The sequence below is a fragment of the Lipophrys pholis genome, assembly GCF_963383615.2.
Source record: "Lipophrys pholis genome assembly, chromosome: 5".
Lineage (NCBI taxonomy): Eukaryota > Metazoa > Chordata > Actinopteri > Blenniiformes > Blenniidae > Lipophrys > Lipophrys pholis.
In genome coordinates, this window is record NC_137628.1 from 10,539,189 (window position 1) to 10,592,594 (window position 53,406).

A 53,406-nucleotide genomic window follows, 5' to 3' on the forward strand; every position below is an offset into this window, starting at 1 on the left:
ATCACAGACGACAGAAGTGATCCTGAAAGAATCCTGAAGAGAACAAAAGCAGCCTGAACTTCATCAAGAGCCTGATTAACAGAGGATGCACTGACATCAATTACAGTGTCATCAGCATAAAAATGAAACTTCACAAACTTTCTTGCTGAAGATTTCAGTTATTCTCACACATGAGGATCCAATCTGGTCCAAGGGCCAAATGTTTAACACCCCCAATTAATGGTGTTGCTTTGCTCAACTCATCTATAAATGGACTGAAAATATCATGTTTTATTGAATTCATGAACATAGAACCCTGAAGACGTAGCATGACTGCTTTGAAAACACTAGTTTTTCCTAATAACATGTTATGAAGTGCATCGGTAAGTGAAGCAAAGTTCCTGTAACAGTCAGTACTAGAATTCCTGTTCGTAAATTTTCTGCACATTTTAATGTGCTTTTGGAGTAAATGCTCCCAACAGTGCAAGATTACTTATGCCCAAATCAGGGGGAAGAAAATATATATATTAAACCGTGTACCTAGGATAGTAATCTTTGCACCTCAACTATTAAACAGGCAGGCACATAGAGCTCAAAGTTTAGTCAGCGATGATTCAGCGATGTGTGTTCTTGTCGCATATTGTTGAAGAGCTGCAGAGCTGCTGTGTCCCCCTGTGCTGATCCTACCATTAGCATTAGCATTTCTCAAACTCCTGGTTATTACAGCTCCTCATTAATCCTGAACTAATGTTGTCCTCCTGACAACAACATGAGAGATGCCCGACTCTCAGTAGCTTTCTGTTGGGGTTTGCATGTTCTCCCTTTGCATTTTGGGGCTCCAGTTTCCTTCCACTGATCAATGACATGTTTACGTGTATAGGTATGACTTGTATGCTTGTAATTTGCCCTATAATGGACTGGCTATCTGTCTGAGATGTAACTCGTGTTCACCTATGTTCACCTGGGATCGGCTGCGGGGATGACGCAAAACGTTCATTGCGTTTTGGGTGTGGTTACATGACAATGGTACTCAGAGCCACTGAAAATACAATGTTTTTTCGAATGGCCATCTATTTGCCATTATGGGGGCAACTGTGGCTCGGTTGGTAGAGCGGTCTCTCAGTCGGGAGGTTGAAGGTTTGATTTCCCATCTCCTGATGTCCACATGACGAAGTGTTCTTGAGCAAGACAATATACTCCAAATCACTCCCAATGCGTGGACTGAGCACTTTGCATGTCAGCCAATTGGGGTGTGTGAATGTGTGTACAGGTGAGTGTGATTAACAGTGTAAAGCCACCCACCAGTGGCCCAACATGATAATATCGTTTTCAGTGTCTCTGAAATTAGAAAAGCAAGCTTGTCACCAGAGGTTTAATGGTTTGAATCCTACTGCCAACAGGCCACCACTGTGTCCCTTTTCAATCCCAACTGCAGAAAGCATCAGGTGTAAAATTACATCCAAATCAACAGATGTGGAAAACAAGATCTGTTGCGACTCGCCAAAAGACCCTTTTAGACTTCACTGGAGTCTTTTTTTCGCTTGTGATTCAATGGAAATCAACCGCAAACTTCAGGTGGCAGTTTTGATGTTGCAACCATCCTCTGTTGTTACTGTTCAGTGTGCAACAGCTTTGCCTCATGTATTCGCTAGCTCTACTCTTGATTATAAGTTTTTCACACATTTTCACTGATTCTGTGAATGTTTTATTTTTCTAGTGGTATATTCATGTTTTTCTCTTCTTTGTTGCATCTGCAAAAGTACAAAATGAAAATAAATTATGGAAAAATGCTGGCTCAATCACAATTTTATTACGTTAATTGATGAGAAGAGATAATATATATAAATATATATATATATATATATATATATATATATATATCTCAATTAATATATATATATATATTAATTGATGAGAAGAGATAATATATATAATATATATATATATATATATATATATATATATATATATATATATATATATATATATATATATATATATATATATATATATATATATAAAGTCTCACGCCATTAAAATACATAATTATGTTTGTGTTTGTTCAGGCCTTTTTTGCTCCTCATCATTAGAGGCTGATCTCTGCCATTATTAACCGCAGTATTTGTTTTGGGTAAACGCACAGTATCACTATTTGAATTATCGATTTTATTCATAGGGACCCGCATATGTTGCGATGCGTCACCCCGAGGTGCGCGGCAGATGTGTTTTCACAAACACTGGCACGCGACTGGCCACGTACAGCTTTACCTCCCCCTCAGGCCCCTATAGTGCCTCTCTTTCTCCCTCTGTTACACACACACACACACACACACACACACACACACACACACACACACACACACACACACACACACGCTCACTAACAACCCCTCCTCACACACTTATGCCGCGCGCACACGCCGCACGCACGCTTGCAGGCGCGTCTCTGGGCCCCCCACGTAATTACTGCGGCACTCTTCCCATAAACTTAAGCTCAGCACGTCTCCAGTAACAGCAACGTATGCAAATGAGGCAGCAGGCCGGACCGGGAGCCTCCAAGAACCGTGGGAAGCCGCGGGAAGCCCCGCGCGTTACCCCGCGGAGCCCTGGGGAACCGCGGATCTGGCCTGTGGCCCCCTCCCTCCAAGCAGCTGGCCACAGTAATCTGATCTGGACACAAAGGACGCTGCTGCTGATCTCTGCGCTTCAGCAGGTAAAGCATGGCAAAGAAACCAAACATCTAGATGTAAAATGTCACAAATATGTCTCAAATCATTGCTGGTTGGACTTTAAAACTAAAGTACAGATGTATTTTAACGTGGCAGGTGACCGCCTCATTATTTTTTCATGGGGTTAAAACGCTGTCTCGGTGAGGATGTGAGAGATGCGTGCGTAAAAACATCTCCGGTGATTCAAAACTTCCATTTCCTTTCGGCTTTTTGCACTACCCAACATTTTACCAAGGCTGGCCTCTAAAACACCCCTGACCCCCTCCTCTCTCCCTCCCACTCTCCCTGTGCAGCTTTACGTCTGCTTTTCCTCTTGGGGGAATTGAACCACCAACTCGGGCACCGTCCCCACGCGCGCTGTGCGTGCGCTCCGCCGCGGGCTGAGCGGGGACGCTTTCACTGCGGGTCAATATTTCTTGCAGCGACGAGGTATCACCGTGAAAGAAATCAATTGATCATCACAGAGCGACCCCCTCCCCCTCCCTCAACCCCGTCTCCCCCAATCATGGCTTCTTATGATCGATATCGTGTGATGCGCGCCGTGTTTACGTTCCCACGAGTGACCATGTGGTGTCTCCTCTTCGGGGACCGAGAATAATAATAAAAAAAAAAAAAACCTCTCCGGCTTCCCCCTCGCCATATGGCCCCGGAGGGCCCATACCGTTACAGGTCCTTTAACATGCTTCCAGTTGAGTGTAGACGGAGCCGGTGGATGGGGGCGCGCGGAGACGTGCGCGCTTCAGGCCGGAGGAGGGAAGCAGGGGATGGGGAAGGAGGGGGGGAATAAACGTCGTTTTCTGGATGTGTAAGGGGAGGTGGGGGGTAGTTAGTGGCAGATGGCTTGTAAGGGTCTGTCCGCGTCTGAAGGCGTGTCGTGGTCCTTCTCTGAAGACCCCCTTCCTCTTGCACCCCCCCCCCCCCCAACCCCCCTCCGCTGCTTTCACAATCAATGGAAATTGAAGCACAGAGGATGGATGAATAGTCAGACCCCGAGTCACCCTCTTTTTGTTGTTGTTGTTGCTGCTGTTTGACGCAGCTACTGGTGGGCAGGAGTTAAACCTCTTACAGTAGCACTTTGGTTAAACAGTCAGCCTGAAGCAGAGACGCACATGAAGGAGGTAAAGTGAAGCGATGCAGAGTTTCTTCACTGCTCAGGGGCACCGAGCTGAAGACAGTGGAGCCACTAAAGGATTGTTAGAATCACATTTAACACAACTGCAAGGAGCGGTAATTTAGCAGTCAACAAGTTAGACAAATTAATTGCTTTAAAAGTAAAATATTATAAAATACCAGTACATGACACTCATATTCATCTAATTTCTGCTTAATAACCACTTAAAAGATACTGCTAGCATGAAGATTTTTCTGTCTAAACATGACACAGAAATAGATGTTCATGCTTTCATTTCCAGAAGGTCTAGTTAATTTAACTGTCTTTTTAAAGATTTTAACAAAAAATAAAATAAATCGAAGAGGCAGCTTCTGCTGATCCAGAATGCTGCTCCCAGAATCCCCACAAACACCAAAAACCTGGACCAGACCAGTCCTCAAAACGCTCTACTGGCTTCCTGTGAATCAAAGCATGAATTTTGAAAATCTTACTGTTGCTCTACAATTTGCTGAACGGTCCTGATTTATTTGTTTCCTATATGAAGCATCCAGACCCCTCAAGTCATCTGGAACAGCATGTACATTCCTACATGCTCTAGCAATGTTCACTTGTTTTCACCATATGCTGCCGAATTTAAGATAATTATTATTCTTATAATTATGTTTTTGTTTTTATTTTTATTTCGTTGTTTTTGTGTTATGAAAATTAAGTGTTGTATCTTGTTTAATCTGACTAAATTAATAAAAAAAAGATTTGATCACAAAAAAAAAGTAGTCTGGAACAGTTCTACTGTGTATTCCCAGAACCAGAAGTGAAGCAGAATTTAGTTTATATGCTCCTCAATTATGTAACAAACTTCACAGACATCTGAGATCTGCTCAAACATTTTCAGCCTTTTGTTTTATAAATATTTAGCTCAATCAGCTCCTGAGTTTTTGAATCAGCCTTAACATTATCACCACTTTCCCGACATTCTACGGTGTCTGCTCCAAACAACTGTGGTGCCCTTTGTATTCCGTGGCCTCGAGAGTTCAAGCTAGTTTCAGTGTTGTGGAGCAGTGATAACAAAATAGTTATCATTATCACAATTGTAAAATTTAAAACTTAACATTTTCACCAGAAAGATGCACACCAAAAGATCTTTACTTGGACATATCTGAACCATTTTGAGACTTTCAATATTGTGATGAATGGACACTACAACCCTGCTAGGGTAAGGAAATAGCATTCGTCTAATTCAGGAATTCATGCAACATTACCTTACGCAGCACTTTGAGGTACAATGGCTCAGATCAGACCACACAGACCAGCCTTCTCACTCCATCCGTGATCTCCGTCAACATCTCACCATTTTTCCTTCCACCACTTTCATAGATAACAATCACTGCAAAAAGGAACACCCCACAAGAGCTGCAGTTTCACACACATTCTGTACATTTTTCTACATCCAACACATAAACCCTGAGAGAAAATGTTCACTTACCGCCAAACACATTCTCACCAACAGGTGTCAGGATTATTCACTTCGCCAGTCGGAAGTTATAAAGTTATGGCTGATCTGTGAGTGTCATTTTTATTTGGTGGTATATTTATCTCTTCAGCAGTTTGATCATAAAACATGTTTCACATGATCCCTTCTCAGACATTGTTTTTGATGCTTATTTATTTATGTCCAAACAAGTGAAACCTGAAAAACAGTTTTGAGCATCTTTTAAAATTTTCTGAATGCGTCTTTTGTTTGCAATTAGCTCATATGTTCACATTTCCCCCTCTAATAAAATAATTAACAATACTCATATTCATATTTTCAAATGATTATTTATGTTATACTGGTTAATTGCACTAGTCTGCCCCTTGTATGTATGTATGTATGTATGTATGTATGTATGTATGTATGTATGTATGTATGTATGTATGTATGTATGTATGTATGTATGTATGTACGTATGTATTTATTTATTTATTTATTTATTTATTCCTTTATGTCACAAAGTCAGTATTTGAAGTAAAACAAAGAAAATCTCTGACAACAAAGTTGACCAATAAAACATGGTGGGAGCCAGTAACTCAAAATGATACCGTCCATCTGTCCATTCATCTTTTACACCACTTTAGCCAACAGGCAATGGCTCTGGAGCCAATGCCAGCTAACTATGGATGAAGGCCGGATACCACCTGGACAGTCCATCACAGGACAAACCTCACAGTCAATATGTACATAAAACCTTCAGATGGCCTCTGCTGACTTCAGCATTTGAGTATGCAGGAGTTTATTTAATAGCATTATTGTTCCACTCCCCTTTTCACAAAGGAAATACACTGCACTCTATATTTCCTTTACAACATGACAATTGTAGCAACTTTGAGGCAGAGATTGTTGAATCATCAGTACATCCATCGTCTATACCTACTAGATCCAGTTACAGTCATGGAATTGGAGACTGTCGAAACAAACATTATTAAAAGAGGAGTACACGCTGGACAAGTCAGCAATCCACCACAGGAATGTGTTTAAGATACATTTAAGATATAAAATGACTTTGATTCGGCTGAAGTTGGGGTCAGGGCTCTGTCCTCATCTCCACCATAATTCAAATATAGGCAAAATCATTAGTTTAACAAATAATAAAAAGCTGAACTAAAAAATGTGTAAGTCACAAAAACTTCAAAACTAAATAAATTGAAAGATTGCTTAAATTTAGAGGTAAGGTTCGTATACAATCAATACTAATAATAATTAATATTGAAAATACTGTGTCAATAACTAAAATGTTAATGTAATCCCACGTTTGTCAGCAACATTCTTGCAGGTAGCTGTTTTCCATTTTTAAGTTAGTAACTAAGTTATACTTAATAAAGTTTCAGCAGCCTCATTACTTTTGTTGTCTACATACGTGTTTGGAAAGAAATCCCCCAAAAAGGCTTCTGCAGCCACAACTCTACTCTGCAATCTTGTTTGTTTACATCCCCAAATACTTTTTTGACTCGTTCTGCCATCTGCAAAGCATCTATTTGGGTTCAGCACCAGTGCAGCGCTGATCAGTCCGTAGTTTTCTACTGTATTTTTATTGGTTAGCTAGTTGACATAGGTCACAGCAGCAGTCACTATCACCACAAATATCTGACGCTGTCTGAATTTTGTCCCAGGTTGTCTTTGGTCGCGAGACCATGACGACGGCGTCATTGAACCGGTATCCTAGTGTAACATAGGACCACAGATTAGAGCCAAGACCAAAGATATCGCCACAATTTTCTCTCGATTGTTGTTTTTGCTCTGGGACGGTCGAGAATCGCAGTGTGTAGCAACCTTAACTCACATTTAATGGACAGAGGCTCATTTATCATGAACTAACACAGCCCTGCTCACAATAAAGTGGCGGATGTGCAGCTGTGTTAACTCAACATTACCTTCGCTTTATATGAGCTGTCTGCACTTCTTTAAATTTATATGTTCATTTCTACTGGGACGAGTGTGTGTGTGGCATAGATTGATGTGCTCCTCCTGGGCTGGGCTAATATGCAGTTGCGAGAGAGATACATTGAGAGCTAACAGTGGTTTAGCGGTTAGCACTCTTGTCTCATAACAAGGTTATCTCCTCTTTGAGTCTGATTTGGGGTCTCTCTGCTCTCCCTGTATGTACAGGTTTTTTTAAGGTACTGTTTACAAAAACATGCATTTGTTAATATGCATCAGCTCAGCCAGACACAACCCTATAAAAAAAGGAGGTGAAAAGAAGTGAAAGAAAAACACCAAAGGAACTTGAGACACTGATCGAAACACAATGAGCATCATAGAAAAGGAAGCATCATGATTGCAAGTCTTAATCCTCTTTAGAAAGTAGGTCGTAACTGTGCTCAAATGGCAAGTTTGGATTCTGCAAGTAACTCCAGTGAGAGTCCTGACAGGAACCAGCAGGATAGATCACATTACTCCAATATTACTTTTGCTTGGTTGACTCCCTGTTAAATCTAGAGTGGAATGTAAGAATTCTTCTTTCAACCTATAAAGCTCTTAACAACCAGACTAAATCTTATCTTAAAAAAATTTTATGGTACATCTGAATAGTCCCTCCTTTCTCCTTTCCAATTTACGTTTCCTTAACTCCGTGACGTCATCCACGGGGGTCATCAAAGGTGTTAGGATGCTTCCTAAAGGAGTTAAGGAAAGGCGATCACGTTGTTGTGACCGTCGGACCGTCGGACCGTCGGACCGCACTTTCACTAGGTGACGTAATAATAATCAGACGGCAGCGAAGGTTAGTGACGTCAGCTGTGGTGAAAAAACTATGAATTTCTGAAAATGGACTACATAAGCGCATTTATACACTTTCCCCTGTGCCTCTAACCGCTGATATAATCTCAAATATCACAAAGTTTGAATTGAAATCAGGGGAAAAGAGGCTACCAGGTGAATAAATAACCAATCAAACAATAAGAAGGCTGCACATAAAGTTTACTGTTTGATCGATGGCAGACTTTTACAGCTTTGACCTTCTCTGCTCTCTCACTCTACACTATATTCACATGTTCTGTAGAAATGGTTCTGTCAAAAGTCTCCATCTCTGAGTCGGTTTTTGTTCAAAGTCTCCTCCTTTGAGTCTAGTTCCTCAGTGTTCTTCCTGTTATAAGGCAATTGTTCCTATTCCACCGTCTTCTATACTTGCTCATGTGGAATTGTTGTTTTTGCTCCGTAAACATTCCACCAGCATTGTTATTGGCAATTTGAATAAAACTGAATTGAAGTCCTTAGAAAGTCGAGTTTTGTTCACAGAAACATCTCAAACCACCTTTTTTAACTAGTTAAACAGGCAGTTTTACAGTAGAAGTTTTCTGGAACGATAATGAAGCTGGTAAAAATGTTGTTTATGCCATTTCTGTCACAAAAATGAAATGTCATGCATTCTTGATAGATTTTTGTGACAGGCTATCAGGGGCTAAAACCCAACAATTAAATGTGTCATTTGCAAGAATTCATTTTGTTACTTACTTACTACTTTATTTAAGTTGTTTTTAATGTCCTCAGCATGTGATGAAAGAATTTCTAATATTGCCTATTTTCTTATTCTATATTGTCTGCTATCAGCTTAGAATAAATGTGAAGAAGTTATTAAGTGATCAGACAGGATGCCTCTCCTGATAAAGAGTGAAAGACTGTAAAAAGACCTCAGTCGTCTGAAGGAGGACATCATTAGATTGAATGTCTTGTTTGGAGGTTAATTGTGTGATGGTGGTGATGTGAGAGCTGTGTGTGAAAGGTGGTGGAGATGGAGCAGTTCATTAAAGGAGGAGCATTGATTAGAGGTAATAAATAACTAAATCCTCACATGACTGAAGGGAGACAGTGTGAGGAGAGTACGAGGAGGGGTGTCCACCTTCCTGATGGTCATGGTTCACAATGTGAAGATCTACGCTGAAATAACAATTCTTATGAGACCACATGTCATGTTAGAATATTGATGTTTTCAGTGCGTATCTTTATATAAGTTTGTTTGTGGTTGATGTTTAATTAGTTTCAAGTTTTACTCAAACGGATGAAACCAGAAATATGCCAGGACAAAAAAAAAACAATTGTTAACTGATTTTATATACAGTATATATAAAATCGGTTAACAAAAATGATGGTTGATGGAATCCATAATGATGATGATAGTAATAATAATAATAATAATCAGAACAATCATAATAATAATGAAATTATATGATTTATATAATAGCTTTATATAATTGCTAAGTGGCCCAAACATGTTACAAAACTGCTACAGTTGTTGAACATGTAGAAGAATTGTCTGTGCACCATTCTCAGCTGTAATATTGAACTGATGATGAAATGTCCCTATTATATATACTTTGCCATTTGTTTTCCTCATTTTCAGAGTTGAACATGTTTCAGAAAACCTTTATTTGATGGAAATGGACGTTTAAGAGGTAAATGTGGGAAAGCATTCTGAGTCAGGAAACTTAAAAGTCATATTTGAACTTTTTGCGTGAACACGTGCACGGTCAAGTGCATCGGCGCAGTGACGCAATGTGGGGTTTCATCCCGCGTGCAGGACACCCCGTTATTATCCGGTGTGTGTATGGGAAGGGGGGGGGGGGCACACGTCTAATGAACGACCTAATTAAGTATCACCCCCGTTAACCGACACACACACACACACACACACACACACACACACACACACACACACACACACACACACACACACACACACACACACACACACACACACACACACACACACACACACGTTTCTCTTTAATTTTGCTCAATACTTTAAAAAATAATAAAACATGTGTTACTCTGTGTTTATTATTATTTTTGTTTGATGTGAGGTGAGGAGGGACGAGCGTGCACAGGGGGGCGTGCACGCGCGCTGAGCCTCGGGATGCGCGTGCACGCTGTTATTGAGGGGAGAGCAGGTGCTGAGTGAATTACCATACAGCTGAGGGGCAAACTTACTCCTTCATCACACACAATAACAACAGTTCCCCCTCACGCTGGCCACGCGAGCCACTCCGCTGCGCGCGCGCGCGCGCGCACTCTCTCTCTCTCTCTCTCTCTCTCTCTCTCTCTCTCTCTCTCTCTCTCTCTCTCTCTCTCAAACACACACACACACGCGCGCATGCACACGCGTGTGTTTTTCTCTCTTTTTTTCCATCTCAGGCCTCAGAGTAAGAAGAAGGGGGGAGCAGGAGTCCAGCCCCTCAAGTCGTTTACCTCATCATAGCAGCGCTGCCAAGGAATGTTTTCTGTTTAGTCTTTTGAGCCGATTCAAAGCATTAAATTCTTCCCACAGCCAGAAATACCAAAATTTAGAGCCAGGAGACGGGGCGAAAAGGAGGAGGAGGAGGAGGAGGGCTGGGAAACGATCAACTGAGTCAGGGTTTGTCCTGGAAACATTTATTCTCTTCTTTTGAGGAAGATTTTCTTTGGAGGTACACTGCTTCAACTCAACATGTCTTTAACCCCCCCCCCCCCCCCCCCCCCCCATAAAAAAAAAATAAAAATCATCCCTCCAAAGAGGCAACAGCTGGATGGATCGATTCATCCACAAGTGAAGAGGACATCCAGTAACTCTGAAAGTTCAAAACATTCAACTTGGTTTGAATTCGGACTTTTCTGTTAGAGGAAATTCTGATCCAATACATTCAGAAATTAATCCAAAAGTGAAGCTTATAGGTTTACTTGTTAAAATAACAGAAAGGGGTTGATTGCTCCTGCATATGAAAATTGTGAAGAAACTTTGTGAAAGATTCACTTCAACTGGATTCAGCCTGAAGGATCGAGTCACTACTTCCCTTTCAAACTTTTCACCTCGGACAGAAAAACCCTGCCACACGTCCCAGTGTGTGTGTGTGTGTGTGTGTGTGTGTGTGTGTGTGTGTGTGTGTGTGTGTGTGTGTGTGTGTGTGTGTGTGTGTGTGTGCGCGCGCTGCCAGAGGAGGAATAAGGAGGCTGTTCGGGTTACTGCTTGCACCGGGATCCCATTGTGGAGAGCCGGGCCAGATTGGGAGGCGAAGCTGGGGAGGAGGAGGGAGGAGGAGGGGGAGGAGGCCATTTGCATGTTATTACCATAGCATGTGTCAGGCCGTATATAACAGGCTGCAGGCGGCCTTGGCTGGAGACAGAGGCACAGTTCACAGTGAGGAAAAGACATTGGAAGGTAGAAGGAAGCATGTTGGACCAATGACAAATCCGTCCTTGGTTTAGACCAATACCTTCATAGTTAGGAATCCATTAAAATAAAAAAAAAAATAATAATAACAATATTGATAATAACCTGGCTGCAACAAATAGGAACACGTGTTTTTTTCCATTTTTACGCACTGGATTTACTCATTTTACGGAACTTGAGGACTTCTTTTTTAAGCATCTCGTTGTGACTTTTTTCCTTTTGAGTGAAGCTTTTGGATTGAAGATTTTGGGATTTACTCTTTGGGCTCTCCGGGATATGAGTGAGAGAAGCGTGGTTGATGAAACCATCCTGTGAGGAGACTGAAACGAGTTCGATGCATCTTCCTCAGAGGCTCTGAACGGAGGAGGCACCCTGAGGACAAGCCGAGCCCCGAGACGTTTTATTTTATTTATTTATTATTTATTATGTATTTATTTAATATGGGGCGCGCCATCCTGCTGACTCTTGCCGTCATGTCCATGCTTCTGTGTCAGGTAAGCTTCTGAATTTTTATTTGGTCTAAACAATGAATGGCACCCCGCTCTCCCTCTTGTCCCCCCACACTACCACCCACCACCACCCCCACCCCACCACTGCCGTGTGCGCACGGTTGACGATAATCCGTTCCTCTCCTCCGCAGGCGTTTTGTTCGGGAGTTTTTGAGTTGAAGTTGCAGGAGTTTCTCAACAAGAAGGGAATACAGGGCAACAGGAACTGCTGTAAAGGAGGCCTGACGTCGTCTTTCCAGCAGCAGTGCGAATGTAAAACCTTCTTCAGGATCTGTCTCAAGCACTATCAGCCCAACGCCTCCCCGGAGCCCCCGTGCACCTACGGCGGTGCTGTGACGCCCGTCCTCGGCTCCAATTCCTTCCAGGTCCCCGACGCCATCCCAGAGAGTTCGTTCAGCAACCCTGTCAGGATAAACTTTGGCTTCACGTGGCCGGTAATTACAGCCATTCATGTCACTTTTCACTACAGTAGGAACTGAGGCTGCCAGATGGCGCCATTTCTGGTCAAATCCGTGCGTAAAAATGCGCACTGACACGATTTGTGACCGCAGAACTTTTTGGAGCCACAGAGCGCACAAAGTTTGCAGGTGTTTGGTTTCCCGTATCGAGTTAGACAGTTTGTGTATTGAGCACATTGAGAGTATGGCACAATCGCCTCGGGCGTGTAGCTGATGTTATCGCCACATCTCCGCTGGCCACCTGTCTCACGAAGCCATTTGTGTTCCCAGGGGACCTTCTCGCTGATCATTGAAGCATTACACACCGATTCCAAAGAAGACCTCTCTACAGGTAGGAACAAAGCCCCACACGTTTCACCCATTTCATTCATTCTATTAAAAACAAAAACACCCCACTCACCTTCTCGACATAATGTGCGCACTGTAGAGAACCCGGAGCGGGTGATCAGCACCATGACCACACAGAGGCACCTCACAGTGGGAGAGGAGTGGTCCCAGGACCTGCACACGGGGGGCAGGACCGAGCTCAAGTACTCCTATCGCTTCGTGTGCGATGAGCACTACTACGGGGACGGATGCTCGGTGTTTTGCCGGCCGAGAGACGACGCCTTTGGACACTTCACGTGCGGAGAGCGCGGAGAGATCGTGTGCGACGCCGGGTGGAAGGGCCAGTACTGCACTGAACGTGAGTTATCAAGTGTTTTTGTAAAAGTGTGCGTACAACTGTTGACAATCTTAAAAGCTCACATCTCAGTACTGATGTGGAAAAGGAACTACAAAAATAGTAAGAGTTGTATTTTTTGTGCGTTTTATTTGCTTGAAGTGAAAACAAGTTGTAAAAGTTAATATCCATTTTGGATATGTAGTCAGATCGTCAGAGTGCCGTTAGAAGGCAACTTGCGCGTAAACACCACGCTCACTCCCCCTCTTTTCCCCTCTCTCACTCACTCACACACACACACACACACACACACACACACACACACACACACACACACACACACACACACACACACACACACACACACACACACACACACACACACACACGACCACTTGATTTATTCTAAGGAAAGTTTTGGGGAATAATCTCACGCGTGCCATAAATTTACATGCTGCCTTCCGATTGGCTGGTGGGGGAGTGGCCCGGGCGCTGATTGGCTGAGGCGGGGGAGGTATTGTTTGAAGTGGGCAGCTGCCGGCAGAGAGGAGACAATGGAGCAGCTGTCGCGCACTGGCAACACACTCGCCAGCTGTCCACTCTTATCTGCCCCAATCCGAGACATTAAGGGGAGTGTGTGTGTGTGTGTGTGTGTACGCACACAGAATGAATAAAAGAGTTTTGACCCGCAGCGAAGAAGAAAAAGAGAGGGAGCGGGAGAAAGAGAGGGAGAGAGACAGGGTGGATACAGGGGGGCTTGCATGCGTGTGTGTGTGTGCGTGTGTGCGTGTGTGTGTGTGTGTGTGTGTGTGTGTGTGTGTGTGTGTGTGTGTGTGTGTGTGTGGGTGTGTGAGTGTGTGAGTGTGTGAGTGTGTGAGTGTGTGTGCGCGCGCGCGCACACATACACATTTACATTCACTCCCTCCTTTGTCTGCACTATGTTAAGTTGAAAATTCTTCCACGGTGATAAAAAAATTGAGTTTAAGGTAACAGCAAATGGTTTTATGAGACTTTTTTTATATTCATTACTTTATTAGATATAGGTGGACGTTTCTTATCTGCAGAAGGAAAATGAGCTTTTTCTCACTTCACCTCACCAAAAGTTTCTTTCTCTTTGCACAGCAATCTGCCTGCCAGGATGTGATGAGGAGCACGGCTTCTGCGAGAAACCCGGAGAGTGCAAGTAAGTTTCCCCCCTCAGAAGCTCACTGGGGCATCAATTAATTAGGGGAGGAGGGGGACGCCATAGGTAACCTGAGTGGACTGACCAGTGTTCCCTCCTAATTGGACAACAACAGGTGCAGAGTGGGATTCAAAGGCCGCTACTGCGATGAGTGTATCCGTTACCCGGGCTGCCTGCACGGGACCTGCCAGCAGCCCTGGCAGTGCAACTGTCAGGAGGGATGGGGAGGACTCTTCTGCAACCAAGGTGAGGACAGACTGACTGACAGGAGCTGCCAAAGGAGGCAGAGCATCTTTTCAAAAGGCCAGGCTGCATCAGCATCCCACTAAAGAAAGTCTTAATTGACAATAGAAATGAAGTGTAGGACAGTAATTTGCACAAAGGTTCGAATTAACCCATTGAAATCAGAAGACTACACTCTAAAAACCAACAAGGTGGTGTGAATTTGTAATTTTCCAAAGTAAACTACAAAACTTGAGTAGTTTGCACACATATATGAGTTTCTTAAACTTCGAATTACACACTGATGTTAGAAAGTTCACTCTCAAAATGTTTTGTCGACAAGAAAATGTCACTTGTTCTGATTAATTTGCGATCAGTATAAAACCAAAGAATTTGCTCTCAGCTTTTAGGTCGCACATATGAAAACAAATCAGCATTAAGTTGAATCAAGCTAAGTTTTAGTTAGACAATTGACGTTGTATGAACTTGGAACTTATGAACTGTCATTTTTTGGCTTTCTTTTTTTTTTTTTACACATTTTTAAGTCAAAGCGGACCAGTTAACATTAGATAAAACCAACGAACCACTTATTTTCCCCATCCATCTCATCCAAACCACAAAAGACTTATCTCGCTGTCTGTATCAGTACAAACACAAGTTGAACTACCAGAGCATCAAGTTGCATCAACTTTTCAAGTTGTAGAATGTTGATTCGTAGTTAAATTCGTAGCTGAAAATGAAATATCTGTGTGTACTTTACATTAATTGGATCAAGATACCAAAAACTCTAAGCTCAACTTATTAGGTAGACATTTAATGTAAATATTTATTATATTAAGCACCTAGGTAGATCAACTCAAACTTTAAAGAAGTTTCAAACATAAAATAAGAACAAAAAACATATTTTAAGTTGTAGAAACTTAAAAAGTCTTATTCTAGTTCAATCAACATAAATCTCTGGGACATTACAAGTTGTACAATCCTAATTGTTAGTGACAAGGTAAGATCATAAGTAAAACCAACAAGCTATGCATGGATATTCTAAGATAATCTGTTAATGAAAGTTACCTGAAGTGAGCACTTTACTGAATTAATGTGTCTTTTTAAAGTAACCAAGCTGATTTATGTAAAGACTGAAGAGGCAGGAGAGCAGATTTTTGTTAAGTTTGACATTTACACAGTTAAATCTGTAACACTATTCGATGAAATATAAGACAATCAGTGGAAAACACAGATATGAGTCAGTAAGACATTAAACGGTATCAGCATGGTGGAAAAGAAACAACAACAACAGAGCAGCAGCTGTCTTCTCTCTGAGACAGGAGGTCAGGACAGAAAAAAGAAAAACACCACTGGAAGAAGAGAAAGACCCAAGTGTACCAGAAGACAAAAAGACATTCTGTGGCCGCTGCCATTTGTTGTGCTGTGGCTAATCCACATGTGCTGCCTGTGTCTTTCCAGATCTCAACTACTGCACTCACCACAAACCCTGTATGAATGGAGCCACTTGTAGCAACACTGGCCAGGGGAGCTACACCTGTTCCTGCCGGCCGGGCTTCACTGGGGCCAGCTGTGAGACCCAGGTCAACGAATGCGCTGGAAACCCCTGCCGCAACGGAGGAAGCTGCACCGTAAGTGTTGTTCTAATCTTCATAATAAGAATAGGGACATGCTCTTAAACGGGGGCTCAGTGCCAGTGATGTGTGAATGCAGGCTGGCAGCTCGCCTTCATTCCTTCCAATCCACCTTGTCTGTTTTTACTATTTCCAAACGAAGCAGAAATGCTTCCAAACAACTAAACAATGGAGCAAATGAAGCGCGCGAAGAGATGACATACAAAAGGGAGCCGTTTGGAGCAGATGTAGGAAGCACGGAGACACGTCTTGATGTCAAGTCTGTTCTATTTTCTTCCCCCCCCGCAGGATTTGGAAAACACATATACCTGCACTTGCCCTCACGGTTTCTATGGCAACAACTGTGAGCTCAGCGCCATGACGTGCGCCGACGGGCCTTGCTCCAACGGTGGCCGCTGTAGTGACAACCCAGAGGGAGGGTACTTCTGCCAGTGCCCCACCGGGTACGCAGGGTTCAACTGTGAGAAGAAGATTGACCACTGCACCTCCGGCCCTTGCTCCAACGGTAAGAGAGGCAACATAGTCAAATCTCATGGAATTCATCCTGGAGATGCATCGAAACTTTACTGCATATTGCCTTTAGAACAGTCCCTGATGAAAGTCTCTGTCATTGTCCTCAGGTGCACGTTGTGTGGATCTTGTCAACTCGTACTTGTGTCAGTGCCCAGATGGTTTTACCGGATTGAACTGTGACCACACTGGAGACGAGTGCTCAGCATACCCTTGTCAAAATGGGGGTACTTGCCAAGAAGGTATCGATGGCTACACCTGTAACTGCCCGCCAGGGTACACTGGCCGCAACTGCAGCTCCCCCATCAGCCGCTGTGAACACAACCCATGCCACAATGGCGCCACCTGCCACGAAAGAAATAACCGTTACGTCTGTGCATGCGCTCCTGGATACGGTGGCAGGAACTGTCAGTTCTTGCTTCCAGAACATGCTGCGATCCGCGGCTCAGAAGTGCCTTGGATGGCCATCGGGTCCGGAGTGGCCCTTGTGCTGCTGCTGTTGGCAGGGTGCGCCGTGCTGGTTGGATTTTTTCGATCCAAAGTACAGCGCGACAGTCAAATAGAAACTGTGTGTGAAGGAGAGACAATAAATAACCTCACCAACAACTGTCACCGCAGTGACAGGGACTTGGCGATCAGCGTGATGCCGACGCCGGGTGTAAAAAATATCAACAAGAAGATGGACTTCTGCAGCGGTGATCCCGATGAGGGATCTTCACCAGGGAGGACCAGCTACAAGAGCCGCCATCCACCCGCAGACTACAACCTCGTACATGAGGTCAACTATGAGCAGGCAGCTAAGGAAGCCATGCTGGAAGCAGCCTGCGAGGACAAGTGCCAATCCCTGGACTCGTTTGAGTTTGAGGAGAAACGCAGCAAACGTTTAAAATGGTAAAGATTCACTTCCAAAACACTGACAAGTCCATTGGAAAGAAGCAACAGAGGGGCCAGAATGGTAAAGCTAATGTCTGTTTTCTTTTCTTCTCTAAAGCGATGCATCAGAAAACAAAGCCCCAGAACTGTCTGCATGTGCGGACACCAAGTACAAATCTGTGTTTGTGATGTCAGAGGAAAAGGACGAATGTATAATTGCAACTGAGGTAAGTTTTCAATCCTCACTGTTTTGAGTGGACGTCACCTTTTCGTTAGTTGTGGAATCAACAGATGCTAACGTTTGCTGTCCTTCTGTGTCCTCAGGTGTAACGAGCCACCAATGGGCTGCCCGTTGCTCATTTATGGGAGAGTTTTTATGCTCCTTCAGATGCTGCTCTAACCCTAGGGGGAGGTGTCCCGCCTTGAGACTGCTGCTGATACTGAGACGTTTAACTGATATTCAGAGTGAGCTGGTTCTCTACTGGAAACTAAGCGCAGCCAGCAGCGGCATGTGGGATAGGAACTGGCAGGGTAAAAACATGAAAGAAAATCAAAGAAAAAAAGTTTACAAATACTTCTTAGCTCTCTGTTTCCATGCCTTTCCCCTGGAGAGGCGTCGCGGTAGATAAATAACAGAGCGTGATTGAAGCTACAAGTTTGCCTGTTGCAACATTTGCACCCGGACCTTTTCTCTAACCCACACGCCGTTGCTGAGCGCAGGAACTGCATCAAACGGTGGATGTTTGGCCATACTGGCCTGTTCTTCATGAGGCTGTTCACATGGGCTGTGCTCCCATCACCACACCTGTGAAGACTGTATGTATACTTGATCACTGTGTTAAACTGAAGTGCGTTTTCTTCCCCTGAGCCCTCCAAACCATTTATGACATAGTATTGTTCATTTATTTGTTCTTTTCTTGTTTGGGACATGAAAAAAAAAATCCTTTGTCTTAATTAAATAAAAATGTTGCTTTTTTGATGCAGATTGTCCTTTTTGTAAAATAAAGAAAGAGAAAAAAAACCCAAGAAAAAAGTTATGATTTAAAATTATGATTTAATTTAAGTTAATTTAATGATTTTGTGTTATTTTTATTTTGTATGGTATATTTGTGATGTATGTTATGATTATTTAAGTTGCTTTTTTAATGATATTTTTGCAAAGGCACTTCAGGTCAATGGGACTTTGTTTTTTTGTTTTGTTTTTGTTTTTTTAAGAAAATGTTATTTAAGAGGGATTGTACTGTACAAATTGTTATGTTACTGTCTCCTTTACCATTTTTGAATGAAGGAATTAGCCAAGACTATTTTTCCAAATAAATATTGCTAAACGTGAAATCTTAATTGCGTCTCAACTTTTGTTTCGTCCATCTGCGAGTTCTCTGAAAAACACTTCTTCAGGGGTCTGTGAGCAAAGTTAATCAGTAACATCTGTTGTCTTCCCCTGGCGACCCCATGGTGGGCTTTTCTATGCCCACGCTGTTGGCGACTGCCAGAAGTTGAAAGTGTCTCCCTGGAGACAGGAGAGGGGACCTATTCAGAAAAAAACAATGTGCCTACACGAGATTTACCACTGCTATTCCTCCTCCAAAAGAACACGTCAGGTAATTCATGGCTCTAAAATTCAGATCAATGTCGAGTAAACGCCTCCAGAACATCCAGTACTTTGGTGTTTTAGGGTTTCCTCCCTCTCCTTTTTCACTAAAGCTAAATTCAACTGAGCTTTCGATTGTAAATAACTTTTCACAAAAGTTTGGTCGCATTTGAAAGCATCGGTCTAAAATAAAAAATAAAGAATAAAAAAAACCTGTACTGGTCACCTCTTTAAATCCCTCTCAGTTTTCTTTCTTGATGGCCCCCACAAAGACGTTGATTGTGCTCAGACGCAAATAACTGTAAATCATCGCCCCGGTAAGAAGTCGGCCTACGGACAGGAGGGGGAGAGTGAGGGGTGGGTCTATAACCGGGCGGCATTATAGGAGCAGACTTCGGCACAGACAATGATGGAATTGACAATGGCTGCACACAAAAGGCCACCCTTGGGAGAGCCTGTGTGTCCCTCGGCATGCTGGGAGAAAAGAGAGTAACAGGAACAGATGTTGTTGAGTAACAGATGCCTTCTGGCCAGAGTTCAGCCACCACCAGGCCAGACTTTCAAAGAGCCCCAACAGTAGAAAGAAAAACCCCAAAGAGATCATCTATTAGCCGTCCAGAACAGACAGCTTTTACATTGTCCCTCTGATAGATTTGATAAGAGAACATCTGAGGGGACTTCTGCTCTGAGTGACAAAGAAACTCAACAAACTCAATCAGGAATCAGCAGGATTACTGGAAAATTGGTCACACTGACGGAAAATACAAAACTCACAACTTTTCATGCCAATATCACGTAAATAAGATTCTGTTCACGATGAAACCGTTATACCTTATATTCAACAACAACATTGTACTGAACCGAACTGAGATGATCGTAAAGCTCAGTGCACATCCAGAATTGAGTGAAGGAGTGAATCCCCCCTCAAAAAACTGCATGAAAACAGTTTATGGTTCAGGCACCATGCAGACTTTAAGTAGCAACAGTTTGCATTCTCATTTGATTCATTAACTTGGAGAATAAAAAGTATTTAAACCTTTTTTATAACACATTTTGCATTCATGTACAAACATAAGAGGACAAAACCCAACGTGTGTGACTCAAAAATACTCAAACTTATATTTCATGTATTTTTTTTTTTTTAATGCGGTTCCTGGTGCTCTACAACATCATGACTGTGTTCTCCTTCCTAAAATGCACAATTCAATAAACCTCTGTAGCAATGTTAAGGCTTTTAAACTACTACTACTACTCTTACTACTACTACTACGACTACTACTACTACTACTACTACTGAACTACTATCAATGGACAGTGAAAAGAGCCGAGTGGTGAGTGCAGGCTTGGCTTTTCTCCCACAGTCCAAAAATAAGTGTTGGATATTATTGGTGTTGAATAATGTGAATATAAGTGTGTGTAGTTGTCTGTCTTTGTTTGGGATGGACTGATAATCGGTCCAGTTTGTACTCCAGATCAGTTCCAGCCCATTTTAGATGAATAGGTAAACATGGATGTTTTTCTTGAACACAGCCAGTAGATATTCACAGTGCTGCTGGAAGTAGGAACAGAAACTAAAAATGAGAACTATTCGAACCTCCTTTAAAACTTCAATCAGTGTCTTTGAGTAGTTTCTGATCAGAGCTGCTCACGAAAATTTGCAACATTCTTCTTTCTAAAACTGCCTCGGCTCAGCCAGGATCTGCTGCCAACAAATCTGAGGCAACACATTTCCTCCGAGGAGTCCCTCGTCATGAGCTGCATTTCAACTTCCCTTCCATATATTCAATTAGTTTATGGAAATTTGGATTTCCTCTCTACATATGGAGGTTTCACTATATGTATGTAAGTTTTTGTTGATGCATTACGTACAACCATTGTTTTTATCATTTTAATGTTTATGGACACAAATACATACAACTGATATACATTCACATGTATATGTATTTTTTTATTTAGGCTGTCATTTGTTATATAAAATCTCAATTGTAGTCATTCGTGTTGATCTCTCTTCCTCGCTCTCTACTTAGATATGATTATATTTTCATTCTAATATATCCTTTGTTTACTGTTGAATTATATTTTTATACAAGCAAATTTGATTTGACTTCATCTCGCAGAATTTTCATTCTAATGTTCATTCTAATATTCATATTATCCAGCTTTTCAACACATGGGTTTCATTCGTCTAAAACATTGTATTCAAAGTTTATTGACTCATATGAGCTACATTCAGAATATGCTGTGTCTGTGTGAGCTGGACTGGCTTCGCCCACACATGCCCATCTTGGGAAGAGGAGGAAGTACTTCCTCTCGTGGCGCCATGTGCCAGAGCAAAACTGCCTAATTGTGGGAGGGTCAAAAGGGAGGGCCTACCTTGATTGGGATTGGCTAAACCCCTGATGACACTGTATAGGGTTTGATTTCTGATTGGCTGGTTGGAGCAACATACTTTTTAAAAACTGACAAAAGCCAGTGAGAGAGATGACAGACTTTCTTCACTTCTGTGGTGTCATTCCAGGTATGGAGACGTATATTACTGTTGAAAAACCGTTAGAAAGTTAATTTTGCATTTTTCATCCAGTATATTTATTTTTCAGTTTATGAAAAGTTTAGCTGTATAGTCAGAAGCATACATCGTACAGATTAATGCATTTTCCAAATCTTCTATTTCGAAGCTTCACAGTATCTGCACTGTTTTTGTTTATGTTTTAGCTGATGTCACTTGTGGGTTGTCAGGTGGGTGTTGCCGGTGTTGGTTGATTGAATGGGCTTATATTCACCTGTGCGACAGAGGAGAAGGAGAGGGGGTGAGTTGGGATTGTGTATTTTCTGTTGTGCTGTTTGTATATCTCCCCCTACATATTGTGAATGATTTCAAGTAGCGCACTGTTACTTAGTCGTACTAAAACATCAACATTATCTACATACAGTGTTTGTATTCATCGTAAGTCATTTCATCATATATTCCCCTGATGCTGTGCAGCCCTGCTAGATATTAAGGCTCCTACGCACCGCACGATTTTAACAATCGTATAACTGCAGTTAGCCACACTGTACAGCACAAACCTAACAAACTTTAGGCGACGACATGAAGTTTGCTGTGTCACGATTGTACGATGAAAAGCTGAATTGCAGCCTATGATAATGTGATTGCACTAGAATATGTAATTGTGCATGGATAACGCGTCATAAACATAAATATGAATGGAGCGTTCGCCAATTCTACAAAGTGAGCTCGAAGTAAGCGCTTGTTAGTGTTGGGCTGAAGAGTCCAGTGAACTGTTTCCCAAAGTTTCTCCCCCAAAGGAGAATCACCAGGGACAATGAACAGGCCATAAAACAGCAGGGGAGCGAGCCAGACCATGAGGCCAATGAGGATGCTCGAATCCGACCCGAACACCACAGGGGTCCGAAATTCTAGCCTGGGTGAAACTTCCCCTACCAAATCTCTCTGCTTCTCAATCTAATCTTCGAGGGAGACACATGTCTCTGCCTCAGGATGATGAAGAGAGCACCCAGTAAGTCCAAAAGAACCACCAACGCCAGCCCGCTGGACGAGCAGGACCCAGTTTGGACTACAACTTCTGTTTTCCTCTATTTTTCCTGTTTTTGGGGGATTCTGGAGACCAGAGCCATCGTCTCCTCCAAAATCATCCTCTCAGCTGTCCACTCCTGCAGCTGAAGCCAAGCTTCTGAATTCAGGATGCTGAATTCAGACCCGGTAACAAACAGTTACCACCGCCTCCCAGAACCAACAGAACCACGGACGGTGCTTTTCAGCCAGAACCGGAGGGTGAGAGCTTTTGTCTGGGCAGAGATATATTGTTAGAATGATGTTCTGTTGAAAATGCAATGTATTTCAATGTGCCGCTCAGAAGGCCGCAGCATCTCATATGTTTGTGTACGCGCGTTCACGCGCACCAACCAAGTCCAGGACTCTGGTTTTCCACCTCAGAACCAGAGGTCCAAGTGAGCTCCAGGCCCACTGGGAGCTCTGTGTGGAGGACCCAGGGTTCAGAACCGAGCCTCACAGAATTCTCTGTCTTTCTCTTGTCTTCCTCCTCTCTCATTCTCCCCCTTTCTCCACTAACCCGGATCTCCTTACAGCCCTGCTCTCTTATCTGATCAAGATAAGCTCAAGACACACACTACTGCATGTAGCACCAAGGTGTTACCTGCTGCAAGGGCAGATCTGCTTCGATCACAAGAGTCCTAACTGCACGTCCCGACCTCCACTTAGGACTCCGGCGCTCAGAACCGGGCCAACGGAACCGCCCGTTCGTTACGCCCGTTCGTTACGCCCTCGGTAGACTAACTTGCTCCGAGACCGCCCTCGCGCATGCACGCTCGACGGACGTCTTGTTTATCTGGCCGCTAAGCAATCGCCGCGTCCCCAGAAAGAGCGAGTCAAATGCCTCTAGTGGTCGCATGGGTCATCACAATCCCTCTTGACATCCACCTGGTGGACACATCAAGTCATTGCGCTCTCCCTCTGCACGCCGTCGCACACCCCTAGTGGTCGTCACAGTCAACGCATTGACCCGCCGACGTCTGCCTCCACCTGGTGGACGTTCGAAGTCATTACACCCACTCACTTCAGACCCCCCCCCCCACACACGCACACACACACACTCTTTGTACATAGTGTTTGCTGTTTAATAGATTAGATCTCCGTGTTAGATGTCATTTGCTATTTGAATGTGTTGATTTATGAGATGATTTCAGAATTATTTATGAATTAATACATTTTTATTAATAAATGCCTGTTAGCTGAATTGAACGCTTCTTGGTGATTATTGTGTATTTATTGTTGACAATTCACTGGTTTGTAACAGTCTGTGCTCGGATCTCACACCTTCCAATTTATTTAAGATTGTTATATTTTATGCAGAATTATTAACTAACTTAAATAAACTTTTTACAAACGAGACTATTTCCAGTTTATCTGGTGGTCCCCCAATTTATTATTAATACATAAATAACAAATTTATGCAAATTAACACTTTTTTTATTAAATAATTTTTGATAATTTATTCATTTTCCCCCTCTTTTTAAGTAATTACTCAATTACTTTAGTTGTTAATGAGTAAATGACCATTTACCTCCATTAATAATTTCAATTTTTGATAAATTACTTCCAGTGATTTATTACTTTAAGTAATCCATTACTTACAGTGATTATATGCTAATAACCAACCATAAATCCCAACATTAGCATCTACTTGCATTTTACGTCAGCATTTATGATTATGGTCTTTCATTTTCAAACAAAAGACACTACATGTAAACATAAACAGCAGCAGTTGCGATCACTCCAAATATCTGACACTCTGAATTCTATCGCAGGTTGTCTTTAGTTGCAAGATGTACAGAGGGACGCAAGGTCACTGATTCAGAGCCGAGACCAAAGACATCGCCACGACTCCCGCAATCGCTGTCATCTGAGAAGGTTGAAAATGGCAGTGTATAACCACCTTAAAGAGACATTCATTTTGAACATGATGACATTTTGGTAATATATACAGATGAGCTTTGTGTGAAAGAAGTGAGACGGCAGACGAGCAGCTGGCTTGAAGCCATAGAAGACTTTTTATTTGGAGAAAGAAATCTTTGAAATCACTCATTTTTAAAATTCAATTAATTCATCGAGTACGACATCTAAGTTCTCAGAAAAAGTTAAAATCATGCCTTTAGTCTTTTTATACATAAAAGATGTAGTTGTACGATGACAAAGTATTTTTTTTTTCCTTTTTTTAATATAAAATGACCGTTTCCTCTTCTGACATATTTCAACCTCTGTTAAAGAAATATTAATGTAGAAAAAACAAGTATCATCCCTCTCAACAAAAAACAGAGAAACTAAACCGAACAGAACATAAAAGGCAAAAAACACAGTACGTTACGATGCGCTGACATGGCTTTGAAGCACACATATTACAGTACTGTACAAGGGTCCGCCTCAGACAAGATGCACCAGAAGCACGCTGCTTATTTACCAAACCCGGACCACAGCGTGCCGACGGCAGCTGGCAAATGAGGTAAAGATTTCCACAAAAAACAAAAAACAAAAGAGCACCAAGGTTTTGGCGATAAAAATTTGTGTATAGCTTATAACCGACAGCGAGTTGAGGGAGTTTCAGGCCAGCTGTTTTAATCAAAACTGGAGAAACAAACGTTTGCAAGAATCGGACGCCAGTGCACGCACGCTGCAGGCCCGCTCTGAGTAAATAAGCAGCTTTAATCCGTATTTAAGTGGGACATTTCATGTCAGTGTCATTATAGTGAGACCCAGGAGTTCAATCTCAGCTGGAGTCACTTTTTTTTTTTTGAATTAAAGTGACTTTTTTTTTTTTGTCAAATTATCTCATCACTCGCAAAGTTTTGACATGTCAGATGTCTCCACCGATAAAATCATGAAGCTTTAGTAAACTACTGAATACTAACAAACATGAAGGAAAATGAGCGGAAAGCAGGGACACATTAGGTCTTTCTTTTTTTTTCTTTTTCCTTTCAACATCACCTTAAAAGGTGCTTTTTTTTTTTTTTAAAAGAGAGAAAACAAAAATTAAGGAAAACAATCTTCGGCCAAATACTTTTGGGGACAACAACATCTAGTTCTAGGTAACATGATGTGCAAAATCAATTGTGCATAGAGATCAAATTGTAATAAATATTAAAGTGATAATCCACGTTATCACCAGATCGACTTTGTCAAAACTTGCAGGGGTGATTGTACATTTTTATGATTAATTTAGTTTTACTAAAACATTAAAAAGGTCTTTTTATTTTTAAATAGTGCTATGAGAAAAAAGCTTTTATTCATTTTCTTAAGCAACAAACACTTCCCATTTATTATTAACCAGAGCCCCAAAGGACAAACACAACCAAACACTCAATAAAAATCCTGATAAAAGTCACTGATTTGTCATAGTAATTCATCCGTTCGGACTTCCTCTGAATGGCTCTTTCACGTGTTAAATTTATTTTATTTTATTTTCTTGTTTTTCTATGTTCTGCCTTATTTCTGCATCAAAGAATCACATGAGCAACAGAGAACAAACTGAGCATTATAGTGATGTACAGGAATTCTTTTTTTTCTTCTTTTTACACAGAAGTACTTTAGCAAGCTTTCAGGAAAAAAAAGAAAAGAAAAAGAAAACAAACCAAAAATCCAAAAAGTAAACGGATCTATCTTCGCTTTCGTTCTCACTGTTTCTTCGTTTAGACGTAGCTTAAAAGATGTGAAGCATAATGCCTGTCTTTGGACCACCGAGGTAATTGTAGGCGTGTGTGTGTGTTTGTGTGTTATGTGTAAAACATGCTGAAATGTCTCCCAAAACATTTCATTTGAGTAAAATAGTGTCCCTCCGAGCCGCCGGGGGCTCATCCTGGTTCGAGGTATATGATCCTGGGGCCGAACGGTGGCGCCTGTGGAAAATGTTTCAAAGCGGTCTGATGGATGGTGGTGAATTTCATTCACGCTGCTGTGCATCAATACCCCCCCCCCCCCCACCCCCACCCTAGATTCATTCAACAGGTTTGTTCGCCTTCAATTCACTTAATTCAGGAGGTTCCTCTTTATATTTGCCGTTGAATAAGCAGAAATATGTAAAACGACCAGAGAACTGCAGACTTTTAAGGTGCTTTCTAACTTAAATTCTTTTAAAGAGTTTGACTGTGTGATGTGAAGAAGCTCCAAAATGTCTTTTTTCATTCACACGAAGCGAAGCTTCAACAAAAAGTGTCCCTTTTCTTATCATTTTTTAACAGTTCTCACTGTTATAAACATAGTACTTCTTTAGGCAACCAAAGATTGACATAACTCGTTCTCTTAAGAGAAATCCAAAAGGATTTTTTACAATTGTTTAAGTGCTACTGTCGTATTTTTTTTTTATCATTTTCAGAAGCTAAACACGACCTTTTAAAGGTTCATGTTGTGCCAGCAAAGTGCATCAGTTGTGAAGGTTAAATGCTAAAACCCACGAGCAGCTACTTTTGATGTGTTCGATTTAACCCTGTGATTTTAAGTCAATCAATCAATACAATCAGAAACATGCAATGCACAAATTATCCACCAACAATCACTTATTGATGCAAAGTAAAAGTACTTAATGTGTTTTATGGTAAAACTGTGAGTATGAAAGCAGATACAGCAGGGAACTTACTTATCTGTCAATCAGGTTATTGCATTTCATACATGATGCATCTAATAAAGCAACAGTCTGTTTATTATTTATCCAAACTAACTGAAGGTCCAAATGACAGAATTAGGTACAACTAGTAGAGATTCAGATATTTTGAACCTATACTGTGTCTTTAAATGTGCAACCTGCTACATCATGATGACTGATGGCTAGTTGAATGTTGCCATGGCAACCTCCTAAATAAATGTCTTTTTCTCATTGATTTGCATTAGAAACTGAACATTTCAGAGGAGAAACATACAATACATTTGGGGTTTTTGTGTGTGTGCCGAGATGTCCTGGAGACGATCATGGATGGGAATTCAAGTGACATTGAGCAGTTAGAGGATGATGATGATGATGAGGGACGGACTGAGGAAAACTCACACAGCAGAGATGAGGAGACCAGACAACAAAGCAGTAAGCAAGACGCAAAGTGGAAAGGAACGAGTATAAAAAGTAAAGGGAAAACGTTTTGAACCTCCAGATGTTGAGGAAGATTTACAAGACGGGCGTGAGTGGACGTCATACATGCATTTGAAAGATTCTATTACTGATGAAATGTTTGTACGGGGTGTAGAAAGAATGAACTCCGGTGAACGGAACTGTTGAAGAGATTCAGTAGATTCTGGGTAAGTATGTGTACGTGGGGTTACAACAGACTAGATACAGAAGATGTGACGCTGTCATGCAATATGGAAGAAATATATATTTCCTATGTATAAAATGACTTTAAACTAATCAAAACTCATAAATGCAAATTTATACCCCCCCCCCCCAATAACCACTACAATTTTATTAAATTGAACTTTTCCGGCGATTATTTGATGGTTCAGTCAATACAGTAGAGTTCAAATATTAGGGCCAGAACCGGCCACTAAATCAACAAGCCAATTGTAAAAAGTTTTTTTTTAAAGTTTTTTTTAGAATAGTGACACAACACTGAGACCTGAGCTGAGATATCAGTGATGCTGCGATGAAAGATAACGACCTTGATGTTATCAAACTAGTCTAAAAGCCGTGCTGTCAGGGGGAGTTCGTAAAAAACATGCATATGGACATCTCACTGTATTTTGCGCCAAAAGGTTATGTTAAAATTGGCTTCATGTTAGGATTGTTGACATTTTCTGTAGTAATTGTTTGTATTTCTTAGTGAATCTTCAGACATTTTATCAGGTATGCTGTGTCACAACAAAGAAAGCCTTTAAAGTTGAAATTTAAAGGTCAATATGGCACTATTTTGCCGGTCTGGCCCGCACAGGATGAAATTGTGCTGTATGTGGCCCGAGAACTAAAATGTGTTTCATACTCCTGATCTACAGGATTAAACTGTATAATGACGTAATACATTCAGAAGTTATAAAGAATGAATAGAGCAGCCAGTTTCATTTAGCCGCTTGCTAGGATGAGCTATCAAGTGAAAGTTCGGATCGGATTTCAGTTTCTTAACCTTCATGATGAGGTATGTAAAATGACTAAAATACTAACTCTGTGCTAGATTTCTGCCTGCCGTTATTTAAGGTAGGTTTTCATGACAAATTTACAATAACTTCACCACACTGACTCTTATGTCTTTGACTTGTTCACAGGGAAACATGCTAAGAACTCCTTGTATCTTGTTTTAAAGAAATGGCAGGCAAGCGAGCGTGTTTCCAGTTATCCCGTTTACACATTTTCAAGTGAAAATGGAAAACCTTCATTGGGTTTTGGGTGTTTGTTTACACGACAACAATGCTCGGAGCCACTGAAAACACAACTTTTTGAAAAATGCTCTCAACGTGGAACTCTTCTGAAATGCTGCTACTGCGCAACAGTAAACCCTATTTTTGCACACGCTCAGTAGATGCACAATAAGAACAGGGTTTCCTCCAGAGTGTCATGACTCCCAGTCGATGTTCTCTTGGGACTTGGCAGTTTTATAGTTGACAGTCACCGTAATAACAATCCAACTCGTTTCCGTGTAAAAAGACAGCGTTTTCAAAACGTTGCCATGTAAACACGAAACCATTCTGAAATGAAGACAAAAACAATGCATTTTCACTTGAAACGTTGTTGTGTAAATGGGGCCTCACTTGTATTCTGCCTTTCTTGCGACCATTGAAAAGAGGTAGAAACGAGGCGGAGTAATGGCAGCCCTCCGGTCTGCCTCCGTACCTTTTGACCCGACACTGAGGGAGAATAAAATGTGAATGTGAATGAGGCCGTTGTTGCTTATAGCTGAATAAGACTTTTAGCAGCTTATAGAAAAAGCTAAAGTTGATTCGAAACAGCAGTTTAACTGTTTGCTGTTGTTACTGAGGTATTAAACGTACGATAATGTAGAGTAGTTTGCATCAGTTAGCAGCCGTCTGAATCGTTTTTGATTCACAAACTGCAGGTTGTGACAGCTCTGTAGCTCTGAATAGTGGTGGATGCGTGTGTGACAGTTAAGACTTGTAGGTGAGAAAAACACTAATATTTGTGGTACTGACGAGCTGTCAACAAGTCCTGATATGTTCCTGTATTTGAGGAATAAACAATAAAGACTGAACTTCCATTAAATGAACTGAGGGCGAATCAAATCCCTGCACACCTCCCTCCCCTCCTCCCCCACTAATCACTGCATGCCACTTGACTTGCTTCTCCCTAATACTCCAACCTTCCACCCCACCCACACTGCCTCCACCTAAAAAGGTGAACCCTCCCACCCTCCCCACTCTCACTCCGAACCTCTTTGGTGACTCTCTGGTCTCTTTAAAACAGGGTTCCTACACGATTTGTACATTACAAAATTCAAGATTTTTCTTTTTCTTCTTTTTTTTTTTTTAAGATGGCTGTTGAACGAGGTGTGATTGTTAGCGATGTTGCTCTATAGCTTATGATTAGTCGTCACAGTAACAAATATCACAACACAGGTAATGACAGTAGATCTACAACTACTTAAGATGGGTTTCTACAAAAAGGAGCCTCTTTCTCTCGCCCTTTTTTTAATCCCAGGATTTTTGTGCAATTTCAAAACATCTTAGAAATGTACATTTACTTATTTTAAAATTCAGACTTAAAAAGGCCTTCCAGCCCTGTGTAGGAACCCTGATTGGAGGTGGCGTTAAGAACTGTGGGAACCCGTAAGTGCGATTCCCACCCCGAAAACAGATCAAAAAGGCTGTTAGGACCAAATAAGTGTTGGTTCGAGGAATGGGCTCGCAAACCACCCCCCTCCCCCGTTCACCCCCCTTCTCTCGCTCTCTGTCTAGGTGGAGGAAGCTCCATGGCTGGGCATGTTGGCCATGCTGCCAACCATGCCAGCCGCGCCGGCCATACCTGAGGGCCCCCCCATAGCCGGAGGGCTGTGCTTGGTAGGTGAGGTCATGTCGGCTCCACGCCCCTGGCCCGGGCCGGGGGTCTGGGGGGCGTGGTGGGCGTGCTGTAGGGCGTGGCGCTCCAGCAAGGTGCGGTGGGTGAAGGCCCGGTGGCACACGTTGCACTGGAAGGTGCGCTCGGCACGGTGGGTGCGCATGTGCACGTTGAGCGAGCTTTTCTGGGTGAAGCGCTTGCCGCACATGGTGCACTGGAAGGCCCTGACGCCAGTATGCACCACCATGTGTTTGAGGAGGTAGTCGCGCAGGGAGAAGGAGCGCCAGCAGATGGAGCACTGATGAGGTTTCTGACCTGGAGGGGAGGAGGTAGAGAGAGGGAGAGAGACCCATCAGACTCACATAATCATCTGAATGGAGTGAGAGACGTGCACAGAAATGTTATGAACCATCTCTGCACAATCTGAAATATTTCAAAAAAGGAGAATTTCAACACTTGTGTGTTTAATAAACTGCTCTTTGTTACTTCTTATTAAATTGCAATCACGTTATTTATACACACTAATGTACACTACAATACTGATCTGTTGGAAACAGACCAAAATTGCAGCTTACATAACAAGATCTAGTAAAAAACTAATTATAAAAAATGGATATCTTTCCTGAAGTTTCAGTCTCAACCTAACCAACACGGAGTGTCCTGCAAAACATTTTTTATTTTGCTGAACTCTCTTTCTCTCTATGGTAAAATAGGTTTCACTTATATTGCGCTTTTCTTCTGCTTCACTCATTCACATCAGTGGTGACAGCTGCAGTGTTTTCTCAAGGACTATTCAGCAGTGGAGATGGGGCTGTGATTTAAAAACGACCCCTTCAACCAAATGTCTCGCCCGGAGAGAAAGTCTGAAGTGGGCGTAGCTCTTCACCTCCACCCGCAGTGAGGTGAACTTACCGGAGTGGATGAACATGTGCTTGCTGTAGTTCTTCCTGGAACGTAAAGATTTGCCACAGTGTGTGCAGTCAAACGAGGTCTCAGATCCCTGGGAGGAAGGGGATGGCCCTGCGGAGCAGGAGGAGGCGGAGGGAGGCGGGGCCGGAGTCATCGGTGCCGGGGGCGGACCCTGCTGACTGGGCTCTGTGCCTGCCATGTTGTCCAGGCCGCCCATAGGCCCGCCCACGTAGAACGGAGCTGGCTGCGACTGGCTCACTGGGTACTGAAACAAGAGCTGAGGGAGAACATGAAGCAGGGTTAGTCCAGGAAGAAGGAATCTCGACAGAACAACCCGCAGTTTCCCCAAATCGATCAAACCAGAGTCGATACGTTTACAAGTAAACCAGAATTTATACCGATCAAACTGCATTTGTTTCCTGATAGACTTCATCTTGGGAAACCTGCCGCAAGGGTTTCTGGGATATGAAAGATGGGTGTTGCAGCAGTTCCAGCCAAAATGTAAAGATTTGACCGATTCAGCAAGAAAAAAGCCAAACTTTCTTAAAGAAAGCGTCTACAAGCCACGAGAATAGTCTTAAATGATGTGAAACTGATTGTTTCCAGTTGAAAATCCAGATCTTCCAAGATTGAGTGTACAAACGGGATCTTGTGACACAATGCCTTGGGAATGCTCTGGAGATTTTGTGACCACAAGATGTCAACAAAACCGGGGATGTTCAGAAAAATATAAATGCTGGAGATACGTGTTTCGAGTGTAATTATGAATTTCCTTCAGAAAGGTATTTACAACTTATTAGAGCCGTATGTCAGCAACTAAAACTGGGCCTACATGTTTTCATTTTTCCTGTGTGGATTCTGGTAGAAGAACCAGGATAGTGTAGAAATAATAATATTCAAAATCAATGACGCTACGACGGATATAAATATGAAACCTGCAGTCCGGGGTCTTAAAGATGAGACGTGAACAGGGTGAAATGCAGATATTACTGTTCTGAACTGATCACTTAACATTACATCTGCGCAGGTACAATCCACTATAATGAAACTTTCCACACACACAGTTTGCAATGTAGTGATTGATTTATGTTTTTAGAAAGAGTGAAATAATAAATATTATAACCTAAGCCATTGCCATACTCACTTGATGCCAGTTGACTTTTCCAAGATTAAGATTGAATCCTGTCTACCAAACACTTTCAGTTGCGTATTTTTAATGCAGTTTTTTCGTACTTGTCAAGACCACAAGCTTTAATTTCTGCTTTGTTCTCATTCTTTCTATTGGATCTGCAGGGTTTTTTCTCTCTCAAAAAACGAGAGCGACGTTAACAACAATGATAATAAAGAATGTGTAATTAGCAAACTGAATATATTGAATGTTCTTTTCATTACTTCTGAAATGACTCATTTAAATTAAAACATATCTTCAAATAGGAAAATGTAATATTTACACCAAACTACCTAAAACTAAAATAAAATTTTAATTCAATTTGCCACTTGGTGGTTTAATTATTACTGTAAGCGAGCAAAATCAAACTCGGTGGCATTTACCTTTCTTGGCTCATGAATGCAAAAATTAAAATGCAAATGTGCGCCTCTTTTGCCTTTTCATTTGCAAAGTCGACGCACCTGTCAATCAAACGCTGCAGGCAGGGGCCAGAACGAGAGGAAACAAACAAAAAGCAGCCCCTGGTGCAGAAGCTTGGGTTTGTTTGTCTGTGCTTTCTTTGTTTTTCTGGGAGTCGAGTGGATTTTAGCGTTAAATTCTTCGTCCTGCCAATCATGTCGTCAGTGCTGGAGCTTGGATGGGACTCAGCGGGCAGCGGAGCCGAATCAAAGCAGGGTTAAAGGTGCGGGAACGTTCCCAGAAGACTTCTCACAAACAATCCTGACGAGGTTTAATTCCTTTCAGTCTGAAGTCTATGAGGAGGTGTAATAAACCCAAAATTATACTCAAAAACCCAATCAAATGGCTGTCATATGGATAACTGTAAACACATGCAGACGTAAAAAGACATTTAATAGTAAAAAAAAATCTAAATCTAACATCTTTATTCTATGGAAACTGGTTCCTGTGCATGGTTTTAAATCGACCACAAATGAGTGAGATTCATGTCGGTTTTCACTCTGATGGTTTTTTCCCTCCATTCTCCATTTAGACTGAAAGAAAAGGGAAGATTGTGGAAAGGCGGAGCGTCGTTTAGGAGCCAGACTATCAGCCCTTGAAGCAGACCTTGAAGCTCTGCTCATTTGCTCAGAGCGGAGCTCAACAAATCTCTCCACAGCATAGGAGCTGCATTAATGAGATTCTGATGTACACAGGGATAAAATCAACTGATCAAAGCAGAACATCTATGTTTTGCAAACATATCAGCAAGACGACACTGCTGTGATTCTCCATTCAGAACTTTAAGTCTTTGTCTCGGAGGATCAAAGAGGTTTCAGGACAGCGTCCAGGCTCTGCATTAATTAAAAAAAAAGTAATAAATTAAGTGTCTTCAAGGCTAATCTGTTCCTAATCCCTGAATAGGAATCTTTTTGAAAATGTTGGATGTTTGAATCCTGAGTACAGACGTTATTTTGTCTCGAAACCGTGAAACAATAAAACGAGAGCACTGTGACTTTCAGTCTGGGCGCCGTTTATGTGACGTTTCGAGTCAAAACACATTGTTTTTTTTGTTTTCATTTCAGAAAAGTTTTGCTTTTAGATGGCAACACTTTAAAATTTAGGTCAGTTTACATGGAAATGTCAGAAATACTGAAAACGATGTAGTTACCATGTTGAGCCACTCGTGGGTGCTGTTGTGTGTGTTTGTATTGAAACCACACACACGTAGCAGAGAACAATAAGCAAAGATTAACAATGGGACACAGACATTCATATGGACAGACGACCAAGTTGGATTGTTACGACGGTGATTCTAAACTATCAAACTACCAGGTCCCAGGAGAATATCGACTGGGAGTCATGACACCCTGGAGGAAACGTTGTCCTGATTGTCCAGCTACTGAGCATGTGCACAACTACTAGATACTATGGTCGCGGTCCCATGCGCAGTAAAAGCATTTCAGAAAAGTTGCGCTTCCCCCCGTTTCCATGGGGATGGAGTCAGAACGTTTTCCAAAAATTCCACCTTGGGAGCCATTAAAAATAAAAGAAGTTCTCCGTTTTTCACTTGAAAATGTGTAAACGGGGCCTCAGATCTCATCAAGTCAAGATCCTTTTCTCACATTGCTGCTTTATTTAAAAATCTTTTTGAATGCAACTGTACATTTAAATATAGATTATTCATTACCATACAAGTAACAGAACAACTGTATTACTGTAGGGATGCACCAATACCATTTTTTTTTTTAAAGGGCGAGTACTTGCTGGTACTGAGTACTGATACGAGTACTTATTAAATGCTATAAACCATAATTGTGTCTGCGGCTCACTGTTAATGATTGTATCAGTCAGACTTTAATCATCTTGAGAATGTAGAATCGCTGGCCCCTAACCTCTACAGCATGTAGCATGTAGCAGGGCTCGGCGCTACTGGATCCAATGAGCAGTAAAAACTAATGAGCAACATTGGGCTACTCTGCTGGTTCAAATGACTCTGGTGATGAAGCTGCTGGTGTTGTACAAACCATCTTTCTCCTCCTATTGATATTTTAACAGAACATAATTTACAGTCCGTCTCATGTTTGTCATGGTCATTAATATTAAAGAATCTCCACAGCACGGACATCGCTCGTCTTCTTTTGCCTACTTGCTGCTGACGTTGGTGATGTATGACATGACATAGTACTTCCCGGGTGGTATCAGGGATCTTTTTCCGAGAACTAGTACTCCATGTTGCTGATACTGGCATCTGTGCATCACTGATTAAAACTGCAATTAATCTGAGGTCTGCAGAGTGCCTCTATATGAAATACAGACCTACTGAGACTGTTACACCGTTACCCTCAACTCCACAGTGTGAATCATGCTTGAGTAATGGTGCATTTATAATGTAATCGGAAGAGTTGAAAGCACCCACCTGATTGTTGATGGACTGCGTGGTTGGAGGCGGGGTCATGGGCTTGTTCACTCTCCCTCTAGGGTTGAAAGCCATGGCCTGCTGAGGCTCGCTCTGGGGCCAGAAGCTCTCCGAAAACACCCCCTGCTCATCATAGAAGTCCTGAAAAACACACAAAGACACTTTTGAAAGATCGTCATTTGTTGTGTTTTAGGGTCAGCTCTTCCAACACATCAAACTGAGGTTTCCCTGCAGCGCTCGATGCTCAACACTTACTAGCTCCATGTGGCTGCAGATCCTACCAGTTTCTGCTTTAACACTGAGGGTGCAGAGAGGGAGTTACACAAATCACAGCAGTGGAAAATTATACTTCAACTCGCATGTTATAGTTTACGGCTCAAACATACTGCAAGACGTTATGTCGGCAGTTCGACAGCTGGGACGATTAAAATGGAAGCGTATCTTTTCCATCAGACATAAAACAGATGAAGACAAACACTCGGCAGCTTTAGTGCTGTCTGTGGAGACACATCAAGGTGAAACACTACGGAAATGTTTGCCTCATATATTGGAGTATTTCATTCCTTTCATCTTTTCAAATGATTAAACCCTGAAGTATTGATACGTTTTGGCATGATCAGTTTTCCCTAAACACATCAGAGCAGAGCGGCAGCAGTGGAGACAAAAGGTTAGAAAAATGCAGAGCTGGTGTGGACACGAGTTCAATACACAGCAGAGCGGATGAGAAGCTGTGGAGACATAGGTAAGCACATGAGAGGATACTGTGGGACGAACAAATTAGTAAAATGCAGAGCAGAGAGGCCGCTGTGGAGACATGAGATCAACACAAAGCAGTGCAGAGAGGCTGTTGTGGAGACAAGATGTTAGCACGCACAAGGGCAGAGAAGTCGCTCTACAGACACAAGGTCTTTAGACAAGGTCAGTGTCCAGCGGAGCAGAGAGGCTTGTGCGGAAACAAAAAGCAGAGCTGGTGTGGGCACGAGTTCAGCAGAAACCAGAGCGGATGAGTAGTTGTGGAGACATGAGGTAAGCACACTGTAGAGTAGAGAGGCTGTTATGGAGACAAGATTTTAGCACAGATATGGGCAATGAGTTGCCCTGGTGACACAAGGTCAGCATACAGCAGAGCAGAGAGGCCGCTGTGAAGACGAGTGCAGTACACACCAGAGCAGATAAGTAGCTGTGGAGACATGGGGTCAGCACATGATAGAGCAGAGAGGTTAATGTGGAGGTCAATGCACAATTGGAGGAGGTTAAAACGGGAATATGAGTTTGATTTAGAGCAGAGGGGCTGACATGGAGACCAAATGGAAATAAAAAGTGTCCAGAGTTTGGAGAAACACCACGAAAACTACAATAAAAATGAGAAACACTCTCAGCCGTGAATTAAAAAAGTCATCATGTTATCCACACAGTGGTTAAACAAGAATAAACATTTTGTCAACAATAATTGAATTGCCTCTGCCAGCTTTGTCTTCTTTCCAACCAGCACAGTGTGCAACTTTGGCAAAGACTGAATCAGGAAAAAGCCAAAACAAAGGCCGTTTTTTTTTTTAAATGTAATGTAACCGTTAAAAAATAAACTAGCAAACTGCATAAAGCAGCTCCTGGTTCTCACTTGGATGAATGTATGTATTAAAGAATACATTCAAACAAATCTGTCCTAAAATGTTCTTTAAAAGGAAGAAAAAAAAGGCCTGTTTAATAATTAATGAACATTAACTGGAACTGTAAAATACCAAACCTGTATGTTCCATCGATGAAGGAAATTATATAACTAAATGAGTAGTATTACTCCTAATAATGGCGAATAATTGCAACAATAGTCTCACTTGAAGATATTTCTTCAGTGACGTTAAAGTAGTAGTAAAGGTATTAATTTGTCACGTCGCAGTTAATATTTTATCGCTACTTGACAGCCACATTGAACCTTATCCGGGTCTAAGAATGATTTTACAATTAAAGCTATAAAACTCATTATAGTCATAATTCAGGCTCAACATTCCGCTGTCAAGCCATTAAATATAACTGTAACAATAACAGTTTATTTAACCTAATAAGTAACTCTAATTAAAGACGAGCAAAACTGAGGATTATTTTGATCCATTACAGGTTCAAACCTAATCAAAGAGCTGCACATGTAAAAACTAATGTAGAGTATATCCTGCACTAATGAATAAACGGACTAAAAATGAATTTTAAAAATACCTTATTTACAAAAATTAAAGAAAATGTATGAAGAAAATTGCATAAAACATTTACATATATCACAATATAATTAAAAAGGTAATATGGTTTCCAGTTCACAATATACATAATTTAACTGTTCAAGATTTTCTTGTTATTGTGATAATTGTGGCGTCCAGTATTTTGGTGAGTTTTTAAGATAAAATTAGAAAGAATATCACTAAATACAATAAAAAATAGGGATGCGTCGATACGACATGATGTACTTGTACTCATAAATCATCCCCGGTACAACTTGGCGAGTATTACATGACGTCATTCGTCAGCAGCAGGTAGACAAAAGAGGGCAAGGATGTCCGCGGTATCAGAAATTCTGTAATATTAATGAGAATGACAAAAATAAGACCGACTGTAAACTATGTTCATACAAAATGTCTTTTACTTAATTCAATTGACTTTTACAGAATTGAATATTTACACTATCTCAAAAAGTAAAACGAAAGTCATATAGACGGTAGTGGAGAGGAACATGAGGTGCCTCAGAAGCAAATCAGCGGGCAAGGATTCAGTCACGCGGCGATAATAAAACTATTCCACAAGTAGTGTCGGCAGCAGCACAGCACACGGATGAGAGTCTCGCATGGAAGAAATGTGCAGGAATCTGTGCTTATTTTCAGCAACTCCCACTAATCTATAAAATCCTGCACACGGGGCTGTGTGTGTGTGTGTGTTTGTGTGTGTGTGTGTGAGCGCGCACACACACACAAACATCTCCCCTGCGAGTTCACCCTTTATGCTGTATAAAACCGTCCAGAACTCCACATTTAGTGGCGGATGGGTTTCAGATCTGACAACATCTGCAGGTGTGACTGTATTTTCTTTTCTTTGCATTTTCCCAAAAGAAAAAAAACAGGTTTTAAACACAACCCCTTATTGCCATGGAGGACAGTGCACAGAAACAAGATATCCCTGTCACTAAGGCCACATGAAGCAGCACATGATGACTACAATACCACAACTTTGTCCTAAGGAGGTCAGGAAGACAAGACATGATATTTAAGGGACGTTTGGAGAAGCAGAGGCGCTCAAAACCGTGTAGATACAGGCAGTCAGATTTTTAAATATTTTTCAAAGAGATGGAGCTGAGGAATCAGATCAGGGGGATAAAGACATGGACAAAGAGATCAGAATTACAGCAATGTATTTAGTTCAGAGAATGCCAAGAGAGAAGAACAAGAAAGACAGCATTTGACGGATCCATCTGGGATAAAATTGGATAATATTCAGACTCTGTGTTAATATTACAAACAGTATCACAAACTTTTCAGGCTCACAAATATGTTGTAGCTTTATCACCAGAGTCATTAGCTGGAAAGAGGTGAATCAGAGGAAACAGGAGACTAGAAAGACTAGTGCATGGCGAGAAGAGCTGACGAGAAAGACTACAGAATGGAGAGAAGGGGGAGCCACAGATGCAGCTGATAGAGAAGAAGAAGATTTAAGTAAATCTGAGGTATGAAGGGGACATTGTAAGAGGCATAGCCAACCCTTATTTTGGAAAATTAAATTCAAGTTCTCTCTTGAATGTACATGTTTAAAAAAAATGTAATAAACAAGAGCTGCTGTTCAGAAACTTTGTCTCCGTCCATAGATGTCCTGGTTATTTCTTTTGTAAAGTAATCACATTTTAAAGGCTACTGTCAGATTATCGATGAATTTCCAAAAATGTATTGAGATATTTTTTTGGGGGGGCCATATCACATACCCCTCCCCAAGCTGTGCTACATGCAACATGCTAAAGAGTTTCAGGGCTCACGCACCTGCAATGCTACGTACTAAACGATTAACGTCTGCCTGATACACTCATTAACAGCGAACTGGAGTGTGTGGCAGCGCACAGCGAGCTCAGTCCCTCGGTCTCCAGTCTACAGTAAGCATAGCGCAGTGCGTAGATAAGACGCTACACGCTGCGCTATGCCTACTGTGAACGCAGTAGCTAACTGGAGCCTTCAAGGCTGTTGGAGGTGCGTGTAGCGCTGACAAAGAGACTGTGCGGAGGTGGTTTGTGGCAATGCATAGCCTTCAAACATCACTTGCAGATGCAGCATAAATTAGCCTTTATGGCATGAAATTAAGACGAACACAAGTTCAGACAGAAACTTCTGAAAGCTCCGTTTGAGCCAGGTGAAGCGCAGTGTAAACCGCATCCCGTAATAACCGCAAACTCTGGATTTCCAGGAGGTTAAGCTCGTGTTTGAGAGCTGCGTTTCTTGTGTGGTGTCCTCTGCGAGTCTGATGCAGGGTTTTCCTCCTGAATCCTCGCGTCCAGGTAAAGATCTTTTTTTAGAGCTGGAGCTTTTCGCCTCCTCTCTGTGAAGAAGGACCTCCTCCTGCGATGAACAATCCCTGTCTTAGCCTTTTGTTTCTAAAAAACTGGCTTTCAGCTACAGAGCGTCTTTTGTTACTTCCAGTGGAAAACAGTCAGCTTTTTCTGTCTGTCCTCTTCTTTTTTTGTTTTTAATCAGTGTTATTTTATTATTTTGCGTCTCACTTAGGAAGAAGAATTAAGAGCTTCTCTGCTGAGACGCTGTAATTAAGTTTCCTGATTGTGGAGCTAGCTGGCATCAACGAAAGATTTTCCACTCATTTTATAGTCAGCAGCAACAGTTTGTGTTTAATTTGGCGAGAAAGGAATCCGCAAGTTGATCCACATTTATTTAATTTAGGTTTACATGAAAGTATTTAGTGGGGAAGTGGTGGTTTAGAGGTTTCAGAAGCAGGAGCTGCTGGCAGGTCACCACCCTGACTTCATGCTCAATTCATCAAGAGGAGCATTTGGTGTCAGATTTGTCCAAAAAGGAGCAGCTGGAACAGATTTCCTGAGAAAAATACAATAACATATCTCTGGATTATTTAGCTTTACTCAGAGCCTCAGATTACATACGTCCTTGTTGGAACAGCGTCTGAAGTTTCTGATAAAGCAAAATGTAATCAGTGAAATAACAGATGAATGAGAGGATAAAAGCTCTGATGTGAATGTGAAGATCAGATTGTTCCTGCAGTTAATGTGTGATCACTCGCTGTGCTCTGCAGGTAAAACCTGCCCGTCTTCACCTGCTAAGCCCAAACGCTGATTATGTTTCCAATCAGGACTTAATCTGCAGCGCTTTGGAAGGAAACTGACAGGCGAAGCTGTGAATCCTTTGGACTGCGTGGCAGATGTTGCCTGTGTCGTCTGCGAGCTACAGCAGGCTGCGGCAGAAATCCGCTCTGCCGTGTTCTTCCCGTCTACTTACTTCAGGACTTGTGACAGAAGTGCTGAGGAGGAATTTACCACAATAAGGTCCGACTGATGGCTCAGCTCCATCCTTAAACATCAACGCTTAAAATCTGCAAGCTGCGTTATGCGCTGAACAGATCCCTCCTCCAAGAAGTGGTTGATGAATTATTAAAACGTTCTATATAAAGTCAGCTATACATCCCTGATATGGTGTCGCATTTCACAAACTCCAGCTTTTCTTTTCTGCCGTTGAGGTGACCTACCTGACCGTAGCCCGCCATGGATTCTTGGGAGCCCTCCTGCTCCTGATTCCGCCTCCCATCCTCCAAAGCATAGACGGTCCCGTCAGCGTCCTGCACCCCTTCGTCTTTCACCACCACCCCCTCTCCTCCCAGCACCTGAAGCACAAGGGGAGCGGAGAAACAACGCTGGTAAAAGCCCGGCAATCACCCGTCTGCAGCAGCTCCTAATAAGTTGATCGACCTACAGCGAATATGCAGAAGTCCATAGATCATCAACAAGGCAGCTACTGCTGAAGTTGAGGCGAGAGATTCAGTTGTGCAAAGTGCAGAAACATCTCAGCGATATACGCCAATGCAGTGTGAGAAGAGGGAAAAGCATAAAAAGAAAGAAAAGGAAAACGTTGCAGCTCTGCATGCCTGAAAGCTGTAACCATAGCAACCCTTCCCCTTATCCCCCTACCTGGAGTCTTAACGGCTGCCTCTGCTTGCGGCTGTGGCTCGCCCCCCTGTCTCTGTCTCCGTCTCTTCCCCGCTCTCTCCCGTCCAAGTCCTCCTCCTCGCTGTAGCGGTCGATCCCCACCAGGTCGTCGGAGAGGTCGGTGGTATTCCCGCGGAGGCTGTCCCTGCCGATGCTGTCCACGCTGGCCACACCGGAGCTACACCCCGCCGACAGGTTCCCGGTGCTGCCCGCGCCGCCCCCGTTGGCCGTCTGCGCCAGCAGGTCTCGCAGCTTGTACCTGACGTCCTGAGTGCAGCTGGAGTTCTGCTTCATGAGGATGGCGCCTGGCCCGCCGCCCATCCCGTCACCGCCGCACATGGAGCCCGGGCCCATGTCGCCCAGCGCCATCAGGCTTACGGTGTTCGCCTGGTCCATCGGTCCCGGCCCGGTCTCGCTGACACCGCCGCCCCCGAGCCCTCCAGCCATGTTGCTGGCCCCGCACTCAGCCATGAAGTTGGAGAAGTTGGCGTAGCCTCCGCCCGCACCTGCACCCACAGAGCAACTTGCGCTGCCACCGCTCTCCCTCCCTTTACTCCCTCCGCGCTCCTCTTGTTTGGGCAGAACTCCTCCGAGCATCCCGCCTCCGGCTGCTGCAGCCGCTGCCGCTGCCGCCGCCGCCGCCGCTGCTGCTGCACTCGCGGCGCTGGCGGCCGCCTTCCTCTGAGAGATGATCTGGGTGCACTCGTCAATGACCGTCTTGATCTGCAGGATGCTAGCGGCGGTAAGGATGCAGAGGGCCTGCGACTGCAACACCACCAGCGAGCCGCTGTACATGAAATCCACCAGCTGCTTCACTGTTTCGGCGGGCACCAGTGGTGGCACGGAGATCTCCGAGTGGCCCAGCAGAAGCTTGTCCTGGAAGAAGGGGCTGCCGGCCGCCAGGACGCAGGCGTGGGCGCGGAGCGAGGCGTCGTGTATCCGCACAGTGACGTCGCAGAAGAGGCCCTCGCGCCGCTGCGTGCGCAGGGCTTCCAGCACCGACTGGCTGGAGTTGTGCAGGTGGATGTAGTGCACCGTCTCCGTGCCGGACACCATGGCGGGAGGGGGCGAGTCGCTGGGGACGGGGTGGGAGTGGGGGTGGGGAAGGGGGGGCAGGTGTCTGGGGTTCTGCGTCAGCTTGAGGGATGAGGAGGACAGGGAGGGGAACGAGTACAGTGCATGGGCCACAGTGGGGCCGCGTCCCCTCAAACAGTCATGAGTCTGCTGGAAGCTCAAACTGCTGCTGGACGGAGGCGTGGGAGGAGCTGCTCGAGGGTCCTGAGAGGGAGGGGGCTTCAGTCTCTGTTCAAAACCTGCTTAGAGAAAAACAAAATCACATTACAATTAATTACTTCGTTAGAACTGGAGTTTAAATTGTGCTGAAACAGTCAAAAAAAAAGAGAGCTATCAATGGGATCTGATGGGATCAGTGTGAAAGAGGTGGATCATTGCTCTGCATTTTCCAATTTAAATGTAGGATGTGGTTGTATTTTATTTTAACAAGGATGCTGAAGTGTATTTGACTGATGACAATAACCTCAGATAATAACAAGCTAAGAGGAAATTGCTATTTATTACTATGGAAGCTAACTACTAACTCCATTTTGGAAGAAAAACACATTTTATACTGCAAAATCTTTTCAGCATTTTGAAACTTTACAGAAATAATGTATCAGGTTTTAACCCATTATTTACTAAGACTTAATCTTGTGCTAGTGATTTTATTATTTGGTGGTGCGTTTCTTATTCAACGTTTCCGCACAGAATGAGGATAAACTGACATGATAACTAAAAAACAAACTTAAATGGCACAATATGGTTTGTGACTGACAGATTTTGATTGATTCTTGGATTTATCTCCATAGTTGAGTATTTTCAGCAAGAATAAACTAGGTGAGTTAAGAAATCTGCTTGACTTCTTTTTAAGATCTATGTGTAGACAAGTAACAACAGTGCTACCTAGAGACCAACAGTGGAAACACATTTATTTTTGACTTTATGTTTTAAGAATTCCTCCTGAATTCACCATTTCAGCTTTACCAAAGTTTTTCTCTAAACTGCCCAAAGTGCTGCCACGTGCTGATGTTACATAACAGACATGCGCAGTGAATATATGTGTGTACATGGCGTGTGTTTAGAACAAAGATCAGTGTGAACCTCTTTTATCCAAGGAAACATTGTCCCGAATGGTCCTTATCCGACAGATGTGTTTACATGAAACCTTTTCATCCTCATCAGGCTTTTATCCACATTATCCATGTACAGGCAAACACAGATTGTGATTATGAAGCAGCAAACGTGAGCTAGTATAAAGCAAAGCTGCACAATATATATCAAAAGTTTTTGGCAGTGGATTCGTAACCAACATGTGACAAAAAATAACAACCCAAAACATCTGAATTGTGACAAATTACATTTCCACGCACGGTGTATTAATCGTCTGAATGTCAACATATTGGACTAATCATATCAGCAGGCTTCTTGACAACAGATCAAAGAAATTAACAAAAAACAATTAAAACCAAACGGCAACACTGCTCGTGGAAATTGCAGATACAAGTCTGATTTTATATGTTGCAGTGGAGTTGTATCCAATTAAACAAGACAAAGAAATAACAATAAGAGTAAACAGGCCACATCTTGAAAGCATGTGCAGTACCTGTACATAAAAGAATAAATAGAGAAATAACCACATAAAATCCAAAATACAGGTAAAGACAATCAGACACTCACAGGCAGCATGACAGCGACGGATTCATATGAAATGTATGTTCAGGCCCCAATTACACGAGAATGCTTTAAAGTGAAAACGAAAACATTTTGTTGCATATTGGAGGTCTGTCCATGCGACAATGGTGCTCAGCTATTGAAAATGTAACTTGTTGAAAACGCCCGTGCTCTGTCTCCGTAAAACGGGGGAAAACGCAGCTTTTCTGAAATGCTGCGACTGCGCATGCGCACACAGCCGTTGAAGATAGTTCTCCCGCACCACTTCAATGTACGATAGCAAACTATTAAATGTACTTTAAGATTTGTGGCGGTTTTTGCTGTCTCTCGCAGCCGTTAATTCGTTTTGATAAACAATTATAACTTTGGTCCATATGAATGTCCGTATGCTTGTCATTGTTAATGTTTATAACGGATTGTTCTCTACTTGCATGTGTGTGGTTTCTTTACAAAAACAAACAACAGTGCCCACTAGTAGCCCGAAAGGAAAACAACATCGCTTTCAGTGTTTTGGCCATTTCTATGGAAACGGAGATCGATTTCAAAACGTGTAAACACAAAACTTTTGTGAAACAGAAACGATGAGTTTTCATGTAAAACGTTGTAGTGTAAAGAGAATCATAGATGCACGATCAGGGAGCTCATGCAAACTGCACACAAAAAGATCCAATGGAGATGTGGCCTGTTGCATTTTCTCCCCATCAAGGCAATAGATCCTCTCAATTCAAATCAAACGCACACAATTCAACAAATGTTCATTAAGAGCCGAAAATGGAACAATCAGTGGATCACATGAGAGAAAACCAAAGTTGAGACATATTAGCAGCAGAGCAGATTCTCCAAATGTCACCTTGAGAGGTGGAGGAAACCCTGATGTGTTGTCGATGCTTTAAAATGTTTTCTTTTTTTAACTATTGATAGAATAAAGGCGGATATAGTTTCACATGATTCCAGATATCTTTTGTCGGTGCTGTGATGTGCGCGCAGCGTTCAGACTGTTGCGCGAGCAGAGCGCGCGCACACCTGTCTGGACTGACTGTGACGCACGGCTCACCTGCGCCCAGTGCGCTGCACCGTAGGTCGCGTGCGTCACCTGTTTGGCCGGAGCACAGCACGTGCAGTGCGCGCGTCCTGCGGCCGCTCGGGTCAGAGTACTGCTCTCAGCGGGTGGTCGCTGAACGCAGCCTCTCGCGCGCGCGCGCACATACACACAAACACTGAGATTCACCGTCAGTCGCGCTAAAAGAAGCACGGACGGAGGCAAAAGCATGAAACGGTGTCGGTGACTCCGTTAACGCGGGGTAACTGACCAGGCAGACCGCGGCTGCCGCGGCGCGCGGGCGGGTTCACGGTGACACGCTAACGCTAGCCTAGCTTTAGCTGTTGACATTAGCGCGCACGGAAACCTGCACAAAATGCGCCGATTCGTCCGTGCAAACGGCGCCTCGCCACCGACTCAAACACGAACACAACTCACTGAATTCGGCCCGGCGGCTGGCAACGTGCCCCGGCTCACAAAAAGCGTCGATCCGAGCTCGCCCGCTCCTTCCAGCAGAAGCTAACCTCGCTAGGCGTTAGCTCGCGCAGACAGACGAGTAAAGTTAGCATGCTAACAGGCTGCCACCCTTTTCTTTCCCCCCCACAGAGCCACACAATGCTTCTCCCGGGTACTTTACGGCCACGGCGCCGATGCATGTCGCCCAAACGCGGCTACTTACCGGTGGAACCGTAGGGTGACAGCCCGAAGCTTCTTAGTTTGAGGCAGATGGATGCAGCAGGAAGCCCTCATATAACGCAGCGAGCCTGGTGAGAGCTGGAAACAAACACACATGCACGCAAACACACACTCACTGACTCACACACACACACGCATGCAGAGCCACAGACTGGTGCACAACGAGGACTTTCTCCTGCACAACGCCGCCTCGCACAGCCACAACTCACAATGCACTCTCACTTCCCAACATTGTCAGTCCACATGCATAAGGCGACGGAATCTAAAGGGGTTGAAGCGAGAGAAAGGGAAAAAAAAAAAAACGCACAGAAAAAAGACACGTTTTAAAGACACGTCATGAACATGATGCACGATTCTCTATCACCATGAAGCTCACTGCAACAAGGACAACACAATAAAATGATAATTAACGTCAGCCAGACAGAATGTCCAATAATTTATACCTTAACACCTAGTATCTGAACGAAGCAGCCTGATTTCTAGATGATTTATTACCTGGACTTTAAATGGACCACAATACTTTATATGACAATAATGCCTTCTGATCACCTTCTTGTTTGATTGTATATTATTAAAAGAAACATTTATACCATGGTTGAATCTTTTCAATGAACTAACAAATGAAGTTGCTATTCTCTTTCGGCCAGACATGTGACTGCTTTTGTTCTCATATTTTCTTATTCTGCACTTATTTTGGTGCAAAGCTGGATCTTTTATAAAGTATAATCATTTATTAAACTTAAGTGTTGAGCTAGTTGGAGGAGTTGTTTAAGGCTCATGTTTTAGTGCAGCTAATCGTGAATATATTCTTAGAACGTTCACATTTATTTGATAAGTGTCTGACACAAAAAAGTATAAAGACAACTTCTCTGGTATTTGGCTGCAATCAGCTTCTTCATCTTTACAAAAGTGGAAATTAAATGTAAATTTTTACAATAAAATGAACAGAAAATTCTCAGGAGAAATAATCATGCATGTCCAAAAAGATTCTATGCACAGCAGTGTTTCAGTGCTGTGCTGCTTTATTATGTCAGTGATCCACAGTGGGCGAAGTAACATCTCTTACTGTCACAGAAAATTATCAGTTTTCACCACAGGTTTGATATCTGTCCTGTAGCTGCTGCTTGAGATGAATAAATTACATAAAGTTTATACACGCTCACAGAACTGCATCTGCAGCATGAGCTGAGTATAGAGTCGAGACCAGGGGTCTTCCACCTGCAGCTCTGGAGGTACAGGCTCTTCAGCTGCTGTGTAGCGGCTCCCTGGCAGTTTCAGAAAATTATTTGTAGATGAACATTTTGTGTCAGATGCCCTTTAAAGATCCAGAAAAACCGGGCTCGGACTAATTAACCTTTATTAAAGAGGTACATAAAGATGCTCTATGAACAAGCACTTCGGGTGAGGACAGTAATCTGGACTGAAGCCAAAAAGTTTACAGGGTGAGATTATCTGAGTCTGCGGTATTGACTGTATGAATGAATATACAAACCTGTGTGTGTGTGTGTGTGTGTGTGTGTGTGTGTGTGTGTGTGTGTGTGTGTGTGTGTGTGTGTGTGTGTGTGTGTGTGTGTGTGTGTGTGTGTGTGTGTGTGTGTGTGTGTGTGTGTGTGTGTGTGTGTGTGTGTGTACACGAGCGAGTCCATGTTTATAAGTGGAATATGGTTGTGCATCTCTCCCTTCTTTCCATTTACACTTTGGGCCACCATGTAACTGGTTTGCTTTACCATCATAGAAACATTTCACTAAATCAGCAGTTTCATAACCCACTTCAAGTTGCAATCTGTAAAAGATGGGTTTACTGACATCTTGTGACCTTGTGCAGTGGTGTCAAGCATATTTTAGTTCAGGGACCACATGCAGCTCAAGTTCAGGCTAGTTTGATATCAAACGAAGTCGGTAGCTTTCATGGCAGCATCACCGATATCTCAGTTCAGGTCTCAGTGTTGTGTTGTGTCTGCTACTCTTAAGAAATGTGTTTAAAAAAACAAACAAACATGTTTTCTTTTAAATTTTCACTAATTGTTTGGTGGTTTGGACAGATTAGAGGCTCTTACAGGCCGGTTTTGATCCACAAGTCTAATGGTTGACACCCCTGCCTCAGGGCGCGTTCACATTCCCGTTTGATGCGGGTTAGAGTTCTCTTCCGGGACTTTCTGGGAAAGTCTGTTTTGTTTGGGGAAATGTGAATGCACCCCAAACTCTGTTCTGGATTTTTCAAGCGGAATATGTTCCTCTTCAAAACACCGGTTTCGGACCTCTTTCACGCGGACTTTCGAGCGGGCGAGGTGAGAGTTGAGGTGACGTGACGTGGAGCGCAATGCATTTTGGGTGCGCAAATCTGACGAAGATGTGGAAAAAGAAGCAGGAGTCCTGTAACATTTATTTTCTCATGGAAAATGGCTCTTGCACAGACGTGGAGTAGCGAGGAAGTGGTTCTTTTACAAACGATCTTTCGCGCGGGTGGGGCGAGAGGACGGGAGGACGTGACGTGCAATGCATTCTGGGTAGTAAACAAAGAAGCTAACAGCTTTATTAACATCACAAACTGTCAAAACAGATGTGAAACAATGTGAAAAAAGAACAAAAAATTCACAACAATAAACGCTAAATACTTCAGCAGTAAACAATTTATCCGACTATAATTCACAAATGACTCTGAAACCTTGTCATAATGTGAAAAAAGAACAAAAAAATCACAATGAACACCAAATACTTCAGCAGTTAACTTATGAGTGACTAGAATTCACAAATGACTTTTAGCTCTCAATACAAATTAAGTCAACATCAATTGTTTATTGTCTCAAGACAAGAAACTAAATTGTTTGAAAACCAAAACTTTGTAGGCCCCTACTCCATAAAAACATGAACTGACTGACTTCGCAGATCACCACACAGGAACCGTAAATCACAGTCGAGTCACGTGACGTGACGTCACCATTCAAAATGGCGGCACTGGGAAAGACTGGGAGTTGATTCTTGGCTTTTTCAGAGTGATAAATGAAAAATTCAGACATGAGACCAGTTTTAAGAGGATATTCACGAGACGAAGGGCATTTTTATCAGTAATGTCCGACGTAACCTTCAATCCGAAGGTTTGAAAATCCTCCTACCCCCACAAATGAACCGAGTCCCGGACTGGACTATCCAATGTGCAAGGCCCCCGAGAAAGTTTCAAATGGCTGCATTTACACTGTAGGCTGCCCAATATTAGGCCAACATGTGATAAATGTGATAATCTTGCAAAAACAATATGATTTCTAATAAATACAAAGGCTGAAGTATTTGATGTCAATGTCTTTATCCAACAACAGTGCTCTTTCTCTTGCCCCAAATTTACAGCATCTGTTAAGTCTTGTTTTTTTTTTTTTTGTCAACATAATTTGACTTAACTACAGTCCAATGTGGTGTCCTTAACATCTCTAAACTGAGTGATTTTTCAAAAATATATATTGTAAACAAAGTCATCAACACAACAACGATTTCAAATGTTGGTTTACTCGACAAAGGTGCTCTGAGCACTGAAAGCGCAAGTTTTGAAAATGGTCCAACTCAATCTCAGATCAAACGTGGAGGGCATTGTGAAGAAGTGAAGGACCTTTGTCGGCATCGTTCCTCCACACGTCTGCTGATTAGTAGTGACGATCATCACTCTTGGCAAGCCCGCAATATTTAAAGATCTCATCTCCCCTAAACCCTCTCGCTATTGTTTACATATGCCGCTTTGTGCACACTGGTTGTTTAGTTGACTGGGTTTTATTGAAACGTGGGTGCTCCACAGCACTGCGATTTTCTGACGAGGTGCAGACTCTCATCTCCATGACAGGAGAGGAGGAGATTCAGTGGAAGCTGGACGCTGCTGCTCGGAATGAGAAAGTTTTCCGCTTTGTCATAGAGAACGGAGGCTCACGGCTTTTCTCGGATGGCCGTCGACCTGCAGCCGCAACCTATGCGTTGGTCTTGTGACTACTGTTGCTTAATGATTTTGCATACCTGCGTCGTCACGCATCGTTCACAGCCCCGCCTACATTTTAACTGTACTCTCTGTGGTGGGACTGCAGAACAGAGTTGGTGTACGGGGCGGGGCGGGCCGGGAGTACGGTCCCGGCCCGCCCCGCTCCTGCACGTACTGCGTGGTGGGACCCCAGAAATAGTTCTTCTGCATATGCTCATTAGATGGACAATCAGAACAATGTTTCCTCCAGAGTGTCATGACTCCCAGTCCATATTCTCCTGGGACTGTGATTTTATAGTTGACAGTCACTGTCCAACTTTGTCGCCTGTCTAGACAAAAGTCTGTGTACTCGCATGTTTATTGCATATTGGGGGACAAAGGTTTTGCCGTGGCACCCTTCGCCACAGCCACTGTCCTCTGGAACTCACTCCCACAACCCATCAGGAACATGGACTCATTGCAAAACTTTAAAATACTTGTGAAAATGCACCTGCTCAAACATGCTTTTCCTTAAACTCTTCATTTAATTTTTATTATTATTTTTCTTTATTTGTGTTTCTCTTATGTAACGCAGTTTTGAATGCACAAAAAAGCTCTATACAAGTTTGATACATTATTATTATTATTATTATCATCATCATCATCATCATTATTATATTGTCTGAAAGCATGCGTGTGTGGCTTCATTTAAAAAACAATCAACAGCACCCACTGTTGATTGAACTACTCTGTTGATGTAGTTCGCCCAACATACTAACTAAATCGTTTTCAGCAGTTCTGTCGTTTCCATGACATTTTTTTCAAAATGCTGCTGTGTAAACGTGAAACTTTTCTGAAACGAAACTACAAAGCAATGCCTTTTTACTTGAAATGTTGTGAGCCTTAAAACAAGTAAAATGTGACAAACTGCCTATAGTTTAAAACTCTTGGTAAAAAAACATGACTGCAACCTAAAACAGTTTTTATATGTTTGGTCGGACTAGGCAGCTTTGTTATTCTCATTTTAAAGGTTAAACATATTTTAGACACATTTTATTTGATAGAAAGTGACAAAGACGTGTCTTTTGACCTTGAAGATTGCAGACACCTGGTGTAGGTGTAGTAACAGAGGCATTGTTCATCTGAAGCAGAGTGCAGCGAATTTAACGCAGCGAGTTTAACTGAGCGAGTCGTGAGCATGTGGAAGGGAGCGGCTCGTCTACGCCGGTACCTGCTCCACGCTTGTACACGCTGTACCTCCACTGCCCTCTCACATACATTCTTAAAAGCCTTGCACTCCTCGAAAAGCACAACAAAAAAATTGCCAGCTCGCAGACCCACATACCGCACAGATCAGCGACGTGAACACATATAATTACATGCACACACACCTCCACACGCCCTCGAGGAAACACCTCGCCGATTGTTCCAGCTGCAATCAGCGGTCTGATTCCATCTGTGTACGTTTTGTCTCGTGACATGAGCTTAAAGGGGAACATTACAGTAAAAACATATTTGTATAGGTTAGTGCGTTAAGCTTGCACAAGGTGTGAATGGATCTGTGTTCACAGGGAGTTTTCTTCTGTAGCTTTGCTCTGGGGGGCGTTACATCTGTGAGAGGAAAGGCTCCCGAATCAATATCTACATAAAGGTAGAGACTTAAAGGGGTCATATTATACAGCATTTCAACACTTTCACATAGGTCTCGTTGGTCCAAAAACGTTGTGTTCAAAGGTTATTGTTTTTCCTTAATTTTCAGCCATTTGAATATTGGATCATAGGAGCTGCGTTCATAATCTGCTGTGTCTGTGTCAACTGGACTGTCTCCGCCCACACATGGCCATCTTGGGAAGAAGAAGTAGTTCCTCTCGTGGTGTCGTGCCAGAGCAGAGCTGCCTAATTGTGGGAGGGTCAAAGGGAGGGCCTACCTTGATTGGGATTGGCTAAACCCCCGATGACACTATATACGTTTTGATTTCTGATTCGCTCTTTGGACCACATACTTTTTAAAAATTGAAACAAGCCAGGGAAAGAGATGACAGATTTTCTTCACTTCTGTGGCATCATTCACAGGTATCGAGGTGCATATTTCTGTTTGAAAACCATTAGAAAGGGAATTTTGCATAATATGACCCCTTAAAATTATAAATCAGTTACGTTTGACAGAAAAATCATTGAAATCATGAGGAAACAGTCACATCAATGCCTATGCTGAGTGAATGTGATATAAATAGTCACTAGCTACAGAAGTAATTTGATTAATCTTCCATCTGTTTGTGATTGGCACCTTGGATCTGCTGGAAACAGCAAGATTATCATTTCATTATGTTTTAATAGCGACCCCTGTACAGGCAGTAAAGTGAGACACATTTAACTCTATATGTCCATGTATATTTTCATTTGTCCATATAGGACACATCTCCATGCAAATTGAATTAACAACCAGTTGAGCTGATCCAATGAAAAGTTAAAGGCTGCAGTTTCATACCAGGCCACTAGTTGGTGGTCTTTCTTTTGCAGTACAACTACACAGGTATGCTGGAGCCTGCACAACATCTGATATTTCACTTAGAAAGAGATTGAAGAAAAAACAAATACAGCTCATGTTTTTATTATGTACCTGTTTATTTGATTCTTAATAGTTTGCTTTTTGCTTTGTGATTATTTAAGTTCTGATGTGATACAAAAAAAGGCAAGAAATGTGCAGTATTGTCGTTTTCGAAAAGTTGCCTTTTCCTCCTTTTTCATGGAAATGAGTCAGAACATTTTCAAAAAGCCACCTTTACCTCCGTTTCCACTGAGATGGAGCCGGAACATTTTCAAAAAGTTCCTCCTTGGGACCCATTTTCAAAAAGTTGCATTTTCAGTGGCTGTCATGTAATCAGACACTTAAACATTGGTGTGTTGATGAATATATTTACAATCTATACTAAAAAACAATCTCTCTGTTTCGAGATGTTGAGAAAACCAAATTGGACTGTAGTTAAGTCTCATGTCTAAGTATTTATGTTGACAAAATGTTCCAAAAAATGTTTTATCACAAAAATCATTTGGATTTACATGTTGGCCTTCATATATTAAAATTACTCAACCAGAATCCACACAGGAAAGATTTAAGATTTCGAATCAACTTTTAGTTGTTGATGTACAACTAAATGATGAAGGAAATTTGTCATTACACTCATACAAACACATATTTCTAGCATTTAAATTTCGCTGAATGTCCCCGGTTTTGTT

General features: G+C 42.5%; 2 protein-coding genes across 4 annotated transcripts; one reads left to right on the top strand and one right to left on the bottom strand.

Moving 5' to 3' along the window:
• Positions 1-11,935: 11,935 nt before the first annotated feature.
• On the top strand, positions 11,936-18,882 carry dla (deltaA; the record flags this gene model as incomplete). Its single annotated transcript, XM_080463601.1, has 11 exons — positions 11,936-11,989; positions 12,136-12,438; positions 12,733-12,793; positions 12,890-13,147; positions 14,246-14,306; positions 14,422-14,552; positions 15,990-16,159; positions 16,451-16,667; positions 16,783-17,563; positions 17,664-17,772; positions 17,870-18,882. The coding sequence occupies 11 exons, from the start codon at positions 11,936-11,938 to the stop codon at positions 17,873-17,875; spliced, it is 2,151 nt and encodes a 716-aa protein (XP_080319727.1). The 3' UTR covers positions 17,876-18,882.
• Positions 18,883-30,125: 11,243 nt separating this feature from the next.
• Positions 30,126-46,482, bottom strand: zbtb45 (zinc finger and BTB domain containing 45). 3 transcript variants are annotated; one of them, XM_080462691.1, is made up of 6 exons: positions 46,219-46,482; positions 41,756-43,086; positions 41,317-41,451; positions 35,587-35,727; positions 31,565-31,838; positions 30,126-30,967 (listed from the first exon to the last, which is right to left on the bottom strand). In XM_080462691.1, the coding sequence occupies exons 2-6, from the start codon at positions 42,827-42,829 to the stop codon at positions 30,549-30,551; spliced, it is 2,043 nt and encodes a 680-aa protein (XP_080318817.1). In that variant the 5' UTR covers positions 42,830-43,086; positions 46,219-46,482; the 3' UTR covers positions 30,126-30,548. The 3 variants fall into 3 exon arrangements, with proteins under 3 accessions (XP_080318817.1, XP_080318818.1, XP_080318819.1); XM_080462692.1 differs by having other exon boundaries at positions 41,756-43,089; XM_080462693.1 differs by lacking the exon at positions 46,219-46,482 and adding an exon at positions 45,978-46,072.
• Positions 46,483-53,406: the final 6,924 nt, after the last annotated feature.

Excerpts from the sequence above, each read along its gene's own strand:
- zbtb45 (XM_080462691.1), bottom strand. The coding sequence starts at position 42,829 with ATGGTGTCCGGCACGGAGACGGTGCACTACATCCACCTGCACAACTCC. Across the intron at positions 41,452-41,755 it reads GGCAGCCGTTAAGACTCCAG|GTGCTGGGAGGAGAGGGGGT; the intron begins GTAGGGGGATAA and ends CTTGTGCTTCAG. Across the intron at positions 31,839-35,586 it reads CGCAGTCCATCAACAATCAG|CTCTTGTTTCAGTACCCAGT; the intron begins GTGGGTGCTTTC and ends GTTCTCCCTCAG.